Here is a 72089-nt window from a genome sequence, read left to right on the forward strand (position 1 = left end):
ACTCCCATCCTGGTCCAGCCCTCAGCTTAGCGTCTGGCAGGGACACTTAGACTCAAAGCAGCAGGGAGGCTGAATCAGGCACTTTGCACCTGCATCTGAGTCACACACAGACAGATGTCAGCAAGTGATGGGGATGCCACCACACCTGCCCAGATAAGTCAATGACAAGGCTCCCAGATGCATTCTCTCATTTCTTTGAACACTTGCAGTAAAAGACAGCTGATGGCCTATATAGAGAGAAGGATTTGGATTTTAGCTGTGACTCCATTACTAACTCACCACACCATCCAAAACATTCAGGACAAGTTGCCTTAAAGAAATGAAAATTAGCAATAGCAGTAACTATCATTCTTTTAGTTCTTTACAGTTTCGAAAGCACTTTCACATACATCATTTCCTTCAGTCTTCACAGCAGGACTGTATACCCACTTTACAAATGAGCAAGTAGACAGATGGGTTAAGCCAGTCACATGGGCTTAGGAGGCAGAGTGGGGCTTGAATCCTTATTTTCTGAATAAATCTTGGTTTTCCTGTTCATCAACAGTCAATTGACATCACAAATATTTTCTAATCATATAGTTCATGCAAGGCCCAATAGACAAGCCAACAAATGGAGATGCTGAGGTCTCTGCCCCGGAGAAATCTGGAGTCCAGTGGCAGAGTCAGGGACCTGCTTTACTAACAACCCTACAATGAGGGATCGAGTTCGATTCTATCAGGGAGAGTGGCAGGTGACCCAGTTGAGGAGGGGTGTGGAAGGCTTCAGGAAGGAGGCAACATTTAACCCGGCCTGGAAGGATGAGCAGGACGGGTAAAGGCATGACATTGACTAAGTGTCCAAAGTACACAGAGGGGATGGAGGCTCCTGAGTGTCCAGATAAAGGCTCAGTGGAAGAAGAGGCTGGAAGGACACTGAGCCAGAATGGAAGGGCCTGACCTACAGTCTAAAGAGATCAAGTTTCTTCCCATCCATGGCTGGGAAACTTTGAAAGGCTTCCAGACGCTGTCAACTAACCCAGATTTACTTTCAAAATTGATTTTAAAACATTTTTTTCCTAAATACGTCCTTTGAAAAAATGGAGACAAGCGAAGAAAGAAAATTAAAGTTACTATTAATCATATCACCTGGAGATAGCCAATGTTTTCTATGAACATACAAATTTTTTCCTAAAATGTCATTGTACAGTTAATATTTGCTCTGTAACTCTTCTCCTTTTGTTATTTCATGAACATCTTCCATGTTATTAAGTATTCTTTTTCAACAGTGTCTCTGGTTTGGGGAGTTATGGACCCCTCTGGAAATCTGATGGAAGCACAGGCCTGTCCCCCAAAAATGCATATCCCCAAATTTACACCTGTTGTGTTTGCCAGGCAGAAAAGCAGCCCAGGATTGCCAGTTCTTTGGATTTTTCCAGAGAGCTGGAAATCCATTTCTTATGTGAAATCTTCTGGTTTTTTAAAGGTTGGCAACTGTGATGGTTAATTTCATGTGTCAGCTTAGCTAGGTTGTGGTTAAGCAGACAATGGCCTGATTATTACAATGAGGTATTCATAGATGGATTTGCATCTATAGTCTGTTAATTTCATCTACTGGCTGGTTGCATTTACAATCAACAAAGGAGATTGCCCTCAGCAATGAGACAGGTGTCCTCATTCAATCGGTTGGAGGTCTTAAAGCCAGAACTGAAGACTTTAGAAGTCAGAAAGAAGAGTTTCTGTCTCTTCAGCCAGTCAGCTTCTCCTGGGGAATTCAAGTTCACCTTCATCAGTGTTTCCAACTTGCAGCGTGCCCTATGGAACTCAGCCTTGCCAATCCCCATAGTCATATCTTAATATTTACACACTCACACATGCATACACATATCCTCTAAGCTCTGTTTCTCTGGAGAACCCTAATACTGCAGCTAACTCAAAACATTAAAAATAAAAACAAAACAAAAAATACTGTGGGGACCAGACTCCCCTGAGGCCTCAGGTGGGTCTGGAGTAGCCATAAACTCTGGTTCGCTCATAACCTCTGGTCAAGGCCAAGGTCACAGGTATTTAGGGCTTATGGTCAGGCCCCAACTCAAGTTTGCAACCTCATCTCCCACCTTCTTACCCAGCCGAACCCCTCTTCAATTCCCACCCCTCTGCCTTTGCTTGAGCCACTTCCACAAGTGCCAGGCTTGCCCGGAGGCCCACCCCTGCCACCTCCTCGGCCCAAACCCCACCAGAAACTTTGCAGGGCTTCGTGGGTCTGCTCCTCGGACACTTACACAACACTCTCCAACCCTGCCTGTTTGTGGCCCGTCTCCAGTTCCCTGATGGACTGGAAACTTCCTTCTGTGCCCCCTTGTAGCACCCCACAGGGCGGCCAGAACAGGCGCTCAGCAAACGCTGCAGGGGGACAGACAGCATTCATCCTGGTGCGAGTGAATTCTTCACTGAGCAGAAGGAGGGATAACTACCATGTGGCTTTAGCAATCTGTTATGCATTCACCCCTCAGGGTGTGTGAATTGTTGTGAAATTCTTATCAAGGGGAAAGCAGAAAGTGACTCTAAAAGGGAGATTTAATGGGGAGGAGGAACAATGGAAGAAAAGCCTTTGTAAGCACCGGAACTGTGCTTGTGTTGGCCTTTGAGATGGAGAGAAAAGGTGGCAGAACCGTCCGGTACTGAGCACAGAGGCCCAGGTGAAGCCCCAGCCCTGCCTTGAGGTGACCTTGGAAAGGGGCCTTCCCCTCGCTGAACAGTAAAGGGCAGAACCAAATCATCCCCTTTCTTCCTTTCTAAAATAATCAGATTCTGCGTGGCAGTCAAGGGGATTTATAATGCTTCTTAACCCACTCTGGGGGCTGTAGGGGCTGACTTCCGGTGGTCCGTCCCTGCCATGGGGCCCCCAGCAGGGAGGGCTAAGCCAGGAACTGCTGCCCAGAGCCCATTAGTAAAGCTGTCACTGCTTCCCCAGGTGGCTTGGTGAGATCCTGGAGCCCTCAAAATGCATCCCAGCCACTGGAGGTGCAGCCCCTGGGCACAAGCCGTGAGACTCTTGCTGGGGCTGAGAAAGAGGGCTGAAAGAGTTGGTACCTGCAGGACCCACCAGGGTGACAGGGGACTGTAGCGGCCATCACAGCATCCCTGGTCTGTCCTTAGCAGAGAATGGACAAGGAAGGGGCAGGTGGGCTCCCACAGAGGGTGCTCTGACCTAGAGGACAGGAGTCAGAAGAGTTCCAGGTCCAGGTCTGCTCCACCTTTGCTGGGTGACCTTGAGCAGATCACTAAAACTCCCTGAGCCTCAGTTTCTCCATCAGCAAGATGTGAATAGTAATTCTGATTTTATTGTGTAGTTGAGAGATTATGACATTTTAAAAATCCATGGTAGGATCCTCAGGTAGGCGGGGCCCCTGGCTCCCGAATCTGGGACCGAGAGGCGGACGGATAAGGAGAGGGTTCTTGGCGTTTAAGGAGGTTGTCCGGATTCTAGTCAGGGAGAACAGCAAGGAGTTTTGGGGGCGGCGACTTCACCGCGACGGCTGGCCATACCCGAGGCCTAGTTGAGCCCGGCCGCAGCGGGACCCTATGCCACCCCTACGAGGTTTGAACTTTGAGCCTGCTGTAATCCTGATGAACAATTTCGTTTACTTCAAGTTCATGACAGTTGGTTTATGCTATTTAAGACTGGTCAGCACCTTGGAGTGTTCAGAGTACTAACAAGCAGAAATTAAAATGGCTTCCAGAGGAAAGACAGAGACAAGCAAATTAAAGCAGAATTTGGAAGAACAATTGGATAGACTAATGCAGCAATTACAAGATTTGGAGGAATGCAGAGAGGAACTTGATACAGAGGAATATGAAGAAACTAAAAAGGAAACTCTTGAGCAGCTAAGTGAATTTAATGATTCATTGAAGAAAATTATGTCTGGAAATATGACTTTGGTAGATGAATTAAGTGGAATGCAATTGGCTATTCAGGCAGCTATCAGCCAGGCCTTTAAAACTCCAGAGGTCATCAGATTGTTTGCAAAGAAACAACCTGGTCAACTTCGGACAAGGTTAGCAGAGATGGATAGAGATCTGATGGTAGGAAAGCTGGAAAGAGACTTACACACACAACAAAAAGTGGAGATACTAACGGCTCTCAGGAAACTTGGAGAGAAGCTGACTGCAGATGATGAGGCCTTCTTGTCAGCAAATGCAGGTGCAATCCTCAGCCAATTTGAGAAAGTCTCTACAGACCTTGGCTCTGGAGACAAAGTCCTTGCTTTGGCAAGTTTTGAGGTTGAAAAAACAAAAAAATGACATGGTGTGGAATCTTGGGACATTGATCACATTCTTGTAGTAAATGGCATTTTTCTTCTGGGGATTTTGAGTCATTGCAAAGAAATCAAGAGAGTCTTAGAATGCATTAATAACCTAACAAAAGATGACCTAAAAAACATATTAGTGGCTTCTGTTTATTCCCTTCATAATTCTACTTTGTGAAGGGCCACTTGTTTGAGTGATCCTGGCCTTGTTGGAATGGAGGAATTCACAGGACCTTATTCATTATGATTTGTCTGTTTAAGAGAAAGAAAAGAAAATGGAGTTTCTCTGCCTGTTTTTATTAAGGCGCTGTATTTGTAAGTGCCAATAGTGAATGAATGAAGACGTGAACTAATGGCTCTTTTCTGCTCATTATTTATCTCTTTCTACTTGTAATGATACTATAGCAACATCAGTAGACATCTTATGTGTTCAAAGAATTTTAAAGTTCTAAATTACCTTAGAAATAATTATCGTTTTACAAACAAGGAGTCTGAAGTTCAGATGGAGCAAGTGACTTGCTTAGAGTCACATTAGACGCATTGCAGGAGCTAAGACTGAAGCGTCTTGACCCCCAATTTAGTGACTGTCTTAGTTTTCCAGGACTATTATGACAAATACCAGAGAACTGGTTGGCTTAAACAGCAGGAATTTATTGGCTTACAGTTTTGGAGACCAGAAGTCCAAAATCAAGTTATCTGAAGGCCATGCTGTCTTTGAAGTATGTAGCTTTCTGGTGGTGGCTTGCTGGTGACCAGTCCTGCCTTCATCACAGGCAATCTGCCTCCTACAGTCTCCTCCTGTGGCTTCTATTCCTTCTGCTCAGTTGTCTCTGTCTCTGTCTATATTTCCTCACTTATTAAGGTTTCCATTCATACAGATTAAGGCCCACCCTGATTCAATTTGATGTCATCTAGTAGGATCTTCAAAGATCCTATGCACAAATGATTCCACACCCATAGGACAGGGGTTAGGACCTGAAGATCCCATTTACGAGTGAGTTCATACCCAGAGGACTTGCACGTGTCTTTGTTAGGGACATAATTCAATTTTCCATAAGCCCATTGGGTTTTATTTCTTTATTCTGGACTGTTAAAAAAAATAATAAACATTTTCTGCTAGTCAGTGTTTATAAAATGCCCATGTTCCAGTAAAAAGTTGACTCCACGTTTGGGCCATTCCCTATCCTGTATGCTCTCTGCATGAATGGGATTTGTTATATCTCTGAATTTTGAGCTAGAACAATGGGGGCCCTGTTGAGTCTCCTGAAGTTACTTAACTTCCTGCATTGTCTCACTAGGGAAGCAATAGGAAATGGCACCTAGACACCCTTTCTTTGTGTAACCTCTTGCCGAAACCCACAGGATGGTGATTGTAAGCTATTATTTACTCTTCAGTTTTTAGAGAAACACAAAATAAGTTGTAAGGTAAAGCAAATTTCTCTCCTGAGTGTTTATGTCCATTTCCATGCTCAGATATATAGATATGTACATATGTATGTTGCCTACTTCTTTGGATCTAACCATTTGATATTCTATGATGTGTTTCTCAGTATTCTTTTTCTTTGCACTTAATACAAATTAAAAACATTTTTAAAGCTTCTTGTATAATGTGCTTCTTGTAATACTAGGTGCTCTACCGACTGGACAAGTTAGGGGACCTCAGTCACATTAATGCCTTATTTGAAACTTTTTTTCTTTTTTAATGCAATTTTATTGAGATATATTCACACCCCATATAATCCATCCAAGGTATGCAATCAGTGGCTCAGAGTATCATCCCATAGTTGTGTGTTCATTACCCCCAAAAAGAGAGAAAGAGAACGAAAACATCCCATAGCTCTTATCCCTCCCGCCATCATTGATCCCCACCATTTGTTACTGTTGATGAAAGAATGTTAAGATATTACTGTTAACTATAGTCTATAGTTTACACTAGGTGGATTTTTTCCCTATATACCACCCTGTTCTTATTTGGAACTTTTAATGGGTAGTTTTTTCCTCCAGTGGGTAATTTTTTATGTTTATGACACTCAAAAACTTAGCTCATTGAAATTGTGAAAACCAAGAAAAAGCACATTACCTTTATTGAACTAGGGCTTTATGGTCAATCATCATTTTGCTATATGTATGGTTTTTTTAAAAATTAAGGTGAAATTTTGCATAACGTAAAATGAACCCTCTTAAAGTGTACAATTCAGTGGCATTTTGTACATCACAATGTTGTGCAACCATCACCTCTATCTAGTTCCAAAATGTTTTTGTCAGCTTCAAAGGATACCCTGAACCCATTAAGCAGTCACTCCATAGCTTCCTCTCCCTGCAATCTGTATTTTGTCTCTATGGATTTAACTATTCTGGATATTGCATATAAACGGAATCATATGTGACCTTTTGTGTCTGATTTTTTTCACTTTGCATAACGTTTTCAGGGTTCATCCATGTTGTAGCATGTATCAGAACTTCGTTCCTTTTTATGACTGAGTAGTATTCCATTGTATGGATATACCAGTTTTGTTTATCCATTCATCGTTTGTTGGACACTTGAGTTGGCTATTGTAATTGTGCTGCTGTGAACATTTGTGTACAAATGTTTGTTTGAATACGTGTTTTCAATTCTTTGGGATATATACCTAGGAGTGTATTGCGTTTATTTTTTTTTTTTAAGCCATAGCAAACTCCCCCACTCCCGACCCCCAGTAGCAGACCAGGAAAATGAGAAATATTTTATGTTTGAAAGAGGTCTATACGTATCTAGAGTCATTAATCTCGATTTCCCTTAAACTTTCATTAAGAGCAACATCAGTGAAATTTTTTGTTGTTAATCATATTGATGTATTCATTTTGTGAGTATTGATTAGTATTCAATTTAAAGTTATCTTCCTTTGAAAATAGCCAAGTTTACAATGCCTAGCAAGATACTGTTAATCATGGCTGTGTGACTTTGGGTAGGTTACTTAATTTTTTTGAGCCTCATTTCCCTATTAATGGGGTTATTAGGACCTACCTCATAGTATTATTGTCCATTCCTCTCTCTTCCTTAATTGAGAAAGAAAGTTTTGTATTGTAGCTAATCCACCATTTAACAACTTTGAAGTGTCATATATTTTGTTTCACAAATTTGATATTTCATTGAGAAAAATAATTTGGAAAATGAGTTAATTCTGTGCAACTGTAGTTATTAAATGACTTGCAAACTAAAAAAAAAAAAAAAATCCATGGTAGAAGCCTAGTAAATGCTAGGGCTCTCTCGCTCTCTCTCTCTCTCTCTCTCTCTCTCACACACACACACACACACATACACACGAGCCTCATGGGACAGTTCTGCAGAGGCCAGGAACCTGGTTTCATCTGCAACAGAAGGAGCGCACCCCCACCTTGATACAGCCCTATGGAAAATGATCCCAGCTGGACAAGTGGGCATAGGTTGGTAGAATGCAGGAGGGAGAATTTAAATGAAGATGGATTCGGTGACCTGAAATTCCTCACTGGATTTCAGAGATGGTGAGTCCTAGTGTGCGCCAGCCAAAGGCAGTCTCAAGTGACTGTAATCATCCCTGAGCTGGCAGGACCTGAGTTCTAAGTGTCGAGGACAAACAGACTGAGCCCCAGACTCTTAACAAGATCCAACAGGTGCTTCATGTGGGCAAGGACTTGGAACTCCTGAGACAGGGGCACTGGACAGAGTGATAGTAGGACCTCCAGTTTACAAATGGGGAAACTGAGGCCCATGGCTGGGAGGAGAGCACTCAGAAGCAGAGCCAGAACCGGAGTTTCTCCAGTCCTTCCTGGCTGCCTCTCAAGCACCTGCTGCCTCCCAAGAGAAGAAATTAGCAGGCAGGTTGGAGGTAACAGCTTTGGGCACAGAGACCCAAGACCTGAGAAAAAAGAAACCATCTCAAGAGCAGGGTCAAGTCTCCCACCCAAGACACTCTGATTGCTTGCCACGTGCCACGTGCCACTGCCTTCCAAACAAGTCCTCACTTTAGCATCACTGGCTTCAATCTCACCAATGAGTTACTAAATTCTTAACTTCTATTAAAAACCTGTTTATATGTTCGAAATTCTTGCTTCCTCTCCCCTCTTGCTCCTCATTCTCCCACTGCACTGCTTGCTCCCATGCTGCATCCGCAGACCCTAACTCAGTACATGGGACAGAGTAAAGTCTCGGCAAATGCGCATTAAGTGGATGGACACAATTCATTGGCATGTTCTTTGTGCTGGGCCCTGTGCCAGGTGCTGGGGACCCAGAGAGGCATCTGAGTGGCTTCCTGACCTCTGCCTCCTTGTGGGCTCCTTTGATTGGGGATTCTCTGAGGACAGACACCTTCCATTACTCAGCTCTGTTTCCCAAGGCATAGGGTCCAGCTCGGAACCGGGGCTCAGAGACTGTGGGACAAGATGAGCAGGGTGGCACATGTTTTGACTCTGTCTTTTGACCCAAGGCATTACGGCCCTGATAACTCAAGAACAGAGCAGCCAATGAACTAGAACTGCCCCCATTGCGCCATGTCTGCTTCCTCTCTCTCTGGCTCTCACTCTCTCTGGATCTATCCATCTCCTTCACCCACTCCCTGCCCGCCTTCCCTTCCCTCTTCTCTCTTCCCTCTAGTTCATAAAATTTCTCACTTTTTTTTTGCATGGGTTAGCTAAGAAATAAAGATAAGCTCTCAGTGATTCACCCAATTTATGAAGATTACTGGTGGCAATAATCAGCATAAAATAAAATTCATGAGAGCTAAAACCTCACAGAGTGGAACCTCTCATTGACTAAAAATGGACCAGAGAAACAAATCTTCTTGACACTATGTAGATTTGGGAAAAGCAACCCAGGAAACTTGGACTTTGTAGAAATTATGACCACAGTCATAGATGCTATAGTGATTCAATTTTAATATGCTCCCCCTCCCCTCAAAAGAAGCCAATTGATACACCAGGACTTTATGGCAAAACACTAGCCCTGATTGAAATAATTTCAGTAAGATGAAAATGAGAATTGGGAAAACACAGGAAGAGATCAACTGAATTGAAGACAAAAATGGCCAAGAAGATCAATTACCTTGATTGTGCCTGCTCTGAAAAATAATTTTTCCATAGAAATTGATCAGTATTGACGGTAATTCTTATTAAAATGTTCATTACAGCAGAGCCCAATGTCCAGGTCTGGGGGACAGGGAGGAGACATGAATGACGCGCTCTGGTCTCTGTGTTTGCATTCTTCTTACTCCTTGGGACGAGCTGCTCCTGTCCTTCCTGTGCTGTAAGCAACACTGTCTCACCAGCAGTTTCGGCACTTCCAAAGAAGTTGGGTTTTTACACTAATTGCTCCCCCCTTCATCAATTAATGAGACTTAAAAGGTCATTTATCTTTGGAAATTGCCACTGGAATCACCAGAATGCTATACTGGCCCACAGATGCTAAGGAATTGCATCCTGCATTGATAATTGTACCCTGATTTTAATGAGATTCTTATTAACATATACATTATTAATTAGACCATTAATGCTCATGTCATTTTGAGTCACACTAGGATTCCTGATGGCTTGCATGTTATTAAACCTCACTAATTTGCACAACGAATTAATATTATATTGAAGGTTCTCTCCACTGTGGATTCCAAATTAAACGCTTACTTTCGACATCTCACCCACAACAGCCACTCATCCTTCTTAAGGACAGGAATAGAAGAGAAGCACTTTCACTCTAGGACCTGAGAGCTCCCCAGCTTACATGTGACTCTGGTTCTGTAAGCAGATGCCAAGAAGGGAAAGACAGGCTGTGAGTGTGGGGAGGAGATAGAAGTCACCGCCCATTGCAAGGTTTCCTAAACATCTAAAATAGAATGTTTATAATTTTTCCTACTATAAAGAATTGCTTATTCACTGTATATAATTTAAGAAATACAGATAAGCAAAAGGAGACATTTGCATCACGTATTCTCTCAGCACCTTGTTAATTATCTGTTAACATCCTTATGTGATGTTTTATCCCTTTTCTCAATCCTTAATAGACATCCTTTTACAAAAAGAGGATAATATGCCACATACTATTTTATTAACTGACATTTTTTTTGGTGGGGGGGGAGGTGCATGGTCCGGGAATCGAACCCGGGTCTCCCACATGTAAGGTGAGCATTCTACCACTGAACCACCCGTGCACCCTTTATTAACTGACTTTTTAATCTAACATTTCATGAGCACTTTTTCATCACATTAGATATTCTCCTACAGAATCAATTGTCACATTAGCCATGTCAATCTACTTCACTTTTTTTAAATGGCTGTGCAATGTTTTTATATGTCAACCTGGCTATGCTACAGCCTTCAGTTATCCAATCAGACACTAATCCTGTATTGCGGTGTAGATATTGTGGAGATGTAAGTCAAGTCCATCATCATTTGACTTTTAAGCAAGGGAGAGTCTTTTAAGTAAGATTGAATCTGGCGGACTTGATTCAATCCGTTGAAAGGCTTGAGAAATAGAGGTGAGACTTCCCTGAAGAAGAAATTCTTCTTAGACAGAACCTTCAAGCCTGCCTTATGGGTTTTGGACCTATCTAGTCAGCCTGCCACAATCATATGAGCCAATTCTTTGCCCTCAATTAATGTATATCTCCTACTGCTTCTGTGTCTCTGGCTGAGCACTGATAGAGGCTGCCATATGAATAGCCCATAATTTATGTAACCGATTCTCCAGCATGTTGGACATCGTGTTGGAGTAGCTTGCTGTCAGCTTGGCACCATCACCCCTATCTGGAACTACACTTCCATTTGCCATTTATTTATGGTTCCAAGAGGGAGATTGCCAATTTGGAAGGGAAACGTGAAAGGGAGGCCATTCTTTCCCAGAGGTCATGGCGGTCAAACACTGTGGCAGTCAGATGCAGTGATTTCACCAGCCAGGGCAGCTTCAACAGATGTAGTGGCTTTGCAGACCATCCCACAAGCTCCCTTTGAATTGCATGGACCCACTCTGGTGGCCAGGCTCCTGTGGCTTCTCAGATTTTCCTGCAAGCTCAGGTCTTTTCCACCTGCACCTGTGCTTCAGGCAAAAGTGCCTAGCAACTAGTTCTCCAACCTTTCAACTTTCCTCTTCTAGAACTTCTAGATTTGCATGAGTCCTAACTCATATGTTAGCCCCCTGTTCCTGTTGTACCTGTAATGGCCCTGTTTTCCTGACTGAATCCACCAGGAGTTCAGGGGAGTAGATCCTTAAGAATGGAAATGTGAAATTATTCCATGAATATTAGAATTAAAAGCATAATGACATGCTTGCTTGGTCATCCATGGCATGAAGTGGCAAAATGTTGCTTAAATTATTACTTATATTCATCCAAAGTCAGGTCTGCAGAAAAAAGTCAGGTGACCAATTATTTGCTACAGCAGAATATTGTAGTGGAAATATACAGTATAAAGATTTTGGGGTTTTTTGGCTACTTTAAATTGTGCTGAAGATTTCTGGGGGAAAAAAGAACATGATGAGCTCATGCTTTAAGTTTCAAGGCCCATATAAGGAAAGATAAAGCTCTGATGACTGCCCTGAAATAATCCTTGGGTTCAAGCTCATAGAATTCACTGATCTCCTCAAGTTCCTCATAACTCTGGAACAGCAGCCCTGCTAAAACAGTGAAATGGCCTTTTGAAGGCTCATTTCTGGGGCCAACTGGGTGGCCAGTCTTTGCAGAACTGATGTAAGGTCCCACAGGATGAAATGTTTGCTCTAATTCAGTGACCGATCTGTATTGCTCTTTCACCCACAGCCAGGACTCACAGGTCCTGGAACCAATGGAAGGAAAGAGAAGAGGCACGTCTTGCCATTACCCTTAACGGCACACTAGGAAAACTGCTTCCCACCCCCGTGATTTCCAGGTTTCTGCTTTAGAAGTCTTGTGTCCTAAAGGAAGACTACTCCTATCTGGGGACACAACCGGGGATCCACTGAACTGGAAGCTGAGCCTGTCATCTGGCCACTTTGGGCTCTTTATGCCAATGACCACAAGGCAAAGAAGAGGGTTACTGTACTCATTGGAGTGAATGGCCCTGACTACCAAGGGGATATTAAGTGTTGCTATATAACAGGGTATAGTGCTCCCATGGCCTGCAGTAAAAATTAATGGAAAATGACAGCAGAATCTAATGACATAGACTCTTCAGGAATAAAGATCTGAGTTACATCACCTGACAAGGATGATCAAGGAGGAAAAAATATTACAGAATGGGGAGTAGAAGACAGAAGTACAACTCCAGCGACAACCACATGACCAGTTGCCAAAATGAGGACTATTTGCTTAAGTGTTTCCTTGCTTTTGTATGAATATACTTACATGTATTAACCACCTTTTCCCCCCTCCCATTCCCCTGCTAGCTAATATAAAGTGTATTAATAGTGACTGATCCTATAGTTAAGTATTTAACTTACAGGGTATAAAAAGGGAGGGTAGTCCAGCTAGAGGAGTGTGGTAGCTTGGAAACTATATGTGCCCCAGAAAAGGTCATGTTCTTTTAATGCATTCCTGTGGCTATGGACCTATTGTAGGTGGGACCTTTTCATTATGTTATTTCAGTTGAAATGTGACCCACCTCATTTAAGATGGGTCTTAATCACTTTACTGGAGTTTTTTAGGAGAGGATAAAGGACACATTGAAAAGGCCAAGAGAGCTCAGAGAAGTTAAGAGATGAAATTAAGAGAAGCTTAGAGAGGAAGCCACTGGAACCAGCAGCTGAAAGCAACAAAACCCAAGAGTGAAGGTTCAGCAAACACCAGCCATGTGCCTTTCCATGTGACAAAGGGTGCCCTAGATGCAAGTGACCTGTTTTCAGAGTCCAGATATCATCGTGTTGATGCTTTGAATTGGACATTTTCATGATCTAAGACCTGTAAATCGTATGTTAATAAGCCTCCATTGTAAAAGCCAACCCATTTCTGGTATGTTGCATTCCAGTAGCTTTAGCAAGTCAAAACAAGGAGGAATAAAATATCATCTTGAGATGGTTAAAATGACTTATAGGACTTTGTCTTTCTTGGTTTGGGGAGACAGCGTGTCTTCAGTTGTGTGGAGGAGAGTTGCATCATTCTAGGAAGGCGCGTGCAGTTACTGCTGTCTTTATTCAGAAGTCAATCTTATTTAAAATTGCTATGTATGGATGCCAAGTTGGCAAAGGAGCAGACTCTGCTGGATTGTCATGGCCCATCACCTGTGGAAGGTTAAGAAATGTGATTCCCAGAATCTCCTTTGCTGGATGGTTTAGGATTAGAGTTTGCCAAAGAGAAGAATTTGCACAAGACTTGGAAGGCAAAGGTGAGACAGAAGCCATTTCTCTCGGGCCATCATAACAGTACATATGGTGGCAGTCAGATGAGGCGTCTTTACAGAGCTGCTCATGAGCAATCAATCACATCATGTCAACCTTTGGTGGCCAGACAAGCTGGGCTCCTCAGACCTCCCTATCCACACCTTTGCTTCGGGCTAAAGTGGTCAGTTACTGCATCCCTGGTCCTCTGACTCCACCTTCCAAACCATATGCTCCAGCTCCAATGCCCAGAAGACACTGACCTGGCCATCTCATCTCTCAGGTTCCTTAATTAAACATCTAATTTTTATATTCCTCATAGCAGTTCTGTTTTTCTGGGGGTACCCATTCAGAAACAAAAATATAGATTATTTCCAGTTTTTTGCTAGCATGATTGATACCATAATGAACATTCATTGACATCTAACTTTTGCATAGTAAAAACATAATTTTCAAGTTTTATTTTAAATCCAGTCACATCTGTTGAGCTCTCTACTATAGATGCATTAATTATGGGTCAAAAGACCTGTGTTGACATCCTGGCCCCATTATTTTCTTCTTGAATGAGCAACGCCCTCGCCAAGTCTTAATTTCCTTTTCAGGACTTTTGTACCTCATAGGTTGTTTGTAGGGATCAGATGAGTGAATGTGGGAGGACCTGAACACCTGCAGAGGGGTTCAGACACATGGTAGATTTGAATCTTGCCCATGTGAGACAAAAGAGGTCACTGCACTTCAGACCTGAAGAACCAGGCACCACATCTGGTCAAGCAGTCCTGCTCTGCACTGCCGGCTGTGAGCCCCACAGGGTCATATTGTCACTGTCCAGCCGCCCACCTTCCTAACAGGGTGATGCATCCTTGAGTGGACACCTGTCCTTCTCTGAATCAGTCCCCACCGCCCATGTACTGGGCTCAGCTGTGGGTTGGAAATGACCCTGTGGCTGGACAAGTACCATCCAGCAACTGGGCAGGCTCAGACACTGGCCTGGCCACCATACCATTCAGACCCTTGGATTATGACTTTTTGCAGAATCCTAAGGATCAGGGAAATAGTATACTGTCTTGTTTTAAGAAAACCAGAACTTAATGGATAGAAGTATTGGATAGAAAGTATTAACTTTGCAAATGGATCTTTCACCTTCAAAGCACTGGCTCTCATATGTGTGTGGGGGGGGAGGTTGCCCTCCAGGGCACGTTTAGCCATGGCTGGAGATAGTTTTGATCATCATAACGGAGTGAGGTGGGGAAGTGTGCGCATTGGGGTTCACCTTGGGGGGTGGAGGCCCGGAAAGCTGCACCAATGCACTGGACAGCTCCCTACACCCCAGAATTGGCGAACCCAATACGTCAGTAGCACCAAAGTTGAGAAGCCCTGCTCTAAATGAGGGCCCTTATTATTGTAAGTATTTTTAAAATACTTAAGGTTTTTAAAAATTCCAATTAAAAACTTTTAAAAAAAAATCAGTTTGGCCACAATTTTTCCAAGTTTCAACCACTGTGTGACATGGCGTCACCTTGACCACATATCAGGACTGTTGCTCAGCGATCACAAAGCATCTCGATCCCAACTAGAGAAAAATACCCTCTCCCATGTAAATTTTTAAATGAGTATATTATTTATTTCTCAATAGTAATAATAGCCATTTTGTAGAAAGTAAATTAAATTTTAGGAAAGAAAATTTCAAATTCATTGAACTGTCCCTTAAGATTTGAGTACTATATGTCTAATTGTCTAATGGTACTTTCATTCATAATTATTATGGCTAGAATATAATTATTTGTTTTTAAATTGCTCTATGTTGCATTGGACGCCTCTTGGGTCCCACCTCACATCCTCTTGGCCACCTTTTAACTCAGGCTGTTTCTGAGACAACCCGGCATGTACAAGCGTCACCCAGTAGCTCCTTCCCAAAGGTGCCCCCACACCCCACCCCACACCCCCATCTCTCTTGCTTTCTGTCCTGGGACTTTTATTCTGTGGCCAGGACATGCTGACAGATGGGCAAACTGAAGCACAGGGAAGTTAACCCCTACAGAGCAGTAATGCTTGACCAGTAGGTAATGGGTGTCTGGAGAGAAGTGTCCCTTTCTTATGCCCCCTGGACAGATGATTCTGAGATATTTTCAATTCCAGCCAGATGGAGCCTGGTTATTCAAGAGGTGGCCAGCTGGATAACTATGATAGTTAATTTTATGTGTCAGCTTGGCTAGGCCTTAGCACCCAGTTGTTTAATCAAACACTAAACTAGATGTTGCTGCAAAGACATTTTGTGTGGATGTGATTAACAGTTACAATCAGTTGGCTTTAAGTAAAGGAAATTATCCTCAATCATATCAGTGAGTCTCATCCAATCAGTTGCCTCAGAGCAAAAATAGAGCAGAAATTCTGCCTCGAGACTGCAGTATAAATGCTTCTCTGAGTTTCCAGCCTGCTGGCCTGCCCTACAGATTTCAGACTTACCAGGCCCCTAAAGCACAAAAAGCCAATTAAAATAAACATACACATATACACACGTACACACACACACACCATACGCGTTTATATGTACACACGCACACTCATGCATTCTGTTGATTATGTGTCTCTGAAGAACCCTGACAGATCCTCGGATTGGCTTTCCTTCCCATTTCACTCTTCCCAGTTCCTTGGGACCACTTTCCCAAAGTGAACTGTTGGCACACAAACCTTTGTCTCAGGCTCTGCTCTTTAGGAGAACCTAAAAACATGCATCTTGTCTATGCCTCATGATTTCATGACTTCATGGAAGCAAAATATATATGTTCATTTCAGTGCCTTTTTGCTCTAATATCTTGCTTTCTCTAGAAATGGTTGCAGGTGGGCCTCAACAGCTCAGCAGGCAAAGTTCTTGCCTGCCATGCCAGAGACCCGGGTTCATTTTCCAGTGCCTATGATAAAGACTGAGATGGTATAATCTAGGAATGCCTAGAGTGTATAATGATAGTGACTAAATGTACAAATTTGAAAAATGTTTTCTCATGAGGAAGAACAAAGGAATGTCAATATTGCAGGGTGTAGAAAATAGATAGTAACTCATATTTTAAAACTTTAACTTATGTGTGAGACTAAAGCAAAAAATGTTTATTTGGTACAAAATTTATATTTTGACTAGTACACTTCCTAATATAACTTATGTGGACAGCTTAATTGAACACCATAGTACATGGAACCTTGAGTAGGGCATGAGATTTTGTAGGTTTGTCCAGAGTGATGCCCCAATAAATCCCAGAGTGATTTGAACAGTGAATAAAAAAGTACTTGCAAAGTCCCCTTGGGGGAATGGTGAGAAACGGGGAAAACTCAGCTTCCCCAAGTGAAGAATTTTTAATATTCTCACAAGCAGTGAGGACAACCAAAGCAATAAGTGGAGCCCTCAATCTGGGGATTTGTTCATATGAAACTTAACGCCACAAGGGAGAGGCTAAGCCTACTTAAAATTAGGCCTAAGAGTCACCCCCAGAGAACCTCTTTTGTTGCTCAGATGTGGCCTCTCTCTCTCAGCCAACACAACAAGCAAACTCACTGCCCTCCCCCTCTGTACATGGGACTTGACTCTCAAGGGTGTGGACCTTCCTGGGACAGAAATCCTAGAATGAGCTGGGACTCAGCATCAAGGCAGTGAGAAAACCTTCTTGACCAAAAGGGGGAAAAGTGAAATGAGATAAAATAAAGTGTCAATGGCTGAGAGATTCCAGAGTCAAGAGGTTTTTCTGGAGGTTATTCTTATGCAATTTCTTTCGTAAATTTGCACATAGTTGCAATGGCTCAAGGTCGTTGAAATTCTTCAAATTACTTACAACATTTAGAAGAACAAAAAGGCTATAATTTTTTCAGTGTTGCTAAACTTTCTTTTAAAAGTAATATTGTTGCATTCAATATTTTAAAAAGAAAGTTGATTTTGAAATTTTATTTGGACCGTAAATGGGCCGATCATGGAATTCATGATTAAAATGAGTCCTCTGCCTTTTTTTTTTTTTTTTTTCATATTCTTGTCTTTGGAGAAGTTAGCATCAGTGATCTGCAATTTGTTTAGCATCAATAATATATTTCCCTTAAATATCATCATTTAATTTTTCTTCAATGAGTTTGTTAATTTCTTCAATGGTTCCGAAGGCATTTGTACACTGATTCGGGTACCTGCATCCTTTTACTTGTAATACTAAATTTACATAAAACATTATGTAAAATTGGTACTGAGAAAATTAATCTAAAAGTGAACATTTTGGGGAATATGTCTTAGGCTTGCATTCTACAGACTATCAAATATCAATTTTATACCTTCTTCAAAAGTAGGAACAAGGTTGGGGCATATTATAAAGAGTCCCGGATTGTGAGCACTTAGGAATAAGTATATTCAGGAATTGTAACTGTTACTCTAAATTCTGAGATGCTGAACTGTTTGTATATAACGTGATCTTTCCCAGAAACTGTGGGTAATTGTGTGACACCTGAGCCTCTGAGTGCGAGCTCTGAAGCTACGAAAGTCAGCAGTAGCCCATTCAGGAACTATTTAACAAGTTGAAAAAGGTGATCAAACATGAAGTAAAGAATGAAGCTGATCTGGATAGAACTAAGCTGAATCAGAAGACTGAGTTAAGGATGGTGTGGCCCATATTCTAAAACTTCAACTTCTGTGTGAGACTAAAGAAAGAAATGTTTATTAGGTGCAAAATTTATATTTTGGGTAGCGCATTTCCCAATTTAACTTACATGGTCAGTTTAATTGACTATCATAAGTACATAGAATCTTGAATAGGACGTGAGATTTTGTTGATTTGTCCAGATTAGTGTGATGCCCCGATAAATCCCAGAGTGATTTGGACAGTGAAGAAAGAAGTATTTGCAACGTCCCCTGGGGGGGGGGGGGCGGTGATGAGAAAGGGGGAAAATTCAACTTCTGCATTTGGAGAATTTCTGATATTCTCTCACAAGCAGTGGGGACAACCAAATCAATAGGCCGAGCCCTCAATCTTGGGCTTTGCTGTGGAGAGCCGCCTCCCGGGTCTGGCCTAGTGGACACGCTGCGGCCTGCTCTAGAGTTCCCCCCGCCCATCGAGTGAGTCAAGATGGCGCCCGCATCCTGTTTCCGCATATGACGCACGCGCCCACCAACCCTATCTTCCAATCACCTCTGTATACGTGGCACTAACCTATTGGGTTTGGGCACAGTATATAAGAGGTTACCCGGACAGGGTGGGGGGAGACGACCCATAGGGAGCCGTACCTGACGGCCGCATAGAGGTTGTTCCCCCGCGGGGTATTCTGTCCCGCGCGGAATTTGTAACAGAGCTTGCAAGCTTAGCTCCAGTAAAGGTCTGTGCTCACAACTGCAGCGTGTCTCGAACCCGTGTCTGTCACTTGAGTCGGTTTGTCTGCGTCTGTCTCTCTCTCCCTCCTGTTCCCTCCGCCGGCCGGGGACCAGAAGCTGAGCGAGACGGCGCCGGACACTTTGCCCCTATGAAATTTATTCCTGCAAAGGATAGGCTAAGCCTACTTAAAATTAGGCCTGAGAGCCTCCCCCAGGGAACCTCTTTTGTTGTTCAGATGTGGCCTCTCTCTCAAGTCAACTCGGCAGGTGAACTCACTGCCCTCCCTCTCACATGAGATGTGACTCCCAGGGGTGTGAATCTCCCTGGCAACATGGGACAGACCAGGATAAACAGGAACCCAGTATCGAGAGATTGAGAAACGCTTCTTGACCAAAAAGGGGGAGAGAGAAATGAGACAAAATAGCATCAGTGGCTGAGAGATTTCAGAGTTGAGAGGTTATCTTGAAGGTTATTCTTATGCAGTATATAGATATCCCTTCTTAGTTTATGGTGTATTGAAGTGCTAGAGGGAAGTACCTGAAACTGTTGAGCTGTCTTCCAGTAGCCTTGATTCTTGAAGACGGTTGTATAAAGATAAAACGTTTGCAATGTGACTGTGTGATTGTGAAAACCTTGTTTATATCCTTATATCCAGCGTATGGACAGATCAGTAAAAAACATGAATAAAATAAATAAATAAATAAGTAGTGGGGAGGCAAAGGGTAAAATAAATTGCGTAGATGGAAACACTAGTGGTCAATGAGAGGGAGGGATAGGGTGTATGGTATGCATGAGTTTTTTCTTTTTATTTCTTTTCCTGGAGTGATGCAAATGTTCTTAAAAAATGATCATGGTGATGAATACACAACTATGTATGATATTGTGAGCCATTGATTGTACAACATCTATAGAATGTATACGTGTGAAGATTTCTCAATAAAATAATCATAATAATAATAATAATAAAGTAGAAACAGAATGATTTATATCAATCTATTTAGAACAAGACACTTTACTTCCATCTGCTCAAAAACTATAGTGAAAAATGCGTAAATGGCCCATCTTCAGAGTAAACAGATTTATAATAAAACCATTTTTTTTAACTTTCAAAATAACAAAGATGCCTAGAAATGCATCTTCCTGTGACACACCCTTATGCGGTGCCCAACCTGGACATACGTGGCCACCCTATAGACAATGCGCTTTCTTAGCATTTAAGGCCCCCCAAGACCTGGACCAATCTACCTTTCCTGCCTGCCTCCCACTTCACACGCCCTCTGCTCTAGCTAATTAACCATTCCCTATACCAGGCCTTTGCTTGTGCTGCTCCCTCTTTGGATGTCAACCCTGCCCAGACCCAGCCTACTGACTTGGACCCAGTGAGGTGCTTCTGTGTCCTCTCCCCGTGAAGTTAGGATGCATCACCATCCCAGGACACTCATGAGTATCACCCTCAGGGGAGCTCACCCAAGCTTAGGTGTCCAGAATTTTTTTTTTCATTTTTTTTTTATTAATTAACGGAAAAAAAGAAATTAACCCAACATTTAGAAATCATACCATTCTACATATGCAATCAGTAATTCTTAACATCATCACATAGATGCATGATCATCGTTTCTTAGTACATTTGCATCGGTTTAGAAGAACTAGCAACACAACAGAAAAAGATATAGAATGTTAATATAGAGAAAAAAATAAAAGTAATAATAATAGTAAAAAAAAAAAAAACCTATAGCTCAGATGCAGCTTCATTCAGTGTTTTAACATGATTACTTTACCATTAGGTATTATTGTGCTGTCCATTTTTGAGTTTTTGTATCTAGTCCTGTTGCACAGTCTGTATCCCTTCAGCTCCAATCACCCATTATCTTACCCTGTTTCTAGCTCCTGCTGGACTCTGTTACCAATGACATATTCCAAGTTTATTCTCGAATGTCGGTTCACATCAGTGGGACCATACAGTATTTGTGCTTTAGTTTTTGGCTAGACTCACTCAGCATAATGTTCTCTAGGTCCATCCATGTTATTACATGCTTCATAAGTTTATCCTGTCTTAAAGCTGCATAATATTCCATCGTATGTATATACCACAGTTTGTTTAGCCACTCGTCTGTTGATGGACATTTTGGCTGTTTCCATCTCTTTGCAATTGTAAATAACGCTGCTATAAACATTGGTGTAAAAATGTCCATTTGTGTCCTTGCCCTTAAGTCCTTTGAGTAGATACCCAGCAATGGTGTTGCTGGGTCGTATGGCAATTCTATATTCAGCTTTTTGAGGAACCACCAAACTGCCTTCCACAGTGGTTGCACCATTTGACATTCCCACCAACAGTGGATAAGTGTGCCTCTTTCTCCGCATCCTCTCCAGCACTTGTCATTTTCTGTTTTGTTGATAATGGCCATTCTGGTGGGTGTGAGATGATATCTCATTGTGGTTTTGATTTGCATTTCTCTAATGGCCAGGGACATTGAGCATCTCTTCATGTGCCTTTTGGCCATTTGTATTTCCTCTTCTGAGAGGTGTCTGTTCAAGTCTTTTTCCCATTTTGTAATTGGGTTGGCTGTCTTTTTGTTGTTGTTGAGTTGAACAATCTCTTTATAAATTCTGGATACTAGACCTTTATCTGATATGTCATTTCCAAATATTGTCTCCCATTGTGTAGGCTATCTTTCTACTTTCTTGATGAAGTTCTTTGATGCACAAAAGTGTTTAATTTTGAGGAGATCCCATTTATTTATTTCCTTCTTCAGTGCTCTTGCTTTAGGTTTAAGGTCCATAAAACCGCCTCCAATTGTAAGTTTCATAAGATATCTCCCAACATTTTCCTCTAACTGTTTTATGGTCTTAGACCTAATGTTTAGATCTTTGATCCATTTTGAGTTAACTTTTGTATAGGGTGTGAGATATGGGTCTTCTTTCATTCTTTTGCATATGGATATCCAGTTCTCTAGGCACCATTTATTGAAGAGACTGTTCTGTCCCAGGTGAGTTGGCTTGACTGCCTTATCAAAGATCAAATGTCCATAGATGAGAGGGTCTATATCTGAGCACTCTATTCGATTCCATTGGTCGATATATCTATCTTTATGCCAATACCATGCTGTTTTGACCACTGTGGCTTCATAATATGCCTTAAAGTCCAGCAGCTTGAGACCTCCAGCTTCGTTTTTTTTCCTCAAGATGTTTTTAGCAATTCGGGGCACCCTGCCCTTCCAGATAAATTTGCTTATTGGTTTTTCTATTTCTGAAAAATAAGTTGTTGGGATTTTGATTGGTATTGCATTGAATCTGTAAATCAATTTAGGTAGGATTGACATCTTAACTATATTTAGTCTTCCAATCCATGAACACGGTATGCCCTTCCATCTATTTAGGTCTTCTGTGATTTCTTTTAACAGTTTTTTGTAGTTTTCTTTATATAGGTTTTTTCCAGAATTTTTATTGTGGTCTCATTACATAGGCATGATTGGTTGAATAATTGCCTATACAGTTGAACTCCAGCCCCAGCTCTGCTCCCCTCCAGAGGTTGGGTGGGCCCTATGAAGATATGACACGGCTCAATGCTCCAACCCTCTAATCAAATGGTTGGTCTTCCCAGCATGGCCAGCCCCCACCCTAAGACTGCAGTGTAGCTTTTCTCAGCCTGAATCATCCTGTTAGCATCAACTATTAAGGTGTGGCCTGAGACCCACAGTCAATACAAAAGACTCTCCTATAGCAGGAAATTAAAAAATTTAAAGACAGTTCCAGCCAAGTTCTTTATTATACAACCTATGGCTTCTGTGTGGATCATGCTCTGGGTGTTGTGCCAAGTCACAGGACCTTAAAGCTGAAATAAAGGGCAAATAAAATGCATAGGATCACCTAGAGATTTTGTTAAAACAGATTCTAACTCAGGAAGAATGGAATGAGGCCTGTTTTGTTTTGTTTTTTCTTTAAACTTTTTATTGTGAAACAATTTCAAACTTATCGGACAATTGCAAAAATAATACGAACTCCTGTATAGAGAACTCCAACCTACCCCGCCCTTGCCAAGATACCCAGATCCACCAATTTTAAAATTGGGGGGCCTGAGATTTTGCACTTCTAGAAAAGCTTCCAGGTGACACTGTGCTGTTTGTTCACAGACCCACACTTTGACTATCAAGGGAATGAAATCTATTTGGGGCCTGGTTACCAATGAGTGCTGTGAATTTATAGACAACCTTCTGTGTTCTTAGGTTTTCATTGTGCCATGCCTGTCCCAACCCCCTCCACCCTCACAACTCCCCCGACACACACACACACACACACTTGGATGAATTAGGAGATGCCTGTGTCCTTAAGTGGAAGCATGGATCATCTGTAGATGGGTCTTGGGTCTGAGGATGATGGACAGGCAGCCCCTGTTCCTACGGTAAGCATAAAGTGACACATCCATCACAGGGTTATGTTCAGCCTACAGTCCTGGAATGCTGTGCTCAGCTCTGTGAGAGGGTCAGTGGTGAACTACAGGGCATCAAGAGTCAGATGACAAGACAGGGAGAGGACCAATAATGGGAGGACCCAATGGCTGAAGGATTTGGGGCATTTGTCGTGGATGAGATCAGGCTCAATGTCACGGTCACCTCCAAGTCTCTGAGGGGCTGTCACAAGACAAACGGGGCAGTTATGATCTGTGGGACCTGGGGGCTTAGCTAGAACAAATCAACAGATTGGACCCACAGCATGCGAGATCTCATTTCACTGTTCAAAACAGGTCCCAAAAGGCAAGCTACCCAAATAAGGGATGAGCTAACTTGGATGGTGCTTGTTGTGGACTAAAAGTGAGTCCTTGCCCAATACACATAGTCAGTTAAGTGACACCGGAATTTTGAGAAGATGATAAAATTGTATTTAGCAAAGGCTGGCCCCGTTAAGACAGGATACTCCTCAGATCTGTCTCCCCGACCAGAAGTGAGGGATTTTTATGTGACTAGACAAAGGGAGGTGGGAATAGAGATATCAGGGACGTCAACACATAATGATGGGCTAGTAAACAAACATTCAAACTGAGGATTCCAAGTTATGTGTGGTCATTGGCTGAACAAGCATTCAAATTAAGGATTGCAGTTTAGCTGTTACTACTGATGAGTTCTCTATTTTGAAGAGTGGACCGGTGACATTGCCAGTACTTGTAATGGTCGGACCTCTTGCTTTCTTTTTGGGTCTGGTGTTTCTCTTTCCAGTTGTCGCTCCTCCCTGTTTACTTCTTTTGCAGGGTATACTAGGTTCCAGGGACACCTCAATTTCAGTCTTCATATTTGGGGCATGCTTCATCAGTTTCATCAGTTCTGTGGGGAAAGAAGAAAACGGGAACTTGTCCTAGGGTTAGGCAAATTCTTCAACAATCTTAAGAGAGGGAAGCTAGAGCTTTAATAAGTTAGTAAAGGAGGGGCTATTCTAGTGAGTTAGCACCCTGAGGTTCCAGTCAGTGAGCGCCTCCTCCCCAGAGCTGAGCAAGCTTGTTTTAAATAGTGGAAGATTGAATGGGATGACCTCTGAGTCCTGTGAGTCTCACCCACTCATTCACCTCAAGGGACCCCAAATATTGTGGTGAGCCAAGAAACTCGGCCGCCCTCAAAGGACCCCAGAACCACCCCCTGTTGTTATTCCTCTGGGTAAATGGTCAAGTGCTGATCACATTTTCACATTGTCTTGTTCCCATTTATGGCTTTTTCCCGGCTGTACACACTTCCAAGAAACCCCACACTGAGCTGGGAATCAGGAGTCATGGCCTGGGCCCCTGTCCCCATTTGGTTCTGTGAACTGGAGAATGTTGGCCTTCAGTTTTCCCATCTGTTTTGACCTTAAACTTCACACCCTGATTCATTGCCAAATATGACAAGTAGAAGTCGGCTCAGGATGAGGACCATCGGGGTTTACTGGTAAAACCCCAGGGCCTAAAGCACAGTAGGTGCCCAACAAGTAGCTGATGAATTGAATTGTGCTCAGAACGACCAAGGTGGGCCAGAACAGGGAGAGAGAGGAGAGGGAAAACCATGAAGGAGCCCATGAACAACGACAACGAATCAAGGTCAGGAGGGCCAGGCCTGGCACAGACACACTTCCCGGGGACTACCCACATAACAAAAAACACCCTGTGACAGCCGACCCATCTGAACTAAATGCCCCCACCTGTGCGGGTCATCTGCTGAGAAGGATGGAACCAATCAACCAACCCAAATGCACCATCTATCACCAGGCACCACCCTGGAGAGAAGAGGGGGTAAAAGAAGACGCCCTGAACCAGGAAGAGGGAGGAGGAATAGGTAAAGCTAATCTATAAAAGCAGATGGCTGGCCACGGTGGCTCAGTGGCAGAGTTCTCGCCTGCCATGCTAGAGATCCGGGTTCGATTCTCAGTGTCTGCCCATGCCAAAAAAAAAAAAAGCAAATAGCCACGCATTCCCTATTGCCTTTTGTCTCCCTTACCTATGTCTTTACCAGCATGTCTGTATGTACTCTTTCATATATCCTCAATAAATTTTCTGCCTACTAGCTCTATCTGTGCTGTGCTCTTGAATTCCTTCTCACAGCATGGCCAAGAACCTTTAAGCTGAAATCAGGCAACACAACAACTGGGACTGTTGGACTGAAGTGAACTGAATTGAATTGAATTCACAAGTTTTGATGCACTGAGCAGAAGGTTGGTGCTAGACGAAATGTATAAACCATTTAGTCCAAGCCTCACATGCCTTGCCCTTCCTTCCCTACTCTACCTTCATATTCTACTGATGGCAAAAAGGCGGCCTAAGTCGGTTCTCTCACTCCTCATAGAAAACACTGTCTCTGCAACATCTTACCTGAGCTAAAAAGTTGTAACTCTGCTTTCAAACCAGCCTACTCCCTGGAGCTCCAGATCTGTTTGGCCTTCTGCCCGCCAACACTCTTACAATTATTCCAGAGGTACCACAAAACCAACCCATCCTACCTCCTCCCACCCTGCCCTTTCACCAAATTTCTGTCTCAGTGAGTAGCATTTATGTGCCCCCAGTCCCTTCATCAAGAAGCTTGGGGTCATCATGGACTTCCTCAATGTTTTAAAAATCTATGTTGATTCCTGAGGGTAGGAAGCAATGAATGATTTCTGGGTTTATTATTTTTAAATGAGTAATAAACTCAATTGTGCAAGTGTAGAAAAATAATTTTAAAAGGACACAGTGCTGAATTGATCAGAAAGTGCACCTTTCAGCAAAGCACACCAATATTTGCTGAAATGGCTCAATTACAAATTCCACACTCATCACAGTTTTTTTCCAGAATCCCTTCCCATTGGTTGGCCTTGCTGTCAGCCAAGCTGGATCATGCTTTCCTGCCTAGGAGAGGGAGAATCTATCAGAAGGCTACAGAGAGGCTGTGAAGTAGACTGGTGGCTCAGGAGACCTGGAGCCTTCTTTCCCCAGCTCCTCCAGGAAGGGGATTAGAACATCAGAAGGAGATACCTGAGCCTCATGATTCAGTATGTGGGACCCTCAAATGTGCATCTTTAACAGGTTTCCCAAGTGATTCTGATGTGGTTGGTTTGCCAGCACCATGTGGAAAAGCGTCCAACTACAGCATCCCTAGGGGTTCTTCTAGGGCTGAGACCAAGAAATGGAGGGCAGAGGCCCTCCTGCCTGAAACGCAGAATAGAAATTGGCTCTTGTCCAGCCTCAGTGAGCCACCACAACCACAATTATGTGGTGCCCCAACACCACATAATCCTGATGCTGGGGTCAGCTGGGCTCAGGACCAAGTTAAAGAACAGACAAGCAGGGCTGCTTGCTGCCTGGGTGGTCACTTATAAGAGGCACTAAAATATTCCTGGAAATGTAACAAAATGTATTTCCCAGGATGCTCCTCAAAGATAGAACTGTGCATGGCTGGAAACAATTCCCTGACAACCCACTCGGTCTGGTAACAAGAGCTAGTTCCTGAAACGCCTTCTAAGGAGGGGGCTATAACCACCAGTGCTCCTGCTGGCAAGCAACAGAAACTGACTCGGGCTGACATAAGCAGAAAATATTTAGTGAAAGCACAGGGCATCCGGGCAGGAGCCAGGACCACAGCCAAAATGCCACCACAGGATAAAATAAATAAAACACAAAAGAGTTACCATGGCTAAAAAATTTAAAATGGAGTTGGGCAGTCATCCTGGAGGTTAGGCTAAGGTAAATCTCAAGAGAATATAAAATCCTACCAAAATATGCAAAGCCTCAAGCAACAATGTTCCTCAAAATCTGAAGGACATCCGGAAACCATAAACAAACCACAAGATGCAAAACTCAGTACATTATCTAAGCTCAAGGACAATTAGCATACCCCAAATATCCACCAACCGCACACGCATGCAAAAGCTACCACACAGCCAGAGTGTCAAGGACACCAGACGTAGCCACAGCTCACACAGCACTGCTGTGGACACTGAACACTGGACACTGCCACCCATCCCTCTGCCACGGCAGTTACAGGAGGCTGGGTGTGGCTGCTACACCAGGATGGAGCCTCCTTGGGTCTCTAGAGTGGCGGGAGGTGATTTTCTCATTGCCTGAACCCTAGCTGCAAGGGAGGCCTGAAAAGTGAGTGTCCAGTCTTTTCTCCTTCTATGGTGAGAGTCAGGGTCTCCTTCAGGCCAAACATAGGCAGGCTATTCAGATGCCAGGAGGCCTCCCAAAGGACACATATCTACTACAGGAAAATCAGACATTACCTACAGGGCTCTGGACTTGCAGAGTGGAATAATCAAGTTTAGGGCCAGAACAAAATAATTTAGGATGATAAAAAGAGGGTTAATGTTGCCATCGGCTATCCCTGCTCTCTAGGCAAATGTCAAGGCTTTCCTCTTGGAGCTGAGATCAACTGTTAACCTGCCAAGGCTACCTCTGTGTCTTGGTTAGACCCTGGCCAGCCATTCCCTGATCCTGAGTTCTACTGGGTGGGGTCAGAAGGGATGACTAAGACCCTGATAAGGTCTAAGCCTCTCTGTGTGGGTATACAGCTTGGAAATGAGCTGGCTTTGACAATTACAGTGTGCGATCTGGAGAATATAAGAAGATTAGGGATGCTGTGATGCTGCAACCATAAAGAGAATGTAAGGACTGTTACACTTAAATTTGTGCCACATGCACACCTACCCTCCAAGGGCCCCCTGGGACTGCGGATGGCACACTTGTACAGCGATTTGCTCTCTCCCTCTGTTGTTGACTTTCACTGGCCCACACCCAATCATTTTGCAGGCAATATTCCTGAGGCCCCGAGAGTACCAGGTGCCCTTCTCTGGCAAAAGTCTAAAACCGCAGGGATCCAGGGAGGAGCAGACGTATTCCTCATTCAAGGTGCAGGGGAAGGCCAGCTTAGATGTCTAGGGGTCTATGGCAATCAGCTTTTGCCAAGTTTTGCTGCAAGATGTCCCTAACATTTTAGTAACACACAGCAAACATTTATTTCTGGCTCCCATCCATCTTTTTTGTGGATCCGCTTTGGCTCTGCTCCACACCATCTTCATTCTAAGGCCCCATCTGAATGAGAAGAATTTCTTGTGGCCTCATGTCGAACGTGAAAGAACAACAATGGAGATATGAGATGGCTCTTAAAGCATTTAGGCAGTACAGGCATATGTCATTTTCCCTCACTTTTCATTGGCTAAAGCAAGAAAAGCAGCCAAATCTGATCTCAGTGGGGTGTGGAATGTATGATATTTTCCAAGCAGGACAGAAAATAATGGGCAACAAAAGTGCAATCCACCAAAGAGCCACCCCATGGAGAGCCACAGCGGACAGGCCCCTGTTCCGAGCCTCCTGCTCCTCTGACCCACGTGTCCTCCAGGCTCACCCCTCAGCTATCCTGTTCCTCCTGCTCCTTCCACACTTTCCCTGGGGTTTGGCCCCACAGTCCTAGTCCCACTTTACAGATGAGGAGCCTGAGGGCCACAGAGGAGACCCAGACCGCTAAACTCCTCCCTGAAGTCCTTTCCCAGACAAATGGCTCCATATCTCCCAACCCTCTTCCTTGTATCCCTCAGACATAATTGCTCTTTATGGAGCCCCTGCTGCATGTCTGCTATCTGCCCATTTGCCGCTCCCTTAGTCTCCCAATCACTACGGCAGCCAGTGATTATGTCCTTTTCATTGATGGGGAAACTGAGGTTTACAAGGTGAATGACTCGCCCAGGTCATAGGCAAGAAGATGGGAGCCTCTCAAGCCAGTGTCCTGTCAGCTCACGCCCGGCCCAGGCTCATTGCCACTCATCATGTCACCCAAGGACAGGACCTCACAGCCACTGGACTGTTCCCCTCCCCACAAGCTCTGACAGATCTTTAATTCAGATCCACAGAGCCCTTCAGCTCAGTCACCAGCCACAGAAATGAGGATGAATGCGGCTGTCAGTGGCTTCCTGCCTCTTTGTTTTTTAATTTTCTTGGAGTTGGGCAGCAGAGATGGCAGGAGAGGAGGCAGATGGCTCAGCATGACAGATGGGATCCCATCTAGTGACACAAGGACAAGACGAGGAGAAAGCGTGGGAGAGCGTGCATGCATGGGCCCCTGTGTTGGGACAGCTGCGCTCTGGCCAGCCTGCCAGCCTCCGTCCGGGGCACTGGGGTGGGGACTCATAGGCCGGGGCTGCAGTGGGACACGGAGGCCCGGGGAGGGAAGAGTCAGCTAAGGGTCACCCTGTGAGCCATTCTCAGGGCTGAGACTAGAAGGAGCAGGCTTGACTCCACACCACCCTAACTGCCATCTCCGCCATCAGGATGGTGGGTGATGATGTGACCCTACCCCGCATCCTCACAGAGTCCTACCTTCAGTCTCCCACTCAGCCATGCTGCAGACGCTGGAGGCAGGAGTGCTGCATGAGGAGAACTTCTCAAGGGTGTGAGCAATTGAGTGCAGCCCCAGGAGTCAGCCCTCGACTGGGGGGGAGGTGGGTAGGAGAGGGGACCTTCCATCCCACCTCTGTCCCAACCTCTTGTGAAGGACAGCCGGCAGCAGAGAGAGATACGACAGAGTCTCACCATGTCAGAGTTCTCACTGCTAAAACACTGCCAGGGCCGGCAGAGCTTTAGGACTTCTCGCTGTCCACCTGGTTATATAAGGGAAGGAAAACACCATTGTTTACATGCACCACTGTACTCAAAGAGTAGTGGAGCTTGGGAGATAAAAGAGCCTTTTGTTCTCCCAGTACAACTCAGCCAGGTAAAGGTGGCCTGTGGCAGGGGCTGGACGAGGCTCCAGCCCAGTAGAGTGAGGATTTGGAATTCCCAGGCACAATCAGGGTGGGAGGTGTGAGGAAGGGAGAGGAAGCCTAGAGTTTGCAATGGCAAAGCGTAACTTTTGTTCTGTTTGGGGGAGGTTTGCTTGTTTTTGCAGGAACAGTGAAAAGGGCCACGTTTTATATTTCATTAATGATATAGAAAATAAACGACACTGGTGAGATAAAAAGGATGATCCAGAAACAAAACTAACTCAGAGCCAACTGTGACCACGAGGAATGAAATCCCCCTGGGAACGTGCAGAAATCATGGGGAGCACTAGACTTTCTTTAGAATAGGGGTTTGGAGTTTGAGTCAATCTTATCATCTTATCCTATCCTAAAAGGTTGCGTTTGGAATATAGTATTATAAAAGTCATTTTGTAAGAGAAAGAAGGAGAGAAAAGTGGAGATGGGGAACCTGCTTTCTCCAGGAGCATCTGACTCAAAAGCAGGGGGGATCTGAGGAAGAGCAGGGAATAAAGGACCTGTCCCCATATTCCAGTTTCTCCTGCCCTAATCCCGTGTAATCCTCGCCGTCATCCTGGAGCCTGGAGGCTCTGCGTATGCAGAAAGAGACTCAGGCGAAGTTACTCCAGGGTGAAGAAGGAAGATCCAGCACTCAAACTTAGACCTGTCAACCCCAAACGTCAGCTGTTTCTTCTTCTGTGAAACCTGGTTTTACTTGGACATGCGAAGCTTGAAGGTAGGGTAAGGTCTTCATCTTCGTGGATGGCAGTTGTCCTCACTTGCTCCATGTGAGCCACATGGGCCCTTGTCATTTCTAGAAATCCCAGGGCTGCGGTACTGGGGGCGAAACACAGAGGTGCTGCCCCCCCACCCCAGACCAGCAGACAAGACCTTAACTGCAGAGCCCGAGAGGTATGAGCATTTCAAGTCCAAAGCCGGATGATCCCACAGGAGGACCATCCTAACAGGCTGAGAAATTGAGGCATAGGGGATCGGGGGATATACAAATCTTGGGGTTTCCTGGAGTGTAAGGATTACTGTATCTATTTGCTGAGTATTCTAAAACCAGATCCTGCAGAGCCAGGGAATCCGAAGATGAACTAGGCAGGATTCCTCATCCCCACATACATATCAGTCAGGATTTTGGCAGGAAATAAAAATCCATTCAATGAAGAGCCTTTAACGAATGGACCACTTCCAGGGGTGTGAGCGGGATGTTGAGGTGCCCAGGGACTAGCATCAGTGGAATGCCTTTCCACCCCAAGGCCTGAAGGAGGGAAAGAAATGGTGAGAGCTGAAGCTGCAGAGGGACCACCTGGTAGGAGGATCAATAGAGGGACCCCAATCTTGCCAGAGATGCAGTGCCAAAGCAGGGCAGGGAGGCAGCAGGGAAGAAATGTGCTGACTTCTCTCTCCCTCTTCCCCCTGATTTCCTGTGGTGTCTTCCAATGGCTGGACCTAACCAGAAGCCACAAGGCAAGAGAAACCAGGAGGTGCTGTCCCGCCCTGAGGTACAGAGCAGGAGAGAAAGTTGGAGGATGAATCTGGGAGGGAATGACAAATGGAGAAGATGAGTGCTTCCCCAGGATAAATCTGGCCCTGTCACTGTGGGATTGTCAACGCCTTCCTGACCAAAAAGGGGAAAGGATGTGTAATAAAATAAGGTGTCAGTGGCCAAGAGAGATCAAATGGAGTCAAGAGGCTATTCTGGAGGCTGCTCTGATGCAAGCTTCAGTTAGACAGTGCTAATTGCCATGGTTTGCCAAACCCCAACCAACATCACTCCTGTTCACTCTTAAGAACACCCAGGCCCAAACTGAGGCTCTATAAAAGTTTCATGCACTAAGTCTGATTTCCTGGAACCTATAATTTCCAGAAGGTTCCTAGGCCAGATAAATCTTGAAACCCAGAGGGACCAATCTCTCCAAGATTATCAGGTAATTACATCCTCCTATCCTTTAGTGTGGACACCATTTCTCAAAGTGAAAAAGTCAGAACGGGCATTGCCTAAAGGTCCCTATAGACTGGAAGAAGGATCAAAGGAGAAGGAAGAGGTATAATAGAGAAAATAGGATTTAACGAATGAGAGTGACTGCGGAATCACTATATACAATCACTATTCTACCTCCAGCGTTTTGGAGCAGCTAGAAGGAAAAATTTGAAATAGTGGAAAGGTAACCCATAACAAACTCTGAAATCTGTAACTACTTGTTGAAGTGTACTTTGAAAATTATTGCTTTTTCTGTGTATATATGTTACACTTCACAATAGAAAAATGTTCTGTTTTGTGTTGTTTTTTTTTTTTTTTTTGAAAAAGACAAACAGATCTTTGCCTTCTCCTGAGCTTTTCTCCTTTCCGCTTAGTCCTGCCCCATTCTGGGACTAGCTAAAAGAATTCAAAATCATTCTCAGAAAGCGGAACTAATTTGAAACCTCTTTTAAGTCACTGAAAGAGGCACAGATGAACTTCTCTCTGAGATGACTCAGAGAGCAGGGGAGGGGGTGTGAATGAGGAATCTGATTGTCACCCTCCAAGAGACAATGCTGCAAAGACTTGGTGCTCTTCATTAGATTAGCAGAACCACATAAACACCAGCCAGAGCTGGTCTGTACTCAGCATGGATTCAGAAAACCCAATATTATTGCAAATCTGTTCTAGTTTGCTAGCTGCCTGAATGCAATACACCAGAAATGGAACGGCTTTTAAAAAGGGGAATTTATTAAGTTGCAAGTTTTCAGTTCCAAAGTAGTAAAAATGCCCAAATTAAAGCAAGTCTATAGAAATGTCCAAATTAAGGAACCAACAAGAGGTTACTTTCACTTAAGAAAGGCTGATGAAGTTCAGGCTTTCTCTTTCAACTGGAAAGGCATATGGCGAACATGGGGATGTCTGCTAGCTTTTTCTCCAGCTTTCTTGTCTCATGAAACTATCCGGGGCCATTTTCCTTCTTCATCTCCAAAGGTCTCTGGCTGCGTGGGCTCTCATGGTTCTCCTGGCTCTGTTGCTTTTGCCAAAATGATTCCCAGTGAGCAACCCCACCTTGAGTGGGTGGAGACATCTCCGTGGAACTCATCTAATCAAAAATTACCACCCACAATTGTGTGGGTCATATCTCCATGGGAACAATCATAAAGCTCCCAGCCAGCAGTATTGAACGAGGATAAAAAGACATGGCTTTTCTGGGGTCCACCACAGATTCAATCGGGCACACTAGCCATCCTATCGTTTTCACACTCTGTTCTCCAGTCAGTAGTTCCCAACACATTTGCTATCCAAATCTCCATCTCTCTACCAAAACACTTTACGTCCTTCAATACCTAACTCAAGTGGCATCACCATCATTCATTCATTCATTCAAAGGCTATTTTTGAAGCCTACTTTGTGCCAGTACAATTTGTGGACACTGGAGCTACAAAATGGCCAAGGCGGCCCTGGCCACTGTCCCTGGGGAGGCTTTCTCCTTCCTTGCCCCTGAACTGCATCAACTCTCCCACCTCTGACCTCTCCCAAAGCATGCTGCTCTGATAACCCTATCACACTTGACTTTCAAGGATGGTCACATCAATCAGTGTCTAATCCTCTGCACGAGAATGCCAGTCCCTGAAAGACTGAGACTGACCTTTCCTGGGCTCTAAATTAACCATCGCAGCAGCACCATACACAGTAGATGTAAATGTAGCAACTATCTTTCAACCTGATAAGTGGTAACACTTAACCTCAGCCTCTTCATCCATATAATGGGAGACATTATCTAGGGTTTTCTAGGTCCAATTCTCTGAGCTGATGAATGCAAAAGCACTTTGCAAATTAAACCTCCAAGTACCAGAAGGGAAGAAGCGTTTATCACTACCACTGCCCCAGAGCACTTAGCCAAAAAGGAGCCCATCCAGCCCTTCTCAGGGGCTGCGGCGACCCCCACGTGATAAACTAGTGCTGAGGAATCTACCCTGAACCCTCATCACCACCCCGCATCCCTCCCTGCGGTTAAAAGACAGGTCAATTACCCACAGCTCATTTGTAATCATTACAGTCGTTGTCTGGAATTTTCCTAGCTGATTGCTTGGGTTAAAAGCCCTCTTGGGTGGAAGGGACTGTTAGGGCTTGAGAGCTCCTTTTGTCTGCAAGCCCCATGCAGATCCTCCTTGAAGCCAGGGAATGGGGTGCCGTCTGCCCTTAGTATCTAGCGGCTTTATGGAGCCTTAGAGGTGTCCTGGGATGACTGGTGACGGAGGAGCTCAGGAGGCAATCTTATGATGGAAAAGGACCCCTGGAAATTTTCATTAAGTTGATGGGTATCGCCCATATTTCATCGTCACCAAGGCAGATTTTCTCACTCTTTTGACATGAAAACAGACAGGTGGGGCCGTTTTGATTTGAGCTGCTTGGTTTCTTCCCCAGGGAAGCTGCTTCCTCCGGCTTGCATGATAATTGAATTTCGTGGTTGGAATCTTCCACGTACTTCTCAATTAAGGGATGTGTAGAGGCAGCAAGATTTTTCAGGTGTTGATCTATGATTGTCGCTCTTTTTTTTTTTTTAACCTTTAAATTAATCTTAATTTCTGCCAGCTCTAAATCTGGCTTTGCTAAATAGCATTATTCTGATTTAAATGGTCTAATCTGTTTGCTGCAAACTGGGTACAGCTGAAAATCGTGTATGCAAGAGCCTCCCTCATTAATCACAGCTGACAAGAAGTCGGAAATCAAGAGGCAAAATTGTCTCCGAAGGCAGAGTGGGGAAGGAGTGGGAGAAGCAGCCAACTGGCTTTCAATCAGGGGTAGCAACTGGGAGGCTGGCTCGTCCCAGCTCTAGCTGTGTTGTTCCAGGTAAGTCCCTGCCCTCTATGGGCTTCAGTTTCTTCCTCTGTAAACACACAAACTAAAGGATGTGGGAGTTGGGAAGCAAATGAGGTGAGTCCTCGGGGACCTCAATATGACACCCCACCCCCAACAGAAAAAAAAAGCCACAAGAATTACCTCTTGGTATTTAAAGGCACAGCTGTCATCTATGGACTCTGGAGGGCACTAAGGGAAGCTACTGTCTCAAGGACTTTTCCACACATGTTCCAAAGTGAGGGCAGCGGGACGGTTTTAGACAGGAGCAGAACAAATAATGCAGTGACACAGGACAGCTGTGACCCTTTCAGGACGTGGACCTTCTGAGCACCTTGAGGAGAAGGGCTCAGTCTGATACAGGCATGTGTTGAACACTTCCGTAACAATCTCCCAGGTACACAGAGGGAGCAGCCTTCGGCTCAGCTCCGCTGTCGGGCAGGCAATCCAGTTAGAGTCCAGCACCCGTTGTGTGAGTTTTCTTTGTGTTTTTTCCACATAGGGTAGAGGTTGTTTCCTTTTAAGATACACTTATTAAGAAGCTTCTTTGAAAGAATATGAAGTTAAAATGCAGAAGCTATGTGGATATGGCAAAAATTAAGAGTAGCATAGGAATGTCTATTTCGCAGTCCCTGGATAAATATTTATCTCATGCCCGCTGGAGCCAGACGATGTTCTGGTGCCAGGGAGACAGAGGCGAGAAAGACCTTGAGGTCCTTGGCCCCTTCCTTCCCAGTTTCCTGAGCGTGCAGGCCACTCGTCCAGCCCCCAGCTCCAGCAGGGTCACTGCACAGGGACCGGCAACCTCAGACCCCTCGGATCCCAGTGTTCTCACATTCTACACAGTCAGTCTGGTGACCAAATGCCTTGGTTTGCCTGGACTTAAGGGAGTTCTTGGGACAACACTTTCAGTTTTAAAAATGGGACTGACCTGGGCAAAACGAGACAAATTGGTCCTCTTACTGCCCAGCTACCCCATCTTGAAGCAAAGCTACCCACTGCCCCTCGAGGTCCTCCACCCCAGTGCTGCAACTGCAGGACACACACACACACACACACACACACACACACACACACGCGCGCGCGCATGCACACACACACACACACGCCCCGCCCCACTGACTGGCACCCATCCAAATTCTGGTCTCTGCTTTGCACCACCTGTCACAGTCTGTTATAAGCCCCCCTTGTCCTACCCCCACTCCCCTCAGGAGCCATTTCACACATCCCCTCTCTCCCCAAACCCCAGACACCACCCTCCACAGAGGAATTTGCTCTAGCAGAGCATCACCCTCCCTTCCTGCCTCACTCGCCTCACCTCCCATTGAACCTACAGGCCGGAGAACTTACCCCGTGCCCCAGGTCTGAAGGAGGAGGAGACTAGTGCCCCTTGGCTCACCCTCCCTGCCCCCCAGCCTCAGCCTGCTGGCAGCCACTCCCTCCCTGTTGTCACCTTCCCCTCAGCTTATTAACAGGCTTGCAACCCTCCCCCATCCAACTGCCGCACTCTGCCCCTCCTCCTGTTCCCATCCACTCTCTCTAAGGAGTTGTCTCCACTATCAGCCTTCACTTCCTCACCTTGGAGTCACTCACTCCTCCACCCCCTGCACTTGGGCTTCTGCCTCATCTGAAAACCTCTCTTCTGCATATCTAATTGCCTATTAATTGCCAAATCAGTGGACACTCAATGTCCTTTGTTCTGAGTATTTTAAAGACATTAGCACATCTGAGCAAGCACTATGTGTATTGTTAAAATAAAATGACACAACAATCTAGGGACATAGGTATTATTTACCTTCCATTTTATAGCTGAGGAAATTGAAGAACAGAGAGGTTAAGTAACTTGTCAAAGGTTGCACAGCTACATGCGGCAGCTCTGAGGTTCAGTCCATGCAGATGGCTGAAAAGTGTGTGTTCCTCACACTCCCCTCCTGTACTTCTTTGCTACCTTTGCACGTGGCATTCATTGACTTCTTCAAAATCTTTGTATTCCTAGCACCCAGAGCACAGCCTGACAATCAGAGGGTGTTCAACAAATGTTTGTGGGCTCACTTGACTGAACACCTAGGGCATGCTCCTGCCCTCAGGGAACTCATAGTCTAGGAACTGTGATCAGACAGGAGCAGTTGGAGTGCTGGATGCTCCATGAAATGTGCTCAGAAGGCTCTGGAGGGTCTGAAGAGCAGTGGATGACCACAGCAGTGATGAAGCAGTAACTGTCAGCAGTGGTCACATGGTATTGAATACTAATATGCACCAGGAACTATGCTAAGTAGTTTATACATTATCTCATGGAATCTCCAAAATAATTCTGTGAGGGCAGTAACATTTTTAAGCCCATTTTACAGATCATGAAACTCAAGTTTAGAGAGGCCCCCAGGAAAAGATTGCTGATAAGTGGTGGAGTGCTGGTTTGGGGGGTGGGTGTCTGGGAAGGTTTTCCAGAGGAGGTGACACCTATTGGGTTTTGAAGCATGGGTAAGAATCATGATGAACATGATTCCAGGAAGAGGAACAAGCAGTGTTCACACAGGCTTGGAAGCCTTCAGGGAGCATCGACCCCTCCAGAAACTTAGATTGCCTAGGCTAGCTAGAAGTCAGAGATTGAGAGGAGGAGTAGGGAGAAGTGAGGCTTAGAAGAGAGGCAGGAAGAGATGGAGGGGAGCCAGGCAGGTCAGCTTCAGCATGGCATAATGGCTCTCAAACTGGAGTGCATCAAATTGCCAAACCACAATCTTGAGTCTCATCCCCATATCATCTGAATCAGTAGACCTAGAATAAAGTTTGGGAATATGGTTTTCTCTCTCTCTCTCTCTTTTTAGTATATACCTTATTAAAGTTGAAATATTTTTCTCTAAAAGTACTTTATGAAATATAATTCACATACAATAAACTGTAGATACTTAAAGTTTGCAGTTGGATAAGTTTTAACATTTGTGTACCTATGAAACCATTGCCATAGTCAAGACAGAAACTCCACTATCCTCAAAGCTTTCCGTATTCTCTTTGCTTATTCTCCTTCCCGCACTGCCCTGCCCCCATCATCACTGATCTACTTTCTGTTACTACAGATTAGTTTGCATTTTCTAAAATTTTATACAAATAGAATCATTCAATATATATTCCTCTCTGTCTGGCTTCTTTCACTCAGCACGATTATTTTGAGATTCGTCCGTGTTGTCTGTTCATTCCTTTGTGTTCAGTAGTCTCCCATGGTGTGGATGGGGAATACAACTTCACCTTCATCAGCGTCTCCAGGTTGCAGCCTTCCCTACTCAGTTCACTTGCTAATCCCCACAGTGGTGTGAGCCAATTCCTATAATAAAACTCTTAAACAAATATGTATGGAGAAACTTACTAATACATAGGGCTTGTGCATTTTCATGTGAAGTTCAGAATTGGTATGTCATGTTGAAAACACTTCAAAGATAAGAATAGAAGGGAATTTCCTCAACATGATAAAGGGAATATGTGGAAAAAAAAACAGCTAACATCATCCTAAATGGGGAAAAACTGAAAACTTTCCCCCTAAGATCAGGAACAAGACAAAGATGTCCACTATCACCATTGTTATTCACCATCGTGTTGGAAGTTCTAGCCAGAGCAATTAGACAAGAAAAAGAAATACAAGGCACCAAAATTGGAAAGGAAAAAGTAAAACTCTCACTGTTTGCAGATGATATGATACTGTATGTTGAAAACCACAAAAAAATCCACAGCAAAACTACTAGAGCTAATAAATGAGTACAGCAAAGTGGCAGGTTACAAGATCAACACTCAAAAATCTATTGTGTTTCTATACACTAGTAATGAACAATCTGAGGGGCAAATCAAGAAAAAATTACCATTTACAGTTGCAGTCAAAAGAATAAAATATTTAGGAATAAATTTAACTAAAGAGACAAAAGACCTATACAAAGAAAACTACAAGAAATTGTTCAAAGAAATCACAGAAAACCTAAACAAATGGAAGGGCATACCATGCTCATGGATTGGAAGACTAAATATAGTTAAGATGTCAATTCTACCTAAATTGATTTACGGATTCAATGCAATGCCATTTAAAATCCCAAAAAATAGGAAAACCAATAACCAAGTTTATCTGGAAGGGCAGGGTGCCCCAAATAGCTAAAAGTATCCTGAGAAAGGAATATGAAGTCAGAGGTCTCATACCACCTGACTATAAGGCGTATTATGAAACTTTAAGGCACATTATGGTCAAAACAGCATGGTACTGGCATGAAGATAGATAATTGACCAATGGAATCGAATAAAGTGTTCAGATATAGACCCTCTCATCTATGGACAATTGATCTTTGATAAGGCAGTCGAGCCAACTCACCTGGGACAGAGCAGTCTCTTCAATAAATGGTGCCTAGAGAACTGAATATCCACATGCCAAAGAATGAAAGAGGATCCATATCTCACACCCTATACAAAAATTAACTCAAAATAGATCAAAGACCTAAACATTAGATCTAAGACCATAAAACTGTTAGAAGAAAATGTAGGGAAATATCTTATAAATCTTAAGGTAGGAGACGGTTTCCTAGACCTTACACCCAAAGCACAAGCATTGAAGAAATAAATAAATAAATAAATGGGAACTCCTCAAAATTAAACACTTTTGCACATCAAAGAACTTCATCAAGAAAGTAAAAAGACAGCCTACACAATGGAAGACAATATTTGGAAATGATATATCAGATAAAGGTCTAGTATCCAGAATATATAAAGAGATTGTTCAACTCAACAACAAAAAGACAGACAACCCAATTACAAAATGGGCAAGAGACTTGAAAAACATATGTGTTTTTGTTTTTAATTTAATATAAATTACACAGTTAGATGTTTGACTGTCAAACAACTCTGCATTTTGGGAAGGAATCCCACTGATTCAGGATGCATTATCCTTTTAATCTATTGTTGGATTTGATCTATGTTCATGAGGGAATGTTGATCTGTAAGTTTCTTTTCTTATAATATCTTTGCTTTGGGTATCAGGGTAACACTGGCCTTATAGAATGAGTTGGGAAGTATTTCCTTTTTCACCACTTTTTGGAAAAGTTTGTGTTGAATTGGTATTATGTCTTCCTACAATGTTTTGTAGAATTTATTAGTAAAGCCATCTTGGCCTTGAGTTGTCTTTGTGGGAAAATGTCTAGCTAAATATTCAGGGGTTTTTTGTTTTAATAACTATAGGGTTACTCCGGCTAACTATTTCTACATGAGTGAATTTGGGTAGTTTGTGCATTTCAGAATTTTTCCCTTTTTTTCCAAATTGTTTCATTTATTCACATAAACATGTTCATAATACTTCCTTATTACCCTTTTATTATCTGCAAAATCTATAATAATATTGCCTGTCTCATTCCTGATATTGGAAAATATTCTTCTCCTTTTTTGTATCCTAATCAGTCTGTCTGAAGATTTATCATTCTAGTTGATCTTCTCAAAGAATTAGCTTTTAGTTTCATTCATTTTCTCTTTTATTTTTCCATTTCATAAATTTTCACTTTGGTCTCTATTATTTCCTTTCTTCAGCTTATTTGGGTTTCATTTGCTATCATTTTATAGTTTTTTAAAGTGACTTGAGACCTTTCTTCTTTTCTCATATAGTCATTTAGTGGTATAAATTTCTGCATAAGTACTCCTTAAGTGGCATTCTATGAATTCCGATGTTGCATTTTCATTTCAGTCTTTTGAAAATGTGTTCTAATTTTGGTTGTTTTTCCCCCTTTACTATGTTTTTCTTTTACTATGGCTAGTTGGAAATATGCTCTCAAATATTTAGAAATTTTACGGAGATATTTCTGTTATTGGTTTCTAATTTAATTCCATTGTGCCCTGAGAACATACTATGTATGATGGGAATCATTTTAAAAATTTGAGACTTGTTTTACAGCCCAGAATAAGATTATCTCAGTGAATGTGCTGTATGTACTTGAAAAGAAAGTCTATTCTGCTGTTGTTGGGTGATCAATAAATGCCTTTTGGGTCAAGTTGCTTGATGATATTGTTCAGGTCTTCTAGATTCCTGTGGATATTCTGTCTATTCAGTCTATCCATTTTTTGAGAGCGGGTTATTGAAAATTTCCAGCAATAATTGTGGCCTTTTCTATTTCTCCTTCCAGTTATATCAGCTTTTACTTCATGTATTTTCAAGCTTAATTTTTAGGTGCATAAACATTTAGAATGATGTCTTCTTGATAAGGTGACCTCTTTATCATATGATAAAACTTCTTAATCGCTAGTATTATTCTTTACTCTGAAATCTACCTTGTTTGATATTAATATAGCCATTCTAGCTTTCTTTTGACTAGCATTAATATGGTATATCTTTTCATTTATTTACTTTTAACCTACTTATGTGTTTCGAATGTGTTTCTTATAGGCAGCACATAACTGGGTCTTGCTTTTTTATCTCAGTCTATCTCTGACTTTTAATTGGGGGTATTTAAACCATTTACAATTAATGTAGTTGTTGATATGGTTAGGTTTAAATCTCTCATTTTGCTATTTGTTTTCTATTTAACCCCATTGTTTTTTTGTTCCCCTTTTCTACTTTTCTCACCTTCTTTTGAGTAAGTATTTTTATCATTCCATTTATATCCTTTGTTGGCTTCTTAGCTATAACTGTTTTGTCATTTTAGTTTTTAGTGATTGCTTTAAGATTTGAAGAATACATTTTTAATTTATCATAGTCTACCTTCAAGTGATATACCACCTCATGTATAGGATAAGAGCCTTAGAATGGTATACTATACAGTAGTTTACAATATATTCAAAAGTATACTTTCTTTTTCCAACTATTATGCTATTGTCATACATTTTGCTTTTATGTATATTATAAATCCCATATAATATTGCAATTAATTTTATTTAGTCAATTATATTTTAGAGAATTTTAAATAATATTAAAAACTTTTATTTTTGTAGTTTTCTGTGTACAGATCCCTTGTGTCCCTGATTACGTTTATTCCTAGATACTTGATTCTTTTAGTTGCTATTTTGAGCGGATTTTTTTCCTTACTTGTCTCATCAGTTAGGTCATTGCTTGTGTATAGAAACTTTACTGATTTTTGTGCATTAATCTTGTATCCTGCCACTTTGCTGAACTTGTTTATTAGCTCAGGAAGCATTGTCTTATATTTCTTAGAATTGTCCAAGTTTGGTATCTTGTCATTGTAAATAATGAAAGTTTTATTTATTCCTTTCTAATTTGGATGCTTTTTATTTCTTCTTCCTGCTTGATTGCTCTAGCTGGAAATTCTAGTATAATGTTGAATGATAGTGGTAACAGAGGGTATCCTTGTTTCATTCCTGATCTTAGGGGAAAGGCTTTTAGTCTCTCATTACTGAGTACTATGCTGGCTATGGGTTTTTCATATATGCCCTTTGTTCTAGTTTACTAGCTGCCAGAATGAAATATACCAGAAACAAAATGGCTTTTAAAAAGTATGTTCTAGTTTGCTAGCTGCCAGAATGCAACACACCAGGGACAGACTGGCTTTTAATAAAAGGGGATTTATTTCATTAGTTCTTCAGAGGAAAGGCAGCTAACTTTCAACTGAGGTTCTTTCTTACATGAGAAGGTACAGGGTGGTCTCTGTTGGCCTTATCTCCAGGCCTCTCATTCCAATAACTTCCCTGGGGTGATTTCTTTCTGCACCTTCAAAGGCCTGGGCTGAGCTGCGAGTGCTGAGATGAAGTATGCTGAGCTGCTTGGACTGTGCTACGTTGCACTCTCTCATTTAAGCACCAGCCAATTAAGTCAAACATCATTCATTGCAGCAGGCACACCTCCTAGCTGACTGCAGATGTAATCAGCAACAGATGAGGTTCACGTACCATTGGCTTTTGTCCACAGCAACAGAACTAGGTGCCTTTACCTGACCAAGTTGACAACTGAATCTAACTATCACAAAGGGAAATTTAATAAGTTGCTGGTTTACAGTTCTAAGGCCAAGAAAATGTCCCAATTAAAATGAGTCTATAGAAATGTCCAATCACAGGCACCCAGGGAAAGATACCTCGGCTCAAGAAGGCCGGTGAAGTTCAGGGTTGCTCTCTCAAGTGAGAAGGTACATGGTGAGCACAGTCAGGGCTTCTCTCTCAGCTGGAAGGGTACATGGTGAACACAGCATCATCTGCTAGCTTTCTCTCCTGGCTTCCGGTTTCATGAAGCTCCCCGGGAGGCATTTTACTTCTTCATCTCCAAAGGTCACTGGCTGGTGGACTCTGCTTCTTGTGGCTGTGTCATTCTGCTCTGCTCTCTCTGAATCTCCTTCGTTCTCAAAAATGTTTCCTCTTTTATAGGACTCCAGAAACTTATCAAGACCCACCCAAATGGGTGGAGACACGTCGTCACCTAATCCAGTTTAACAACCACTCTTGATTGGGTTACATCTCCAGGAAGATGATCTAATTACAGATTCAAACATGCAGTATTGAATAGGGATTATTCTGCCTTTGCAAAATGGGATTTTGATTAAAACACGACTTTTCTAGGAGACATGCATCCTTTCTAACCAGCACACCCTTTATCATATTGAGAAAGTTTCCTTTGATTCCTATCTTTGGAAGCATTTTTATCAGAAAAGTATGCTGAATTTTGTCAAATGTTTTTCAGCATCAATCAAAATGATTATGTGATTTTTCCCTTTTGATTTTTTAATGTGCTGTATTACATTGATTGGTTTTCTTGTGTTGAACCACCCTTGCATTCCTGGTTGTTTTAGTTTGTATGCTGCTAGAATGCAATATACCAGAAACAGAGAAGCTTTTTAAAAAGAAATTTATTAAGTTGTAAGTTTACAGTTCTAAGGCCGTGAAAACGTCCAACCTAAGGCATCCAGGAAAAGATACCTTGATTCAAGAAAAGCTGATTGGTCCAGAATACCTCTGTCAGCTGTAAAGGCACATGGCAATGTCTGCTAGCTTTCTCTCCTGGCTTCTCATTTCATAAGGATTCCCCAGGGGTGTACTCTTTCTGCATCTTCAAAGATCTCTGGCTATGTGACTCTCTTGGCTCTAAAGCTTTTTTCAAAAAATGGTTCCCTCTTAAGCCCCACCTTGAGTGGGTGGAGACTCATCTCCATGGAAACCATCTAATCTAAAGTTACCACCATAACTAGATGGGTCACATCTCCATGGAAACAATATAAAGCTCCCACCCAGCAATATTGAATGAGGATAAAAGGATGTGGCTTTTCTGGGGTACATGATAGCTTCAAACCAGCACTGGTTGAAACCCCACTTGGTTATGGCGTATAATTTTTTAATGTTCATTGGTTTCAATTTGCTAGTATTTTGCTGAGAATTTTTGCATCTATATTCATCAGGGAGATTGGCCTGTAGTTTTCCTTTCTTGTAGCATCTTTATCTGGTTTTGCTATTAGAGTGATGATAGCTTCATAAAATGAGTTAGGTAGTGTTCCTTTTTCCACAATTTTTTGGAAGAGTTTGAGCAGGATTCATGTTCATTCCTTTTGAAATGCTTGTTAAATTTCCCCTATGAAGCCATCTGGCCCTGGGCTTTTCTTTGTAGGAACATTTTTTATGACTAATTGAATTTCTTTACTTATGATTGGTTCGTTAAAATCTTCTTTTCTGGGGCAGGCCACGGTGGCTCAGCAGGCAAGAACACTTACCTGCCATGCCAGAGGACCTGGGTTCGATTCCCGGTGCCTGCCCATGTATTTAAAAAAAAAAAATCTTCTTTTTGTTCTGGTGTCAGTAGGTTGTTTGTGTGTTTCTAGGAATTTGTGCATTTCATCTAAGTTGTCTAGTTTGTTGGCTAATATTTGTTCATAGTATTCTCTTATAATTTTTTTTATTTCTTCAGAGTCCATGATAATGACCCCCTTCTTATTTCTGATTTTGTTTATTTACATCCTCTCACTATTTTGTTGTCTATAATTCAGAGTGTTGATCATTGCACAACTAAGTAAGGATAATCTGAGACATGGATTTTTAGCTTTTGACATTCTCCATGATGCCCAATGGATGGAGGTGGCTGAAGGATACATTGACTGAGAAGTAGAATGGTGAACTGTGGTGTACACATATGATGGAATATCGTGCAGCTACAGAAAGGAACAAAGCTGTAAGGTAATGACATGGGGACATTATGCGTTGTAAAATAAGCCAGAAACAAAAGAACAAATATGGTGTGGTCTCTTTCAAAAAATGCTAATGAGAAAAATGAGGACTAGATTATAAGCTCTTATAGCACTCACCTTTAGGCCAGATATAAATTTTATTTCTAGATTTTGATATGCTATGCTTTATATGTATAACCTGATGTGCTGGTTTGAAAGGATTTATGTACCCTAGGAAAGCCATGTTTTAATCCTAATCAATCTTGTGAGAGCAATGGTTTATTCTAATCCCTAACCAGTATTATCAGTTGGAAACTTAATTAGGTTATCTCCATGGAGATGTGACTCAATCAATTGAGGGTGTTAAACTTGATTAAATGGAGACATGTCTCCACCCATTCTACCTGGGTCTTTATTAGTTTACTGGAATCCTATAAAAGAGGAGACATTTCAGAAAGAGTTTCTTTTGAGAACAAGGAGAGCGCTGCAGAACTAAGACAGAATGGTGAAGGAACCACGCAGAGTCCACAGCCAGCGACCTTCAGAGATGAAGAAGGAGAATGCTGCCCAGGAGCTTCATGAAGCAAGAGGCCCATGAGGAAGTTCATAGACACTGCCATGTTTGCAACATGCCTTTCCAGTAGAAAGAGAAACCCTGAACTTCATTGGCCTTCCTGAACCAAGGTATCTTTCCCTGGATGCCTTAATTTGGACATTTTTATAGACTTACTTTAATTGGGACATTTTCTCAGCTTTAGAACTGCAGACTAGCAACTTATTAAATTCCCCTTTTTAAAAAGCCATTCCATTTCTCATATATTGCATTCCAGCAGCTAGTGAACTAGAACACCTGGTAACTCCCTGGAACTTTGGGTACCAGTGTGATACCTAAGACTCAGAGTTGGAGTTCTGCAGCTCTGAAAATCAGCATTGCTACATACAACAAATGTTAAAGAAACCAAAAAATTAGATATCAGAATGAAGTCAGTCTGGTCGGGACTAAGTCAGAATACAGGGTAAAGGATGACATTATCTGTATTTTAAAACTTCCCCTACTGTATGAGACCAAAGGAAGAGAGGTTTATTTTGTCCAAAACCTAAATGTTCTGTAGCACATAATCTAACTCAACCTGTCCAGATAGCTCATTTAAACAATCCAAACACATGAACACAGGATGGGAATGAGGGCTTGCAATTCTATATAGCTTTATGTGATACCCAGACACATCCCAGAGTAGGTTGGGCAGATAATTCTAAAATATTGGCAAAGTCCCTTGAGGGACTGGAGACAAAATATAGAACTATTGAACCTTGCCACTGGGGAAATACCTGATGGTATCTCAAACATTAGGAACTCCCATTCAGTAGGTCAAACACTTGATCTTGAGGCTTCTTCTTGTGAAGCTTATTTCTCTAGTAGAGAAGCTAAGCCTAACTATAGTCATGCCTTAGAGTTTCTTTCAGAAAACATCTTTTGTTGCACAGATGTGGACTTTCTCTAAGGCCAACTCTGCAAGTAAAATCATTGCCCTCCCCCTCTGTGGACATGACATCCAGGGGTAAAGTCTCCCTGGCAACATGGGACATGACTCCCAGCGATGACCCTCGCCCTGGCACCTTGGGATTGACTATGCCTTCCTGACCAAAAAGGGGAAGAAATGTAACAAAATAAGGCATCAGTGGCTAAGAGATTCCAAATAGAGTGGAGAGGCTATTCTGGAGGCTACTCTTTTGCAAACTTTAGCTAGATACTGCTGATTACCATGGTTTGCCAAACCCCAACCAAAACCATTCCTATTAACCCTAAAGAACACTAGGGCTCTATATAAGAGTCCATAAAAGTTTCACCTCCTAAGATTACTTTCCAGAAACCTATAACCTCCAGATGGTTCCTAGGCCAGATAAGTCCTGAAACCCAGGGGACCAGCCTTTCTAAGAACATCAACTAACTCCATCCCCCTAACCTAACCCATATAATCGACCCTTTCTCCAACATGAAAAAAATTGGAATGGTGACAGCCCAAATACCCCTAAAGATTGGAAGAAGGATCAAAGGAGAACGAAGAGTTATAACAGAGAAGATGGAATTTAGCAAATGAGTATGGCTGCTGAGTCGTTATATTGATAATTTTTTTAGTGTCCAGTGCCTTGGAGCAGCTAGAAGGAAAAATGTAAAATTGTGGAACTGTAATTCATACCAAACTCTGAAATCTGTTTTGTGTATATATATATATATTTCAAAATTTAAAGTTTTTTAAAAACTTATATTTACCATGTAGTTACCATTCTATTGCTTTAATTACTTTTTATGCTTTGATTACTTTTCATTACTTCATATGGATTCATAATTCAATCTGGTATCATTTTCCTATCTGATCAATTTCCATTAGTATTTCTTGTATTTTGGTCTGGTGATGAATTCTCTTGGCTAATTATATGTCTGAAGAACATCTTTATTTTGCCTTTGTTTTTAAATGATTTTTTTTTTCTGAGTATGAAATTCTAGGTTGACAATCTTTTTTCTTTTGAAACTCCAAAGACGTTGTTCCACTGTCTTTTTTTTTGGGGGGGGGGTGGTGCATGGTCCAGGAACTGAACCTGGGTCTCCCACATGGAAGGCGAGCATTTTTCCACTCCGCTGTCTTTTTGTAATCACTGTTTCTAACAAGAAATTTACTCTCATCTTTGTTCTTTTGGACATAATGTGCCTTTTTTCTTTTGCTGCTTTTGTCTGTGTTTTTGAGCAATTCGATTATGATGTGCCTTGGCATGATTTTCTTTATCTCCTATTGGAGTTTGTTGAGTCTCTTGAATCTGTAGCCTAGTGTCAACATTAGTTGCAGTCATAGAACATACTCTGTAAATTTCAAATTATTTCTAAATTTAATGACACTTGTTTCATGGCCCAGCATATAGTCTACCTTGGTGAATGTCCCATGGGTGTCCAAGTGCTTGATAAATGTTGTTCAGACCTTTACTTTTTTGTCCAGCAATTCTATCAATTACTGAGAGTAAAAAACCATGGTTGTGGATTTATCTATTTCTGTATTTAGTTCTGCCAGTTTTTTGCTTCACATATTTGAATATATTAAAAGTCTGTTATTACACACATTCACAGTTATAATTGGTTTGCCCTCTTGATGAATTGGCCCACTTTGCACTATGATATGTACTTCTTTGTCACTGATTATGCCTCCAGTCTTTAACTGAAATTTTGTTTTGTTTTGTTTTGGATGCATGGGCTGGCTATCGAACCCAGGTCTCCCACATGGCAGGTGAGCATCCTATACCTCTGGTCTTGAAGTTCTATATTATCTGACATCGAGATGGTCACTTTCTTAAGATTGGTGTTTTTGCATAGTCTATCACTTTCTACCATTTTACCTTCAACCTATCTGTGTCTTTGTATTTAAAGTGTCTCTTGTAGACAGCAAGTACTTAGCTCTTGTTCTTTTAAGCAGTCTGAGAATTTCTGCCCCTCAAGTCATACGTTTAGTCCATTAACACTTAATTTTATTTTTGATATGGCTCCCTGTAGGACTATCATTTTATTATTTGTCTTCTATTTGTCTCTTTGTTTTCTCTCTATTTCTCCTTTTGTCTTTTGGGTTAATCGAATATTTTTCAGTATTGCACTTCAATTTCTCTATTTCTTTCTTTCCAACATTTTATTATGAAAATTTTCAAACATACCAAAAATTTGAAAAAACAAAACTTTTTTTATTCTCCATATATCCACCCCTAGACTTTAACATTTTCTATACCCGGAGGGAAAAAAAGAGAAAAGTTCTCAACTGATCAACCCACATTCCTTTATCTCTTGATTTAAACAGGACAGACACTAATGCATTTAGAGGAATGCATTAATAGAGATGTAATGCCCAGGATGTGGGAGGTGAGAGTCCTATCTTTTCGTATTTACTAGGCCTTTACTCTGAGAGGGAATAGGACAATACAGACCTGGAGGTGACCAGGATGGGAAGAACAGGATGCTTAGGAGGAGGGGCCTGGCTATGATAAACCCAGGGAGGAACAGAAGGGACTAAGGAAAGGCATTTTACAGGGCACAGCCCTCCAGCCTGGGGCAGGGTGCAGAAGGGGTTATCTCGTGGGACAACATGTGACTCCAGGAGCCAGTGCTAGGTGAATGCTCCAGGGAAACAAATATAGCTTCAATACAAGGAAGAACTAACAGGAAAAGGTGCCAAAGATGGATGAGACTTTCTCAACAGATAGTGACCACCCCATCACTGGAGGTATGTAAGCAATCACTCATTCAACAAATATTTATTGCGCTTTTATGTTCTAGGAACTGAGCTAAGCACTGGGGATAGAACAAAACTGAGAGGGGGAGGTACATATTAAATAATCCCACAAATATACATAGCTATCAGTGATGATTCATGCAGGAGATTTGCTCTGCCAAAGATTGGAGGACAGAATTAAATGTATTCTAACTCTGAGACTAAACAGCATAGAACAGGGCCCATCACGCAGGAATCCCTCTAGAACAATGGCTTTTATTATTATGTTATTATTATTTGTTTAATTATTCGTTCATTCATTTTACCTTTCCTGGCCAGCAACTTTGGAGAGAGACAGAGCTGGAGACAGAGCAGCACCAGGTGGGGCCTTTGTCCTCCCAGTGGAAGGGGCTCCAGCTGACAGACCACCCGAGGCAGGGTAGGAAGTCCTATAGTTAGAGATCGGGAGCCCAGGGAGGGACGGCCTGCCCAGGAAGCAGTGGTTGGGAGGGGTTCCTGGGGGTCTTCTAGGAGGCAGTGGGAGTGAGTGGGTCGCGAAGGATGAGTGAGAGGAAACCTGGAGACTTAAAGCAGACAAAATGGATTTGTGGCCCTCACGCTCCTCTGCGGACGTCAAGGAACCTTGATGAATATCGAGGGATCCCCTCCTCTTTCTAGCCCCCTACCCCACCCCCTTCCCACTTGGTGGTTGAGGGTTTTTCTCAGCTGGGACCCTTAGCCAATTAACACTCTTTGCATCTGAAAAGCTCAAATCAGTTCCTCAGAGGTGTTAGGGATCAGAGTAATTAAGGTCTCTTTCTAATGCAAATCTAAACCAGAAATTGAATGTTTGAATCCTTGGGAAATTAGGGTCCCAAGTTCTAAGAGGAGGTAGTGAAATTCAGCCTGGGGAGGTGACAGCTTCAAGAACTAGATGCCAATTTGTTTGGATGCTCTCCAGAAATATCTGACTCAATTAAATCAATTTTTACTCCATATGACAGCGGAAGTGATCTTCTTTAAACGTGAATCTGATCACAGCGCTCCCCGGCTCTCTCGCCAGAAAATACAACCCCCTTAATTTGGTCTCAAGGCCCAACAAAATCCGACCCCTACTTTTCCCCCCCGACCTCATCTCAGGCCCCTTTATGAAGGGCTTGTCACGGTGCACGGGTGGCTCAGCGGTAGAGTTCTTGCCTGCTGTGCCTGAGCCCCGGGTTCAATTTCCGGAGCCTGCTCGTGTCAAAAAAAAAAGTGCTTGTCATACTTTGTAATTATTTTATTTACTCGCTGGGCTTCCCCACATCATTAAATAAATACATCCCTGTTGCTGCTCACCCTGGAGCACAATATATAAAGTTGCCCAAGTGAAACGCTGCTCACCTGCTCAAGTGCAAAGCAGCATATGCAATTTGGAATGTGCCTTAGAGCCATTCAGAAAGGAGCTCCCTTTGGAAACTAGAGCTGCTTTCTCTTCCACACCTTTTTCCCTTCTCTGCCCACAGGGTGCCGTGGCTGCTGTGGTCGGATCGCCAGCACCCACCTCTAGTTGTATGTGCGGGGATGCACTTCTGGAGAACAAGAGCTCACCTCTTTGTACATGCCCTTCAGATTTCCAAGTACTTTCCACATATAGCTGATTTTTAAGTCAGATACTCACAAACGTATCTTCCAAATGCAGAGAAAATTCCTCCAGCCATGGGAACAGACAGACAAAAGTGACATTTTCTTGAATGAGGTTGGTCACTCTCCTTTTCCCTGCCCGCCCCCCCAGGTTGGAACACAGGCTTCAGGGGGGCAGGGACCCAGGGACCCGAGTTTCCCTCCATCACCATCCTATCTGCATGCCCAGAACAGTGCTTGGCACTTGGTGGGTGTTCCAACAATATAAATTCCTTGAATAAATGGATTTTCTGAAACTACCCATGTCTTGGCAGGGCGCTGGTATGGTGGGTGCAGAGGTGGAGAGCCCAGATTCAGCCTCAGGGAGCCCAGTGTATGGGACAGACCCACCAGACTGGGACAAGTTGCACGTGTCCTATGGTGGGCACAAGTGCAATGACATAAGCAAATTCCACCATACGGATGTAGGGGAAGAAAGGAAGTGGAAAGTACTATCTCTCAGTGGCTAATCCTACTCAGTGAGATTACACCCCAAAAAGGGCACAAAATGTGAGATGTAAATTGGGGTCACTCCAGACAGGAAAAAGGCTGTGCAAAGGCACATTGGCATAAAGCAGCCCTCCAGGGCAGGGGCTGCAGAGAGAAAGAAGAGGAGAATAATCGATAGTAGTTGTTATATTATTCACAATAGCCTAAAGATAGAAATTGCCCAAATGTCCATCAACGGATGAATGGACAAACAGATGGCGGTATATCCATATAATGAAGTATTATCCTTATTAATAATAGAGGAATGAGGAACTAATATAAGCTACAATAGGGACGCAACCTGAAGACATTAAATTAAGTGAAAAAAATGTATAGCGTGTGAATAAAACTGCTAAAAAAAAAAAAAAAAGGAAGTGAAAGAAGCCAGACACAATGTCATATTTTGTCTGATTCCATTTATGGGGAAATATCCAGCTTAGGTAAATCCCTAGAGACAGAGGGCAGACTGGTGGTTTGCCTGGCTCTGGAAGTTGAGAGGAAAAGAGGGTGACAGCTTAATGGGTGCTGGCTTTCCTTTTAGGGTGCTGAAAATATTTTGGATCTAGATAGAGGTGGAGGTTGTTGAAAATGTACTCGTTGTCACTGAATTGTTCCCTTCAAATCTGCAGATTTTACGAAAGGTAAATTTCACTTCAGTTAAAAAGAACAACCACCCTGATTACAGCCAGCATTTATTGCACAGCTGTGGGAGGCTGGGTGAGCGATATGCTCAGCACTTTATATAAATTACAGCAGTTCATCCTCATTACAACCTGGATAGAGAAAATACTTTTATCCACAAAGTTCGTTGCAGCCAGATTTAGGGGGGCTACAGCATCGAGTGAAGGAGAACTGGCCATCCCTGAGGGCACTGGGGGGTGGGGTGCCGGGCGGCACAAGAGGTGTTTAAGTGAGGGAGGGGTGGATGCAACAGAGGTAGGTCTGAGATGTGGGGGTCCTTACTTAGCCCTCCTTTCTGTCCCGGGGGAATTTGCCCCAAATCACATAAATCAGCGCCTCACAGGAGATTCCACAGCTGCTTGGGGCGAGTGGCCCCCACAGGCCCTGTGGCGGGGGAAGCCCTTGGGCCGTCGACTCAGCCAGCAGACCGTGCCCTGGAGAGCAAGTCATGCCCTGACCCTGTCCCAACATCACCGACCAGGCTCTGGGAAGGATCTGAGTTCGGGGATGAGGAGGGGCAGCCCACGGACAATGAGTGCGATGGGGGTAGTAAATGAGATAATTAGTTCAGAGTCCTCATTGCAAACTTTGTGTCTCGTCTGCCGATTTGGTACTTTCTCAAATGACTCAGGGTTTGGAGATTCGATGCCAAGTTCTCCTTCTCCACTGCTACCTCCTTTCCTATCCCAGCAGCATGGGTGAGCAGACAGGGCTAATCAAAATCTAGAAAGACAACACTGTTTGATCTTCTCCAGGGTCACAAAGACTGGAGACGGGACAGCAGCAACCATTTCTTTGCTCTTTATGGTGGAATGAAAAGAACAAGAAGGGATTTTCTCAGCTCCCCCAGGCCCTTTCCCATTGTCCCGCTCATTTGGATCCAGCAGCCCTATGAATTAGGTGACACCACACTTGTCCTCCTGCTGCAGGAAGGAGGAAACTGAGGCCCAGAGAGGGAAGGGCCTGCCCAAGGCCCCGCAGAACCCAGGTTTTCAAATGCTACAGGACAGCGCTCTGTCCACTGTGCCAGGCTGCCTCACTCGGCTTCTAGCTCTCACCCCAACGTCCCCCCGCCAAAGTGGACTTAGGTGTAAACTTTCTGGGTTGCACTTTTAACAAAATGTCCCAGGAGTTTTATAATGTTCAGATATTTTAACCCCTTTCCAGAAATCTATCCTAAGTAAATCATTTGGAAATAAGCAAACACTGATGCACAAAGATGCCTTCACCACTCAGATACTTATTCTGGGAGAATAACGAAAACGTGGTTACAGTATAAATACTTACCAACAGGGTGTCTCCATGTGATGCGAAATTATGTGGCGATTAAAGATGTTATCTGTGAAGAATGTTAATGGCATGGGATGAGATAGTATTAAGAGGGAATGTTTAATTTAAAAATATAGAAGATATACATACATGGAAAAAAACTGTGGAAGGAAAATTGCTAAAATGTTAGCCATGGTTGCTCTAGATGTTAGAACATCTTCTCTGTATTTTTCTGAACTATGCACAAATTTATTCATTCAACAACTGTCTCAGTGCCTAGCCCAGTACCTGGCCTGGGGGATCCCAAGTTGCGCTGCACAGGTCTAAAGGATAAGAGCAAATACAGCCAATACATAGCAGAGGCACACATTAGTATTATAATTGAGGAAAGTCAATGTTTAAAAAATCCCAACCCACTAGAATCCAGTGCTTGAATTACTTTTTTTTTTTTTTTTTTGGGCAGGCACCAGGAATCAAATGAATTAGTTTTTAAGAACTCCATAGTGACAGAGGCAGTTGGTGAGGGAGAGTCCCTGTGCCAAGTAAACCCCTAACAAGCCCCTTTCCCTGCTCTGTGTGACTGGGACAGAGAGAGGGCTGAGCACTCACCATCTCGGCTTCCAGGCTGCTTTATTATGGATTGACATTATACATGAGTGTTCCTCAAGATTTCAGTTTCCTCCAACCAGAAAGCAGTGGGATTAGCCTCACAGAAGGGGCTGAACTACAGATGGCAGCTCTAAGGTCACTTTCTACCATCCAAGAGTGCAGAAACTGAAGAGATGTCTTGGAAGGGACAGATGGGGGCTCTCACCCTGCCCAGGACACCCATGAACTTGCTGTCAAGAGTTATTTGACTTTGGGGCAGGACACAGCCTTGCATATTTTCCCAGTAGGTGAGTCCTCTGGGAAGATAATATTCATTCATTCTAATTATGTTTACTAAGGTTTTTTCTGCACATAAGTATAACTTTTGCTGCTACCTCTCAAAAAGTTGGGCTCAGGCCAAAATGAAGCATGGTCACTAATACTTTCTAGTCCTTTGTCTTTACTCATGCTGTGCCCTCTCCCTGGGTACTTTCCCTATCTCCTTGTGCCCAGATCCTACCCCTTGGTCAAGGTCCAGCTCAGCCACTACTTCATTCTAGATTCTCCAGCTGGTGATTCTAAAACCTAAATGCTAGATTTAGTCATCTAGCATTGCTGGAGCCAAGCATCACTGAGAATACACTGACAAATTAAGACTGCCCTCATCTTCAAGTGAATCAGTCTTATAGTGGCAAAGATAGGCAAAACCAAAAAGAACCCACATCACAATACCATGTCATATAGGATAACAATAACTTAAGAGTCCAGACCTCTCAGAAGTGGGAATGATTTACTACAGGGGAGAGGTGAGGATTCCCTTGGAAGACTAGGCCCTGATCCGGGTTTTGACAGATGAATAGGAGTTTTCAAGCAAACAAAAGAGAAAATGGCATCCCAGGCAACTGTAAAGGCATGATGTTTGAAGAACTGCAAATCATTTGGGGTCACTGCTAACGTGTAAAGAGAAAAAGGAGGTCTGGAGGCAATGAGAGAGGAGAAGTAGCAGAGACCAGATGCTGGAAAGTTTTGCTTGGACTTTACTTTTGCTTCGGCCTCAAGTTGTAAGGAACAGTGCTGGGGTTTAAGCAGAAGAATGATAAATCAGCTTTTGCTGCATAGCAAACCACCCGCTAAACAGTGGCTTGAAATGACAGTGTTTATTGCTTACACATCTGAGATCAGCTGGCAGTTGGCTGAATTTGGCTGGGTTTCACAAAGGTGATTTGGTTCCTCTCCATATGTTTCTTAACTTCCTCCTGGGACGGCCAAGCCAGCCCAGGCTTGTCTCTTTCGTGGCAGTAACAGAGGGATGGGGGTGCAAAAGAAAACATGCCAGGGGTCTTCAGGCTGGGCCTCAGAATGGGCATGTCGTCACCTCCACCCCATTCGGTTGACTGAAGGAAGTCATGTGACCTGGTCCAGCATCAAGGAGAAAGGATTGGTGCGTGAGCCTGCAGAGCCCTATGACAAAGAGCATGGATACATTGGGCCCACCAGTGCAATCTACCACAAGTGGTGCAGTTAAGACCTCGGCATTAAGTCACTTGGCAGCAATGCCGAGGAGGGATTAAAGGGGATAAGGCATTTTCAGAGATCCTGGCCTGAGCTAAACAAATGCCTCAAGACCCTGTTCTGGGATTTAGCCAGATGAGGCAAAGGGGAGGCTTATCTTTAGCCTTTTGTTCGATTCTAACAGCTCGGCCCCAGCACACTGGTGCTGCAAGCCGTGAATAAGGAGGCTTTGAAATAAGCAGATAAAGGCTGATATTCAATAAACTAGTGAACAAGGGTTTTCTTCAACTTTCTTGGAAAAGACATCTCTGAGACAAAAACAGACCTGAGCTGCAATATTGGATAAGCCCCAGTGATCACAAGAAAACCTAACATAGGTAATTGACTATTGGCAAACGCAACAGAACCAAATAAAGCAAGTAATTAACAATTATTGTGCTTGGAGGTAATGAAACTACAAATCCAGGCTGCCTAGGCGTTTGTCCCAGGCATTGATGAAAACAAAGTGTTTGTTAGTGGGTGAGTAACCCAGGTGTGAAATTCATTTTATTAGACTAGATCTAAAAATAGGCTTGAACCAGACAGTGGAAAAGAACAGAATTCATCCCCTACTTGTTCACTGGGGTACACAGAGAATAAACTCAGGCTCTGTTTTTTATTTAAAAGTGGGGGATTATGGTAGATTGTTTGCAAAAATGGCCACAATTCTTTCCCTCCCCGTGTCTCTGCTGCTTTGCAGATGTGACTTTGCAGTAATTACCATCAGGAGATTGAGTCTATTTCCCTATCTCTTGAAACTGTGACCAGCTTTAACCAACAGAATATGGCAAAGCCTCAAGAGGCCTTGTGCCCCGCCCCTTACTCTCTTGGGACCCTTTTCTCTTCCATGTGAAAAAGCCCAGGCTGGCCTACTAGAGGGTGAGAGAGAAGGAGCCAGCTCAGTTGTCCCAGCTGAGGCCACAAACATGTGAGAGAGCTCAGCCAAAATCAATAAAGCCAACCTGTAGCTGACCCACAGCTGACCACGAGGCAGAGGAATCCCAGATGAGAGCAGAAAACCTGCCAGCTGAGCCTAGCCTAAACTGCTAACCTGTAGAATCTTGCAGTAAATGAATGGTGGCTGTTTGAAGCCACTATGTTTTCTGGATTCAAACAGCAGAAAATAAGTTGGTATTTGGATAAAATGATAATAATCCCTACTGAGCACTCACTGTCTACTGGGCGCCTTGTATATCTGAACTTGTGCTAGGTACTTCACCTATGTCACCTGACTTCACATTTGAAGTTATTTTCACCATTTTGCAGATGAACAGATGAGGAAACCTGGCAACAGAGGAGGCCTGGGATGACCGTTTGCCAAAAGCCACACCCCTATTACATAGCATTGCTTACAAAAACCCGACTAGGCAGCAGGGCCTCTCAGCGACTAGGACCACTTCTAATTCTTGATGTGCCTGGTATGCTAATAAATGAAGATACAAAGAAAGGGTTACAAAGTTGTGATACATTTTAAATCATTACACTTAACAAATGATCACTTTTAATGCCAAAAAAAAGAAAAAGAAAAAGAAAAGCAATGTGATGCAATTACTCAGCACAAGAAAATTACAGGATTTATTTTAAAAAGCATATTAATTTATAGTGCACAGCAGGTGGTATGGTTCATAGCAGATGCAAATGTTGCTTTGGTGGACGCTTTCTTCTTTCAATCCGGTCAGTGTGCTTCTGCGGTGGGACATTCAACCTCCTTTGGACATAATGTGAAAAGATTAATATGAGGCCTTTGGTGAAGTCGGGTCCAGCTGCACAGCCCTCCATCCTCTATCTCCAGCCCAGCCTACAGGAGAGGCCTGTGCCTGGCCCAAAGCAGCCCTGGGCTGAGAGATGAGCTTCCCGGGGGATTCTGATGGAAACTGGATTTCCTGCTTTCATTAGCAAATTGAGTGTCTTTGCTTTCTGCCACTAAAAACTATGGTCTGGGATGTTTCCCTTCACTGTGTCCAGGCTTGCAGAACTGATCAAAATAGGGATTTACCAAAACTCCAGCCAATATTGCCAGTCTGGACACATAGAAGGGGATAGAGGACTCTGTCATTCAGGTGGTTGGGAAGTCATCCCAGAGATAATTGAAGATGGATTGTGAAGCATGAGCAGGAGTCTGCCAGGATGAGAAGGGCATGCAAGAGGTGGGAACAGCACTAGTAAGGGCCTGGGGTCAAGAGAGCGTGAGGTACGTGGATTGTTGCAGAGGTCAGTGTAATAAAGCCCAGGGAAAGTGGAGGGGGTAAGGCCAGAGGGCAAGAAAGATGGTAGAGATGGCCACCCGAGTTTCTATCCCTAGGAGGGTATGGTGGCCTCTTTCTGTCAAATAAAAATCTCAGCCCCGGAGCACACCTATACATCCAGGCTAAAACCCTACTGGGCTAACTCGATCCACTCGTCACAGGGGTTTACCCACTATCCTCTTTTCGAAAAGTCCCTTGTCTACTTTTGGCTCTTTTGCAAGCTGCAGTAAGCCAGGTGTTCCTTGGAATCTAAATCTTGCATTTCTCTGCTAATCGGTGTCATTTACAAACCAACACTGACACACCTGTCCTTCTAGACAACTCTGCAAACTTTTACCACAGACCACTCTTTACAGGACAGAAAACATAATGAGGTTTGCAAGCAGCAACCTCACAGCGTCCCCTAAATCGTACAGAGACCCAGGAGAAGAGCAGGGCCAAGAAGGCTGGCTTCAAGGCCGATGGATGTCTGTGTGAGCTGAACCATACCCCCAGAATGCCATGTTCCCATCCTAACCCCTGGCCCTGCAGAGGTTGAACTCATTTGTAAGTAAGATCTTGGAAGACCCTGTTTTAGATGATGCTAAAATGAATCAGGGTGGGCCTTTATCCAATATGACTGGAGCCCATACACACAAAGGAAATTCAGGCACAGAGTAGGGGTGAGTAGAAGGGGGAGGAGACAGATCTCCATGTACAGGGGGCAGAGATGGGGTTCCAGATTGCCAGCGAGCCACCATCATAACACTACAGACTTTGGAGAAAGCATGGCCTGCCAATACCTTGATTTTGCACTTCCAGCTTCCAAAACTGAGACAATAAATAAATAAATTCCTGGTTTGATTGTCTAAGATAATCGATCTATGCTATTTGTTATAGTGGCCCTGGAAAACGGAAACAGTAGCCTAGAATCATTAGGCCCTGGCACCTAGAGCCACCAGGCCTTCCAAGACCACCCAGTCCAGGGATGGCAAATACATGGCACATGTGCCACTCTCCTCCTGTCTGGTGCCAGGGCAGGCATTACTAATCTATCACCACACACTCTTCAGCTGAGCCCAGAAACAACTTCTGAATCCTTCTGCCCATCAGTCAATCAGCCAGTAAGTCAAAACGAGTCGGGCATAACTGATGGTTTTCATTACTCCCATTTCTTTTTTTTTCTTAATTTTTATTAATAAAACAAATCAACATACAATAGGAACATTCTAGTTTTCATCATATAGTTGTATATTCATCATCATGATCATTTCTTAGAACATTTGCATCAATTCAGAAAAAGAAATAAAAAGAAAACAAGAAAAAATTCATACATACCATACCCCTTACCCCTCCCTTTCATTGATCACTACCATTTCAATCTACTAAATTTATTTTAACATTTGTTCCCCCTATTATTTATTTATTTTTAATCCATATGTTTTACTCATCTGTCCATAAGGCGTTACTCCCACTTCTCAGGTAAGAAGAGAGAGGCACAGAGAGGTTACGCAAGGTCTTGTTGCAGGAGTTTCCCTGTTCCCTTGGACAGAGCTTTCCCCCACAGCACACAGCCTCCTTGTCATTTCCACATGGTTTACGGGAGACAAACACTTTTATACCCTGACTTTAATTCAAGGAATGACTCCAGCATGTGAGATGTGATTTTAAAAGTACATTTTTATCATCAAAATAAGAGAACATATAAACGGTTAGTAAATTGTGCCAGCACACTTAATAAAACACTAAGGGATTTTTTCATTCACTGGTGGGCCAGACAGGGTGCTGGGCAATGAGTATATGTGGAGACAAAGGATAGCCCAGGGCCCTGGGGGACTAAAGTACCCAAATCTGACACTCTGCTTTGCTGGGGGAAAGTGAGAATTGTCTCACAAGTAGACCTAGCTCAAATCCCAATTTCCAGGGCTGGAAAGGACCACCGATTCCACACATCCTGCCTGTCATCTCCCCCTCTGCACAATCCTCTCTACAGCTACCTGACAAGCCTCTGCTCACACACCTCCAGGGACGAGGAGATCACTACCTACCAAAGCTGCCAGTTGCATCTTTGGATTGTTCTGCTGGCTACGAACACTTCCTTCTGCCCAAAGGAAATGGGATTCCTCCTTGACTTCCCCCCACTCCCTGCCTTTGTCCAGCGGGGAACAAACTTTTGGGGACTAAGGTGACAACGTTGAGGGGGAGGGGTATCTGGTGAAAGACAGATAAAGAAAAGGGAAGAGGAAAAGCACTAAAACTGCCCTTCCCAACTGATGGTGTGCCAAGACCATTTCATATCCCCGCTCATAAGTTTCCCTCCCATCCGTCAAATATCTTTCTGCCCATTCTGCCTTGGTATAAACTGAGATCCTTATAAATCCCGGCTCCTTCACAAGACCTGAAGCGCATTTTCTACGGGCTCCTATGTGAGAGCAGGCTGCTATGGTAACAATTGGATGTCAATTCCCCAGCACCCCCAACGAAACTATTAATCACAAAGATGAGGAAAGGGCCAGGGCGGGAAATAAATCACTTAAGAAACCGGCTCCTAAGGGGAAGGACCGAGAACAGCACACCCTCCACCACTGCCCTGCAGCTGAGGAGCTAACGCATCCCTCCATGAGACACTTTGAGGCGAAAGGTGGAGCAACCGGGGCTTAAGGGGAAACGACCTCTGCACGTGTTTTCATCCTCATCCCTTTGGAGTCCGAAGGGTTTGAAAGTGAAAGCCGCACCTGGTATCTGATCAGTGGAGAAGCCCCTGTTAGCAGGTCCATTAAAGGTAAAAATGTTGGACCCTGAAAAAGGAAAATGTTCCAGCTGGCTTGAAAGATGCATTCTACTGAAGTGTGGCGATAAGAGTGGGATTAGATGCAGCACTGACGAAGGATTAGGGGGACGGGTGCTAAAGCTTAACATTAATATTTAAAAAATGTTTGCAGGGTTTATTTTCTCGAGGACTTCATTCCTTCCTTCAGTGTTTCTATTTGGCTGCCTTCATAAGGAGTGGGATGGCAAGGCCTGCAGGACTCCTAAAAGTAGAGTAGATCCATCACTGTGCCACCCTCTGCTGCCTGGGAGGAGAGAGACAGGGGATGCTCCTCCCGGGACACCTGGAACCTTGCAAAGGGAACTGGCCCTATGACCAAGAAGGGATCTCATGCCTCAGGGCTCAGAGTTTTGGGGAGGTTCATCTTGAAACCCCCCATTCAAGATGAACATGATGGGCTCTGCTGGGGCCGTGTCCCCTGCAGACCGGGCCCTGGGATGGCATGGGAACCCTGTCTTGGGTAAGTGGGGGCTGAGGCACAGGGGATAGGGGCGACAGTGCCCTGGAGAGGACCAACACTGCTGCACACTCACCGCTGACCTTGGGCAAAGCCCTTCCTGCCTCAGGGCCTCAGTCTCCACAAGTGTCCAAGAAAGGACCTGGGCTAACTTAGGTCCAAGCCACCATGAGCCTAGGGATGATGGCCCTCAACACAAAGTCCACCATGGAGCACCCCCACCCCCACCCGCCTACATACACCTGCAAGGGGAAAAGTGAGTTTAGTCAAGGATGTCATCCCTGGACAGAAGGTGGGGGTGGGCAAGGGAGGCGAAATCCTATTTCAAAATAAAACAAACAACTCTGGAAATGACTACAGCAAAGGGGGGATACCTCAGACTCCATCAAAGAAATCCTCAAAAAGCCTTTGTCCTATGGGGTAGAGGCTTTGGGGGACCCAGGAGAGAATGCTGAGGAGAAACGGTGTTTCCAAATTGAAGTTCCTCAAGGGAAAAATGAAGAAAGGGAGGCATTAAGAGGACAGAAGGGGACTTTCCATCCAGGAGGCAGAGTTGGGCGGGCGGGGTGGGGGGATGGGGTGGGGGGGCAGAGTTTAAATTAAAATCACAAAAGGAGAATAAGAAAGCATCCCTTCTCCATTCTCCCTCCTCTGAACCCCTCCTCACACACAAAGGATCTTACACTTGGAGTCCTCACCCATGGAGAAGCCCCAGGCTACACAATCCGCTTTGCCTCCTGCCTCTTGCTCCTCAAAGAGCTGTTGTGAGGTCACCAGAGTGGGTACAGCCCTGAAGGTCACACAGAGGTCCAGAGAGGGAAATGGATGGCTCTGTGGCCTCACAGTGAGCAGGGGGAAGAGAGGAAGGACTCACACCCACGTCTACTGCCCCCCGCCCCCCCCCCCCAGACCCCTGCAGTTTCCACTGCCCCGTGGCGGTGTATACACGTCTTCCTCGCCCTTCCTGATTCACGCACATTCTGCAGTGAAAATGGTAGAGAGAGATCCTGCAGGGATTGGTAATTTTTCACCATGGGTGGCACTGAGGCCTCTCTGTTCTCTGGAGGAGGGAAATGAAGAGTTGATTAAGTACTTGAAGCATCCCTGCCTGTGGACCATTTAATAAGTGCCTCGTCCATCTCTCAGCCATTAGAATAGACATTCGGTTCGCTAATCCAATTTGGCAAGCCTCTCCAAGGCCGTGATTGCGGCTGCTGGGCGCCATTTTGTCTGATGTGTTAGGAATCAATGAAACCAGCCTGCTCTTGCTCTTGCCACAGCTTGATTCATTACGAATGAGACCTCTCGCCTTACACTAATGTTCCATCAAGACAGAGCAGCCCCCGCCAGAATGTTCCAAAAAGCGTTGAGGAGCTGGTGATGACCCAGCCACTCCCCCTGATTCTCTCAGCATAATTCCTGAATCTGAATAAATCGGCTGAAAACAGGTCTGTGCTCTTATCACTCCCTGAACTATTTCATGATCTCATCCTAACTTCATGATCTAATGCTGTGCCTTCCGCTTAGCATGAGGAAGCTTATAAAGAGAAGTCATGGAAGAACTTTTAGCATCTTGAACACAAACCAACGATGATGTCATTTTGTCACATGATGGCCCTTACGGGGGGGTGGGGGGTGGGGGGGTGGGGGAGAGGTGCATCTGTTTCTCCCAGCAAACAGTATCTCTGTCGGTGAGTGGAGTTTCCTTTTGCCTTGGCCACCAGGAAGCTCAGAACTAAAGTCCCGTGGTTCCAGAAACAAGTGTTTTCCTCAGTGTGGTCTCTCATCTCTCTGTGCCTCCAAGTCACCCTTTCCCAAGCTCTCTCCCCAGGAGAGCACAGGAGATGCTGGGACCGGTCCGATGCTCTTCATGTTGAGGGGGACCATCTTGGTAGCACCAGGTGTCTCTTTAAGGCCCTGATGCAAGACCACTCAGCCCTTTGCTGGTAACCTCCCTGGCTCTCCTTTTGAGCCCCTTTCTGTGGCCTCCCCTTCAGGGCAGACTGAAGGAAGGTTTTGTCCTCTACTGTCTCATATGCCCCCACCCTCACCCCTCCTATGGCATCACTGACCATCTGTCTGCTGATGGCCCCCAAGTCTATCTCTAGCCAAGCCTCCCAGGTGTCTCAACCTTAATGTCTCCCACTTCTGTGGGCCACCATGCTCCACGGCAACTTGAAGACTCAAGGGCATCTCTCTCCTTACTCTCTGCCGCCATCCAATTGATCTCTAAGTCCAGGCGACTCCACCAGAAGTCCCTGCAATCTGCTTTGACTGCCAGTTTCCACTGATTTGGCTTCAATTCAGGTCAAACCTGACCTCCGTCCTGCTAGTCTCCAGCCCTCCAATTCATCCCCACAGTTCCATCTGACAACTCCTCCTAAAGTGCTGCCTCACCTTGCAGCTTCCCTGCTTATAACCCTTGATGGCTCCCTATTACCAAACTCTTCACCTAGATTCAAGACTCTATGAGCCGACACATGCTGGATGCTCTGGTTTAAAGTGCATCCTTCCCCACACATCTCTCACACTTCCCTGCCTTCATATTTTCACTCACTTAGCTCTGTCTCTCTCAGTCTCTACCTGTGCCAAGGCCTACCTCCAAGGCCCCACCGTTCAAGAAATTTTTTAACACCTCCCCACCTTAAGACTGAAGTCATAGACTCTCATAGACATCCATGAACCTAAGCTCCATCCCACCCCAACCTCCAAATAAACCAAAAAACCTTTCCCACTCCCACAATCACCCTTTGGAAGAGGCCACTGCAAGCCCTGAAAACAAACTTGGTCCCTGTATTAAACATGGCTCTCTAGGGAAACACAACCAGTAGGAGATATCTGTCAATATGAGATTATCTCACGCAACTATAGGGGTTCACGAGTCCAAATGCCATAAGGGAGGCCGTGGGCTGGCCACAGTGATGAAGGTGGTCAGTGATGAATTCCAGAGGACAGCCTGGCTGGCTGAAGTAGAGATGAAAGTTCTCTCTTCTGACTGCTAAAATCATCTCTCCGTCTTCAGTCTTCAATGGATAGAATCCCCTTATTGTGGAAGACTCTCCCCTTAGTGGATCATAGCTGTCATCAGTCACAGATGCAATTAATAACCAGCTACAAAATGTCCTTGCAGTAACAGTTAGGCCAGCACACTTGACAGGACAACTGGGCACCATCACCTGGCCAAGTTGACACCTGAACCCAACCAACAGAGTCCCTTTAGGCAGGTGACCCAGGGTGGCAAGTGAGGTCTAGGAGGTGGGGGGGGCTCTAGGTGGGATCTTGGCCTTGTGGCTTCCTCGTCCTGCAGGGAGGACAGAGCTGGGCCCTCTGAAGTGGAGCCGCTCACTCACCACTACACACGGAGCAGGAGAACCTGGATTTGTCACGAGCTCCCAGGGGACACAGTGCTGCTGCGCCGCGGACCTCATCACAAGCACGAGGACCTAAAGGGTGAGGCCCAGGCCCAAGGGTGGCAGAAACTGCTTTACCTGTAACGAGTCTGTTTTGCCAGTCGATGAATAAGACAAATTTGGGGCTGTGTTTCCGCAGAATGAGAGAAACAGCGTAAGAAACAGTAATTTTATATGAACTCGGCAGCTCTTCCAGCAGCCCTGGAGGAAACTCCAATCCAGACAGGGACTAGAGAGGACTCGGCAGGACGGTAGATTTGGACCTCCTGATTCTAAGTCCAGGCCCTTCATCTGTCTGGTGCTTTGAGGAACCCACCAGAGCACTTAAAGCAGGTACTGGAAGGGAATGACGTCATCTCAGGCGTTCTGCCTCTTCCAGTGAAAACAAACATCACCATCAAAACTGCAGGGCTAGAACTATCCAACGTGGCATCTCAGGGATGTTGGAGGTGGGAGGCTCTGAGTTCTCCCCAGGGGTCTTCCCCTCCCCTGTACCCTCTCACACATCTAATTTTACATCCTAGCTAATTACTCGACTTGCTTCTCACCTCAGCAGTCACTGGCACATCTGGGCCTCCTTCCAGCTATATTGGCCCCAAGGCAATAAGGTCTGGCAGGAAAGCAGGTAAGTAGGGGTGAGGGGTAGGGAGGGCAGTTTCTTTCCTTCTCTCTTGCTCCAGGAGTCTTCATAGACCACTTGAGCTTTTAAATATATTCCTTGTCTCAGAGACAATGAGCATCAGGACTGAGATGTGTTAGTAAAATCTTCTCACGTTAAAGATGGGGAAACTGAGGCCCAGGGAGGGCAGGTGACTTGCCTGAAGCCATGTAGCAAGTCAGTGCAGAGCCAGGGCTAAGATGTGGATCTCCCCACTCCCAGTTTAGTTCTTCCCACTGCCTGCAGGGCCTCGGTGCAAACCCCACCCCTTGTCCTATCTCTATTTAGTGGGAGAGGTCTGTCCCATAACAGACCTCTCCCACTAAATATCCAAAGGAGTTTAAGCAAGCTGCCTACTCTATGTCAGCCTCAGTTTCCCTAGCTGGGAGAGCAATCCGACCTGCTGGGGTTGCAGGGAGGACTGAGTGGGGTGATGCACGGGCAGGAGCCAGTTCAGGGCCTGGAATGCAGTGGGAGGCAGTTCGGCCTTGCTTCCTTTCTTTGCCCGGTGCGAGAACAAAGTGATAATATTGAGTAAAGAGATGGTCCTTGGATTAGTTTCTTATTGCTGCTATGACAAATTACTACAAACTGAGTGGCTTAAAACAACACAAAGTTATTATCTTACAGTTCCAGAAGCCTGAAATGGGTCCCACTGGGTTAAAATAAAGGTGGGTCAGCAGGGCTGTACTCCTTTCTGGGGGCTTAGAGGAGATTCCACTTTCTTGCCTTTTCTGGAGGCCACCCACATTTCTTGGCTCATGGCCCCTTCCTCCACCGTCAGAGCCAGCCATGTCCTTCTCACATCTCCCATCACTCTGACGCTCTCTCTCCCGCCTTCCTCTTCCACTTATCAGAACCCTTGTGACTACCTTGGGACCAGCCAGATCATCCAGGATAATCTTCCAGCTCAAAGTCACTGATTAGCAAACTTAATTCCATCTGCAAACGTAATTCTCCTTTGCCATGTGACACACATAGTCACAGATTCTGGGATGAAGACGTGGGGAGCCATTTCTCTGCCTATCGCTGTCATTAACCATTTGAGGACTTGCAGATACTGAGGAAAGCCAGCCCTCCTCTCCTCCAAAAATACACTGCAAAGCTTGGACACCCAATCGCAGGGAATTCATGGATACCCAAGCATGGACCCCAGTGAGAAACTCTTGGGCCAAAGGAATAATGTGGACCCCCCCCCCCCACCTTTTATGACATCTGTCCTTGGTGTACTAGCCATGTGCACCCACATGCACGTGTGCACACATGTACCCATACATATGTATGTGGATATACATGCACGCACACTCACACAGATAGACACACGTATACCTACCTATGTGTGTCACACAATTTTTCTACAGAAACATCAAGACTTTCTTTCATTTCTCTTTGTGTGAGATGCAGCAGTCTCCTCTGCTTCTGCCCCTCCAGCCTCCTTCCACCTGCACCCCAAGTCCGTGGAGTCTGTGGCCACGCTGTGCTTTTCCCTCTGCCAGATTGATCTTCCTCAGTGTTCTAGTTTGAAAGCTGGTGGAATGCACTATACCTGAAATGGAACGGCTTTTAAAAAGGGGAATTCATTAAGTTGCAAGTTTACAGTTCTAAGGCTATGAAAATGTCCAAATTAAAGCAAGACTATAAAAATGTCCAATCTTCAGCATCCAGGGAAAGAAACCTTGCTTCAAGTAGGCCAATGACGTTCAGGCTTTCTATCTCAGCTGGAAAGGCACAGGGCGAGATCTGCTCTTTCTCTTCAACAGCTTCCCTGGGGCTTTTGTTAGCTCTGTTGGTTCTGGTGGCTCTCGTGACTCTAAAGCTTTTTCCAAAATGGTTCCCTCTTAAAGGGCTCCAGTAAGCAACCGCACCTTAAATGGGTGGAAACACATCTCCATGGGAACATCTAATCAAAAGTTAGCACCCATGGGGTGCACGGGTAGTTCAGTGGTTAGAGTGCCCACCTTTCATGTGGGAGACCCGGGTTCGATTCCCAGACCAGGCACCCCCCCCCAAAAAAAAAGAAGTTATCACCCACAATTGGATGGGTCACATCTCCATGGAAACAATAAAAAAGATCCCACACAGCAATGTTGAATGAGGATTAAAAACATGGCTTTTCTGAGGTACACCACAGATTCAAACCAGCACAATTAATGACCGTGAAAGCTGGCCATGGAGAGAGAAGACAGCCCCATGCTGGCACATGCCCTGTTGTTCTTTTTCTGCAGTATATTCAGCTTGGGGTGAACTGAGGAACTGCTCCCCTGGGGCCTTGCGCACGGGATGCTACTTGGCACTTTCATTTTTTGGCTGGTGTCCTTGTAGGGTTCCTGCCTCTCACTCCTGTGAGTTCAGAGCCAGAGATGAATTGATAGAAGCTAGTCAGGAGGAAGACAAGAGGGTCCAATACAGCCATGACCCACATATACATGCACACGCACTCCTGAGCATGCCCATTGACAGTTACACACACACACACACACACACACACACATCTACGTGTGATGAGTCTGCTTATCAGGACACCCAGAAAATCCACCTCCTCCCTTACGTGTGTGTTTCTAGGATGGGACTTCCCCCAAAAGAGGAAAGAGTGCCTAGCCCCTCCGTCAACCAGACAAGCATGCACAGAGAACCCCAGGCAGGTCCGGTCCTTCAACTCAGTTCAAGCAAGAATCCAGCCTGTCAAAGCCTACAGGGCTGAGGGGCAGCGAGCAGGGCCCCTGGGACTCCCCAACCTCTGAGGTGCCCCCGCAGCCCCCTCAGTGAAGGGAGAGGATTCCTGTCCTGGGCCCCAGCCAACCTGCCGACATCTTGCCATCCGCCCCACCCTGCCTCCCCCGCCTCCCGTTCCAGGCTCCTTCCCCCTGAGCCCCCACCTCCCCTAAATCCCAGCCTCCAGGGTAAGCTGCCCGTCATCATTTACTGTGCTTCAGTCCTGCCCCTCGCTAGAGCAGAGGGTGCTCCGAGACCTGCGGGTAAACGGGGTGAGGTGTCTGTGGTCCGGCCTCTGAGAAATATCTAAAAGCACTGCTAGACAACTTTGCCTGCAAAAGGCCATTTCTTGCTGGCAGAGTTCCAGTAAATGATCATGTGAAAAAAACACATCTCTCTCCTTTCCAGCCTTGTGTCAACTCCAAAAAACCTCTCCTCCCATTTAGTATATTAGCTTTGAACGGTGCAGTGTCCAGGACAGGAGGGGGAGCTGAGGGAGGCACCCCGTGCTGGATGGCTGTGACTAGTGTGGGTTCTGGGGGGGCCCCTCTCCTTCTCAGAGGGGAAGACGCTGCTCTCTGAGCCGCCAGTAAAAACCCTCTGGCAGCTCCTAGAAGACAACAGTCTACAAGCAGTTGGTATTGACCCTCCCTCTGGAGCAGAGAGACAGATGGTCACCTTAGCCCCCAGCTCTGCTCATGCCAGTCAATGTATGACAACTACTGGAGGACCCAGGACTCTGACATGCTCGTGGAGGCCTGGCTTAGGGGAGCACTAGGGAGCCACCCAGAGCCTCCCACTCTCAGCCTCTCTGACCAGGTCATGGCAGCCTTGGCTGGGCGTAGCACAGAGAGGAAGGGGACTGTCAGCTCCAGGTGGAGGCATGGCAGAGGACCTGGATAGGGCAAGGGGCAAGGGGGAGAGAGAATGGAGAGGAGAGGGACAAAGTGTGGTAGAGACCACTCGTAACTGACCAGATAGTCACCCCCTCTTTTTCTTGACTTTGCAGGTCAGTATGGCCAAGCTCTACTGCAGCTAACAGTGACCACAAGATACAGTCGTGGCCAAGGAGATGTAGGTACTTGGGCGGAGTTTCCCGAAAAGCCTTATTATTACTTGCCTCAGACCCTGCTCCGACCCCATGCTTTAGAGGGCCTTGAATATCAGAAACACACACTCAAAGATTTCCTAACACACAGATGGTCTCTCTATTGGGATCAAGGGCTCAATGCTGATGCAACACAACCCATACCTCCAGCAGCCACTCTGTCACTCAGGCCCCAGGAAAATGCACTTCGATGTCTCTCCTTTATATCCTTGAAGCACACTGAGTCTGAAAATTGTGTGCTTGTGCCTCTGGTGACACTGGGGATGAACACTGCGTCAGAGCAGAGGGATTTGACTGGAAGAAGAGCTTAGGCAGTAGAAAAACCAACCTTGTTAAATTCCTCCCAGGCAGAGAGCGCGAATGTTAGTATTCTACAATAAAATGTCGTTTTCCAGTTGTGCCCCACATCCGTTTTCCTGCTTCTCTTCCTGTTCCCATCCGATGGTCTGGAGATTTTCACTAAAGCAGGGGGTTCACCACAGTTGCATGTGGCATCTAAAGGACATGTTGCAATATTCGACAATTCACATCACTCTCAAATTTGTAAACTTTATGTAGGTGTAGACAGAATATGCATGGAATATGATATGAACTCTTTACACTGGCAAAATTACAAGGGTGTTGAACGGAAAAAGGCAAAGTTTTCTTTTCATAGACATGTTTAACATTTAACTCATTTTTTAAAAATTAAACAAAATTTATATTTATTAAAATAACTTTGATAGCCATGAATTATAACTCATATCTTACCTTTTAATCTATTAGATAGCATGAATTCTTTGGAGGAAAAATAACTTCTCTAGAAAATATAAATGAAAATTAATTTCAATTCTTCCATTTTTATGTTCACTTTAGCTTACATGTTTTGCTGAAACTACATTCAAAATGTGTGCACTGCAGCTATGATTACATTTTACTTTTTAATCCTCTAGGTCAGAATTGGCAAACTTTTGCTTAAAGGGCCAGACAGTGAATATTTTAGGCTTGCAGACCATGCAGCGTCTGTCACAGCTTCTCAGTGCAGAAACACCACGAGCAGGAAGTAAAATAATGAGCATAGGTGTTCCCATGAAACTTTATTTATGAAAACAGACAGCTGGCCCAAAGGCTGCAGTTTGCCAGCCCCTGCTTTTGATGTCAATTTAATAGAAATTATGTGAAATTCTTGATAACAGAATTACTGAATTTTGCTGAAGTGAAAGCAAGAAAAATAAACTTAAGGAGTAAATGTATCATAATATATGAATTATGCATGCCTTGATTTTATTACTCGTTCCGACTTGGCCAGCTCATCCACAGAATACCCACATATATTGTCACCATTAAATTCAACTGACTTTGGTGTCTTGCTGATTTCCAGCAAAGAAAAATTATAACCTGACATATATTTTTTTTATTTTGTCATCCTGCAAGTGTATTTGTCAAGGTAGGAAGATGCACATCTGCCGTTTGCCTGTTATCTCGAATCGTTGGCACAGATGGTGGCCAAGTCTCCTTACTACACTCATCCTGGGCCCTGCAAAGTGGGAGCAGCCTAAGCACCACAGGAGGGAACCGCACGCCTGGCCTCCCCTTTACTTCCTTGGCCTTCCCACTTCCTCCTTCCTCTTCCCTGAAGCATGGACATAAGAGTGGGAGTCCGATCATCCCGTGACCTCGAGGAAGAGACCACGTGAATGGCAAACACTTTAGCCCTGATACCCCTGAACCCTCAAACCCAAATCAGAAACGACCACTTCCCACCCCCCAGACCTCTCACCACGTGTCTTAGTTTCCTGGGACTGCCATGGCAAAGCACAAACAGTTGGCTTAAAACATCGGAGATCATTGTCTCATGGTTCAGGAGCTCAGAGTCCAAAATCTGGGTGCTGGCAGGGCCACACTGTCTCTGAAGGCTCTAAGGGAAGACTCCTTTCTTGTCGCTCCCTGGCTTCTGGTGGTGGCCGGCAGTTCTTGGCGCTCCATGGCTTGCAGCTGCCTCACTCCAGTCTCTGCCTGTGTCTTCACGTGGCCTTCTCCCCAGTGTGTCTCTGTCTTTGTGCCTCTTTTATAAGGATGCCCAGGCATCCTTATAAATGACCCTACTTCCAAATAAGGTCCTGTTCCGGGGTACTAGGGGTTAGGCTTCACCATGCTTTCCTGGGGGACACTGTGCAACCCATAACACCACATGAGGAAAATGCATCCCTATTTGGTCAACTCACTGTTGGGTTTTCTGTTACAAGCATCTGAATTCAAGTCACAGTTTGCAACTGAGAGGCATCTATCACAGCTTCCATTACGGCTGGTTTGTGTCACAGCACACATTTTTCTTTGTTCATTCATTCAGTCACTAAACATTCACACGTGCCTGTTCTGCGCCACAGAGGAATTGGAGAGAAGCGTGGGGAGGAGTTGTCCGAAGCAGCTGATGGCCTAGGGAGAAGGATAAGCATGGAAACAGCTACAGTGGACCCTTGACCCACCTTCAGTATTAGTTAGGACTTGGATCCAGGTGCACACATCAGAAACCCAGACTCACAGCGGCTTCAAGGAAAGGGAAGAGCATTTCTTTCATGCACGAAAGTCTAGCTTGGTGGGGCAGCTCTGGCTGTGAAGCTTCAGGGGCCCAGGCTGCTTCTCTCTTTTGCTCTGTTATCCCCAGTGTTTTCATTGCTCACAGCTCAAGATGCCTCACTACAAGTCCACATTCCAGACAGTGGGCAGGGGCGGGAGAGAGCACCTTGTGCCCTTGAAGGTTAAAACCCCTATGCGGCACATATCATATACCCCCACATTGCACTGGACAGAACTCATCGCATAGCCATAACTAGCAGCAAGGAAGGCTGGGAAATGTAGTCTTTCTTCATAGCAGCCATGTGCTCAGGAAAAAACTTAGACTTCTTTTACTATTTAAGCCATTGATGTCACACTTAGTAAAACATTCCTGAGCCACCAAAACAATGAACTCAGATGTGTAGGACTGTGACTTCTAGAATCACATTCCCCCAAACAAGCTGATGTTTCCGATACTCACTCTTCCACTACTGCTTAACTACGTCTTGAAGGTTTCATTAGAGCTTTGTTTATCTTCATTTATTATGCACACACATGATTTTTCACTTAAGTAGAGTCACTCCCTGAGTGATGAATTGAGAACAGCAAGC

At 44.2% G+C, this 72089-nt stretch overlaps 1 protein-coding gene, 1 long non-coding RNA gene and 1 other non-coding gene across 4 annotated transcripts; 1 reads left to right on the forward strand and 2 right to left on the reverse strand.

The window, feature by feature from the left end:
- Positions 1 to 3415: 3415 nt before the first annotated feature.
- Positions 3416 to 5318, forward strand: LOC143660259 (protein LZIC). Its single transcript, XM_077133631.1, has one exon. The coding sequence runs from the start codon at positions 3709 to 3711 to the stop codon at positions 4279 to 4281; it is 573 nt and encodes a 190-aa protein (XP_076989746.1). The 5' UTR covers positions 3416 to 3708; the 3' UTR covers positions 4282 to 5318.
- A 5052-nt stretch (positions 5319 to 10370) lies between these two features.
- On the reverse strand, positions 10371 to 10441 carry TRNAV-UAC (transfer RNA valine (anticodon UAC)). The gene has a single exon. It is a non-coding gene; the product is annotated as a tRNA-Val (tRNA).
- A 13317-nt stretch (positions 10442 to 23758) lies between these two features.
- Positions 23759 to 35115, reverse strand: LOC143660271 (uncharacterized). Of its 2 annotated transcripts, XR_013163912.1 has the most exons (3): positions 35101 to 35115; positions 29707 to 29987; positions 23759 to 24220 (listed from the first exon to the last, which is right to left on the reverse strand). It is a non-coding gene; the product is annotated as an uncharacterized LOC143660271 (long non-coding RNA). The 2 variants fall into 2 exon arrangements; XR_013163910.1 differs by lacking the exon at positions 35101 to 35115 and having other exon boundaries at positions 29707 to 30031.
- Between the last annotated feature and the right edge of the window lie 36974 nt (positions 35116 to 72089).

Source organism: Tamandua tetradactyla, chromosome 2, assembly GCF_023851605.1.
Source record: "Tamandua tetradactyla isolate mTamTet1 chromosome 2, mTamTet1.pri, whole genome shotgun sequence".
Taxonomy (NCBI): domain Eukaryota; kingdom Metazoa; phylum Chordata; class Mammalia; order Pilosa; family Myrmecophagidae; genus Tamandua; species Tamandua tetradactyla.

Bases quoted from the DNA above. Each gene is read 5' to 3' on its own strand.
- LOC143660259 (XM_077133631.1), top strand. From the start codon at position 3,709: ATGGCTTCCAGAGGAAAGACAGAGACAAGCAAATTAAAGCAGAATTTG.